Below are 72,089 nucleotides of genomic sequence, written 5' to 3'. Positions count from 1 at the left end.
CTAGTTACTTGTGCTGAAGCGAAATCATCTAAGCTTTAAAACTTTAAAGCACTACGGAAAGAGTGAAAAATTGGGTCTTCCCACCATGCTTAAACTGCACCCAATGATGGTGAAACAGAACATTGGACATAGTTGCAATATTCAAAATCTGTCAATCTAGAAAAGAGCACATGCTATAAATAAGACACAGAATCAATCCATTTGACCTTGGAAAATTAAGCAAAATAACTAATGGTGATAGAATCTCCTTGTACCCCAATCAATATGTTGGATGGATGGATATAAAGAATAAAATGGGAATAAAGGGCAGGCGATTTTTGCTAACTCTAGTTCAATAATGCCCACCTACACCTACTTTGAAACCAGACACCTTCCCCCGAATTGAGCTACTAACATTAGGGGCCTTAACCTCTTAGTTTACATGTCATGGTGCTAGGGATTTGATACTATATCACCCTTCCATTCCGGTTCAGCTGTTGTTTTTGAAACAAAGCTTGAAATTCAAAAATACTACATCATTCCTACATATTTCTACAACATCCAAGTTCAAACACAGTTTTAACCAGCCAAAATGTTTTAACCAAAAGAGAGTAGCCATGTGCACAGCCTAAACCTTGTGTGATACTTAATTTCACACCAGCTGGTTTAACACACAAATTATACAATAGCTACACAGAACACATTATTTTCATTTTCTTGATAGAACACATTATTTTCATTTTCTTGATAATGTATAACCAGAAATAAACCCCAAATGAATAGAATATGTTATGATATTACTATTCCAAATTTTAAGTACGTTGTAAGAAGCCCCTTATTTTTATCTCCTGGAGAGAATCTTGCCTCATCCAATTTTCTCTGCAATGCAAACAAAGCACAGTTCATGTGTCTATCCCTATTATTTAGTGGAACTTGCAAGTACAGATAAAAAAATTTAAGTATCTAGTATCAAATAAGAGATGATGTGCTGATTTAGATTCAGAAAGTAACATAGCGGACTATTCTTCACAAGTTCGAAATCTAAAGTTCTCAGATCAAAGCATTCAAAGATAGGTTTGATGAGATAAAATTTGTGTTGTTGTGCAGGCATGACAAGAAAGGCATCAAAATTCAAAGTTAACAAACTTACACCAACATTGACCATGTTTCCTAAATATTTGCAGCAAAACTTCCAAATTTACAACTCCAGATCAGTAACAACCAAAACACAAAGTTAACAAACTTACGCCAAAATTGACCATGTTTCCTAAATATTTGCAGCAAAACTTCCAAATTTACAACTCCAGATCAGTAACAGCCAAAACAGTTCCTGACTGGGGGTGGATCCCAAACAATATATAATAGTGTGTTTCATGATCTTGCAATGTAGTGCTATGCATAATCAAACACTATATACAAAGAATCTCCACTCTGTGGGAACTTTAAGTTACCCTTGTGAAAATTTCCAATAGAAACGAAACATGAAAATGAGACTTGCAGTCTCTAGAAAGAGAAAATAAGTTGTGCCACTCTTCGAAATGAAGAGTGAAAACTCTGATCAGTTGGGCCATTTAAGGCTTGCAAATCGTTGGGTGCTTCACACCTAATGCCTTAAGCCTGAGTCAATCGCCTTAATAGAAGACTATCTTAGTCCAAGCATGAAGCTGCATGGACTGCCCTATGGATTGTAGTTCTGTTCAAGCCCTAGAGTCTAAGCTTTAGTTTCTTGAAAGACTTGCTTGTCTGTTTCCGTAATAGTCAGCCCGAGATGCATGCAGAAAACGTTCAGGCAAAATCTGATTATAGTTAGTCCCAAATGCACATTAAGGCAGAGTCTGATTCTTGGATGCAGATATCAAAATCTGATTCCTAGATGCAGATGCCAGTTACCATGAGAATACCAAAATTTGATTGCTAGATGCAGATACTACTTACCCTGAGAATACCAGTTACTTATCCGTCCAAATGCCTTAATCCTAGGGGTAACTATTGATAGAGCATTTTTGCCAAAGAAAATGACAAGAACAACTATGAGGTTGCATGCAGCCCATGTGTTAATATTAGAAAATCTGTATATTGATAAAAACAACACAACAAACTTGGGGGTCCACGTCGTGCTTGCATGCAACCCACATTGCCACTTGGCAGTAGAGTATGAAATTGAAACATGTACATGTTAATGTCTTAGTAAAAATATATCACACTGTATTTCAAAAGCGAAAGGTTCAGATTGATCAGTTCTATATGCATTACAAGGGCTCACCAGTTGTATATCATGAAATACATGATATTACTATGGTTTTCCATGGTTTGCTCCGGCGGCTTGCTCACTGGCATGGTTTGCTCCGGCGACTGGCGACTTGCTTTGCTCCGACGGCTTGCTCCCTGGCAGAGCATGGTGGTAGACAAAAAAATTCCTCCCAACCATTATAGCGAGGTCATCTTCCCCAATAAGTACAGGACCTGGTATTACTTGCTTGGGTAGAGTGTTTATTCCCCTCAAATCGCCCTCTGAACGACCAACGGAGGCATTCATGTGTGGAAAGCATGGATATTTTACATGTGGAGGCTGCCTTTGGATTTCTTGGTAGGGCACTGAACAGGCTTAAGGGGTCTTAAATCTTGAGCTTGGAGGTCAGTTCTTTACCCCCCGAATGGCATATTGGAGGTCAGTTCTTTTTCCCCAAATGGCATTAGCATATTGTGATGCAGGTGTGTTCACCGAGCGAACACACCAGTCACCGAGTAACAAGAAATAGTTATGAACTGGAGATTTCTTGCAGTTGTGGAGTCAACTGGACTTTAGAGCTAACGTGTATAAATATGATGGTAAGGAGTAAGCATTTAACCACTTCAATTATCATTTCAGTGTAGTCTCTTCTCTTCTGTTCGTCACAGTATTACAGTATTGTATTGTGCTTCTCTTCTACTCATCATAGTGTTGTATTGTGTTTTTTTTAACATTGTGATAATCGCATTGGGTCAAAATAGAAAAGTTGCCTTAAATTACTAGAACGATGAAGAACTCTACTATGATTATTTTAATGTTGCTTGCAGCACCGTCAGTTGAGACTGCTCGGATTTTCGGCCTCAAGCCATTCTCTTTCAATAGCAATTCTCAAGCCATTTTCTTTCCATAGCAATTTTCAGGTTAAAGCTACTCTTGCAATTAGTTATCCAAAAAGATTCTTGAGATGGCAGTCCTGGAGCTAAACGAGGTAATTGTTATCCAAAAAGACTCCTGAGATGAGAGTCCTGGAGCGTGTTGAAGTCATAATTCCAACTGCGCAGCCGTACATCCCCAAAACCACCGCAGCAAAACCACAAACCCGGTTGATGCATATCGGACCGCTTTTGCGTAAAAGTGGTTTCCGTATTTTTGACTCCGATAAAATTTGGTGCAGACGCGTGGCTCTCCCCATACGTCATCATCTCTGACATATCGGGACGTAATGTTCAGTTAAGTAATGCCTCCCGATATTCTCCTCCACCGTCCGATTTACTTCATCAACCTCCACCGTCGATTGTCCGAAGATGCATACGAGCCAGCATTTAATATTTACGTGGATTTGAAGATTGGTTGACCGCGGTAAAATAATTAATGAATTAAATGTGCCCGTAGAAGTATTGGTAGATGATTTAAATTTTAATGTTTTTATATGTATCGGAGGTATGGTGCATTTAAAGAAAGGCATGGTCTGGTCAGTGTGTTAAAAATATTTACGGCACGTAAAATGTAATTGTGTTTTTTTTATTTTGTTTTCAAAAAAATGAAAAGGGGTCGTGTGTTGTAATATGTTTTTCATGTGATGTGTTGACAAAATGTAATATGTGAGAGCTCGGGGGCAGCGAAAGAGAACAGAGAGAATTTGCACAGCAGTGCATGAAGAAAAGAACAGAGAGGAGCGCATTTGTTTTGTAAGCCTGTGTAAATTTTGTTTTTACAGCAGTATGTAAAAGAAGGTTTTACACCAGTAAGTAATATGTTTTCACAGCAGTGAATGTAAATGAGAGTTTTACCCAGCAGAGTAAATTCTCATGTGGAGACAGAGTAAATTTTTTTGTTAAACATATTTTTGGTGAATCCCTCTCAGTAAAAGAGGATGAATATGTATCAGTGATTTTGTTTTAATCAATAGAAATTTTTTTATGGTGGTGAAATACTCTGTTCCTCAATAAAAAAAAAAATTTCTTCCCTGTGCAAAGAGATCCTGTGGAGGTGAAACAGAGCATTGCCTCTGTGTGAGTTTTATTTCTTTGTTTTTGGGATTTTATCAGAAAAATCCCCAGCAGTGGTATCAGAGCAGGTTTAGGATCTTTGAAAGTGTTCAAGAAGCTGAAGGGAGGAGTTTGTTGCAGCAGTAAAACTTCTCAAGCAGAGTGAAGGCTCAGTCAAGAAAATACTCAGGTATTTCACAAAGTTTTTTTTTGTGTTGCTGAAGAAGCAGTCAGTTGTTTTAAAATATACAGTCAAGAAATTGAAGCATAGTTGAGGCTGCAAGAATGGCTGGCACAAGCACCAGTAATAGCATGGTTATACAGCTCCCATTATTTGATGGTAAAAACTATGACTATTGGGCAATAACAATGAAAGCCTTGTTTTCTTCCCAAGACTTATGGGAAATAGTTGAGGAATGTTTTGAACAACCAGTAGATGAAAATGAGTTTAATGCATTAACTCAAGGAGAGAAGGATCTGCTGAAGAGCTGCAAGAAGAAGGATTCAAAAGCCCTTTTCTTCTTGTATCAAGCAGTGCATGGAAGCGTGTTTCCAAGGTTAGCAGCAGCTAAGACATCCAATGAAGCATGGCAAACCCTCAAGACAGCCTATCAAGGCATGGAGAAAGTGAAGACAGCAAAACTACAATTGCTGAGGAAGGATTTTGAGAATCTGTGCATGAAGGAGTCAGACAACATTGACTCATTATTCACACATGTAATTGGTTTGGTCACACAGATAAGGACTCATGGAGAAACCCTTGAAGATAGGAGGATTGTGGAGAAAATATTGAGGGTCTTACCCTCAAAGTTTGATGCAATTGTCACCACCATTGAAGAGACAAAGGATCTCTCAAAATTTTCAGTTGATGAGCTTCATGCATCACTGATAACACATGAGCAGAGGTTGAGTAGGAATGAAAACTCATCTCTAGAGCAAGCCTTCAAGACCCAGATGTCCTTTGGAAGAGGAAGAGGTCAAGGCAGAGGAAACAAGAGAGGAAGAGGCAGAAGCCAGAACAGAGGTGGAAGGAACAGTCCAGCAAATGCTCAAGGAAGAGGCAGCAATCCAAATCAGAACCAAAGCCAAGGCAGCAGCCAACAAAGAGGACAACATCATGCTCAAGGACAAAGGTATGAAAAATCCAATGTCCAATGCTATTATTGTAAAAAGTATGGGCACTATGCCAGTGAATGTAGGAAGAAGGAGCATGATATAAATAATAGACCAAATGCAAATGTTACTAGAGAAAACAACAGCCAAAATAATGTGTTGTTAGCTTGTAACATGGCTGAAACAAACAGTGAAGACATATGGTTTTTAGACTCAGGTTGCAGCAACCATATGACAGGAAACATAGCCTTCTTTTCTGCTCTAGATCAGAATGTGAAATCAGAAGTCACACTAGGAACTGATAACAAAATCTCTGTTATGGGAAAAGGGGAGGTAAAAATATTTACAAAGCAAGGAGAAAGGAAAACCATAGTAGATGTCTACTATGTCCCCGGAATGAGATGTAACCTCTTGAGTATTGGACAGCTTGTCCATAAGGGGTACAATGTTTTCTTTAAAAATGATGTATGTACCATCATGGATATGGCACCCAACAAAAGATGCATTGTTGAAGTGAAGATGACAAGGAACAGGATGTTCCCTCTCCGAATAAGGGCAGATTTGAAAAACAAAGGACAAATTGCAGCAGTTACCCAAGAGGCTTTCCAAAGTGTGCCAAAGGATGAAAATTGGTTGTGGCACTTGAGATTTGGACATCTCAATTTTGGAGGTCTAAATTTGTTGAGTAGGAAAGGAATGGTAAGAGGACTACCATTGATAGAGAAACCGGACAACCTATGTGAAGGTTGCATTTTGGGGAAACAACATAGAGAAAGTTTTCCATCAGGTAAGAGCATAAGGGCAAAGGCACCCTTAGAGATTGTCCACTCAGATTTATGTGGACCAATGCAAGCTCCATCATTAGCAGGCAGCCAATATTTCCTAACATTCATTGATGACTTTACAAGAAAAACTTGGGTATATTTCCTTAAAAACAAAAGTGAAGTGTTTGAGAAATTCCGAAATTTCAAAGCACTTGTGGAGAACCAAAGCGGGTTGCATATAAAAGTTTTGAGAATTGATAGAGGAGGTGAGTATATCTCCAAGGAATTCCTAAGATTTTGTAGAGAAAATGGTATACATAAACAGTTTACAGCAAGGTACACCCCACAGCAAAATGGAGTTGCTGAAAGGAAGAACAGGACCATCATGGATATGGCGAGGAGCATGTTGAAGGCAAAGCATTTGCCAAATGATTATTGGGCTGAAGCTGTAAATTGTGCAGTGTATATTTTGAACAGGTGTCCTACAAAAGCAGTGTTGAACAAAGTGCCGGAAGAGGCATGGAGTGGGAGAAAGCAAGGAGTCACCCACATGAGAGTTTTTGGATGTGTGGCTTATGCACACATACCAGATCAACTAAGGAGGAAGTTGGATAGCAAAGGGGAGAAATGTCTTTTCATTGGATACAGCGAGGAATCCAAAGCCTACAGGTTGTATATCCCATCCACCAAGAAGTTTTTTGTCAACAGAGATGTTCAATTCATTGAAGAGGAAGCTTGGGATGGAAGCATAGAGAAAACAATGAATGTTAAAAACTGTTTGTCTCATGATGAAGATGATGAGGAGGTGGCTGAAATTCATCCCCAAAGAGCAGCGCCAACACAAGGACAACAAGGGACACCATTGAGGATAAATGAGAGTGCTTCTCCAAGCACACCACAAGGAGGAAATTCAAGTGCATCTTCAAGCACTTGCACACCAAATGAAAGAGGTAAGAAGTTTAGAAATCTAAGTGACATTTATGATGGAGGAATGAATTCTTTATTTGCCTTGTATTGTCATGTTGATGATCCTATTCATTTCGAAGATGCAATTAAAGATAGGAAATGGATAGAAGCTATGGATGAGGAGATGAATGCCATAGAGTGAAACAAAACATGGGATTTGGTTGAGCTACCAAAAGGCAAAGAAGTCATTGGAGTGAAATGGGTCTATAAGACTAAGAGTAATGCTGAAGGCAAGATAGAAAGGCACAAGGCAAGGCTGGTTGTCAAAGGGTACAAACAGCAGTATGGGAGAGATTATGAGGAGAATTTTGCACCGGTTGCAAGAATGGAAACCGTGAGAGCAGTGTTATCCATAGCAGCTCAAAATAAATGGAAAGTCTACCAAATGGATGTGAAGTCAACATTCCTAAATGGAGTGTTAAAGGAAGAGGTTTATGTTGAACAGCCTCTCGGCTATGAGAAGAAAGGTGAAGAGCACAAAGTGTGCAAATTGAAGAAGGCTCTTTATGGGCTGAAGCAAGCGCCAAGAGCATGGTACAGCAGGATAGATTCTTATCTATTGGATAATGAATTTGACAAATGTGAAGGAGAACCCACAGTCTACATCAAAGAAAAAGATGGTAAAATTTTGATTGTTGTCTTATATGTTGATGATGTTATTTTCACAGGTAATGATAATCAGCTCATTGAGAATTTTAAATCAGTCATGAAAGAGGAATTTGAAATGACTGACATGGGTTTCTTGAGATACTTCTTAGGCATAGAAGTAGATCAAAATGAAAAAGGAATTTTTATCTCACAAGCTAGATATGTAAATCAAGTATTGAGTAGATTTAAAATGCAAGAATGCAAAGTAGCGATCACTCCCACAGTAATGGGATTAAAACTCAGCAGAGAGGATAGCAGCAAGGATTTTGATCCTAGTTTGTACAAGAGTATTGTTGGCAACCTTATGTATTTAACAGCTACTAGGTCTGACATTATGTATGTTGTTAGTTTAATTTCCAGATTTATGGAGAGGCCAAAGGAGGCACATTGGCAGGCAGCAAAAAGAATTTTAAGGTATGTCAAAGGTACCAAAATGTTTGGAATTTTATATAATGTCTCAGAACATTCAGATTTAATTGGATACACTGACAGTGATTGGGCTGGAAGTGTAGATGATCGGAAAAGCACTTCCGGTTATGTTTTTCATATGGGTTCAGGAGCCATTTCATGGGCTTCTGAGAAGCATTCCATTGTAGCATTGTCTACAGCAGAGGCTGAATATGTTGCAGAAACAGCAGCAGCATGTCAAGCAGTTTGGATGAGAAGAATGTTGAGAAGCTTAGGCCAAGAGCAGGCAAAAGTGACAGTGATTTTTTGTGACAATAGCTCAGCTATTGCATTGTCAAAGAATTCAGTGTTTCATAAGAGAACGAAACACATTGATACAAGGTTTCACTACATCAGAGAATTGGTGAACAATGGAGAAATTGTCCTAGAACATTGCAGGACTCAAGAACAGGTTGCAGACATTTTGACAAAGCCTTTAGATCAGAAAAGCTTTGAATTTTTGAGGAAGTGTGTGGGTATGAACGAATGCCCAGCATTTGAAATTAAAGGGGAGTGTTGAAGTCATAATTCCAACTGCACAGTCGTACATCCCCAAAACCATCGCAGCAAAACCACAAACCTAGTTGATGCATATCGGACCACTTTTGCGTAAAAGTGGTTTCCGTATTTTTGACTCCGATAAAATTTGGTGCAGACGCGTGGCTCTCCCCATACGTCATCATCTCTGACATATCGGGACGTAATATTCAGTTAAGTAATGCCTCCCGATATTCTCCTCCACCGTCCAATTTACTTCATCAACCTCCACCGTCGATTGTCCGAAGATGCATACAAGCCAACATTCAATATTTACGTGGATTTGAAGATTGGTTGACCGCGGTAAAATAATTAATGAATTAAATGTGCCCGTAGAAGTATTGGTAGATGATTTAAATTTTAATGTTTTTATATGTATCGGAGGTATGGTGCATTTAAAGAAAGGCATGGTCTGGTCAATGTGTTAAAAATATTTACGGCACGTAAAATGTAATTGTGTTTTTTTTATTTTGTTTTCGAAAAAATGAAAAGGGGTCGTGTGTTGTAATATGTTTTTCATGTGATGTGTTGACAAAATGTAATATGTGAGAGCTTGGGGGCAGCCAAAGAGAACAGAGAGAATTTGCACAATAGTGCATGAAGAAAAGAACAGAGAGGAGCGCATTTGTTTTGTAAGCCTGTGTAAATTTTGTTTTTACAGCAATATGTAAAAGAAGGTTTTACACCAGTAAGTAATATGTTTTCACAGCAGTGAATGTAAATGAGAGTTTTACCCAGCAGAGTAAATTCTCATGTGGAGACAGAGTAAATGTTTTTGTTGAACATATTTTTGGTGAATCCCTCTCAGTAAAAGGGGATGAATATGTATCAGTGATTTTGTTTTAATCAATAGAAATGTTTTTATGGTGGTGAAATACTATGTTCCTCAGTAAAAAAAAAAATTTGCTTCCCTGTGCAAAGAGATCCTGTGGAGGTGAAACAGAGCGTTGCCTCTGTGTGAATTTTATTTCTTTATTTTTGGGATTTTATCAGAAAAATCCCCAACAGAGCGAACGAATCTTTTAGCGGAAGAGCCTCTCCAAAAGAATCTTATCTTTTAGCGGAAAAGCCTCTCCGAATGAATATTTTAGTGCAAGAACCTCTCTCTTGAGAAGCATCTTGGATGACATGCTAACTTCATGCCCAATGTATCTTCTGAGCGGAGCCGAACCGAGCCAAGGAGAAATCTGTTCCGCTTCAGAGCCGAGCCGAGCCGAGGAGAAATATGTTCCCCACTTTGAAAATGTGGTTAACATGCACTGCCATGTGGTCTGGGGGTGTCTGGCGACGTGTTGTGGCTTTCCTATATCAACTGACAAATGTGCGGTGTGGTCTGGTGGAGTGCACTGAAAATCAATGCGTCCATGTGATAGGTTGAATAACCACACTTTATAAAATAATAAGTTTAGACTTTAGCTTAGACCTGCACAGAGTAATGCTGGGACAAAAAACGATTACTATAGTCTCGTGCCGCAGGGACTAATAATAATATTGATAAAGTAACCCCGACCAAACGTAAATCAACTAGACCAAACATAAACGCTACAAGTGCACAGAGAAGATGAAGCAATCATCCCCAAAGCCTAAAATTGATCTCAGGTATGTATCTCGATCTTCAATTCCTCGACCGCTGTATTATTTGATAAGCTCGATAGCGTCATTTTTGTCTCGAGTTTTAAGATCTATTTTATAATATGTTTTATGATCATAATCTGGAGATATTGAGAAAAAAATGGTTTAACCTCTGCAATCCAAATATTCTGAAAACCACTTGTTCATTTTGCTACTGATAGCATAACTTTTCTTTTAAAAATGTGATGTTATTATTTATTTTAAATTATTATATTTCTTTAAAATATATACATTTAATACCTAAACTTAATTTATATATAAATAATAAAGCTAGCAAGCCAATTCAGTCTAATGACGGATTGTAAATATGAGAGAACTCAATTACACAACATCAACCTGCCCGCATATTTTGACTTGTTGGTTTGTCACTAGTTTATTCTTAACGAGATGGACTAAGTTGTGAGCTTTAGTATATGAATTTAGGGAAAATAAACATCACCCCATGATTTGGCTTCTAGTTTGGTCACTCTTTCAATAAAATTAAAATTATTTTCTTTCAGAGTAGCGTTTCGGTTGTATTCATTCCCGTGTTTTAGATATCTGATTGAAGTGGTATGATATTATCAAGTTTTCATTATAAAAGTGAAAAAAAGTGCATGTTAAAAGATTGTAAAATATTGTAAATTACAAAAAAAACAATAGTAAAATTTATTTAAAAAATAATAGTAAATTTACTGGTATATGGTGATGCAAATAGGCTGAGGAGGAGATTTCAAAAATGTATTAAAGAAATAATAGTAAATTTACCGGTATATGGTGATGCAAATAGGCTGAGGAGGATATTTCAAAAATGTATTAAAGAAATAATAGTAAATTTACCTGTATATGGTGATGCAAACAGGCTGAGGAGGAGATTTCAGACAGAGTTAAGGAGGATGCATCCCAAATCTGAACATCTCGACGATGCACACCAAATCTGAACATCTCATTCCATTGCTCACCATTTTGGAACGATCACAAAGAATGTTCCTTCAACCAACCAAACCAAGAACGCTAACGCTAACCACCATTCACCAAGAAGGTTCGTTCGACCAAACAAACCAAGAACACTAATGCTAAATAGGAAGCGAAGGTTTTATGAGCTCACTCCAATTCTAGAGTAAGCCCTTCCGGTGTGAGCCCTTTTGATGTGGAAGACTAACTTTCAAACCACAACGCTAATGCCGACACATTGAGCCATGCAATTATCCAGATTGACACATATGCCAGAGATGTGTCAATTATATGGCATAACATGTGTCTAATTGTTAACAAAAATATACTTTCGCATTCAAAGAAGATATGCCATAAGTTTTCTTAACACTAAATGGAAAATCAATGCTAAGGCAAAGATAGCATTACTTCATGCACGTGTCAAGTTGTTTTAATTACTTGTACTTCTCCCAACATTTTCCTAACTTTTGAGTCTGTATGCCTCGGTTTGAGGCCAAATAAGAAGAAGATTTCATTGATTGGTTAAAATCATAAGAGACTTCAGGAACATTTAATTAAAATAAAAAATATTGTATTGGTTGATGTGTCATTTCAAAAAACTTTACTTTAAATTAAAAATATATTTATTGATTATCGTGTCAAAGTAATGCTATGGACTAAAATTGGTTACTATAGTCCCTGCCAGCCTTTTGTCGGCTTAGATGCGTGTAGGCGGTTGCATTTGGATCCGAGTACAAAATTATTTTTGGCACGAGGTTTCTGCTCTTAATGCTTAAGATGGGTAGGCTCTCTCATGGAAGATTGGTTGCAAGGAGAGGATTTCCTGACACACAGGTAGAGCTCAGTCATGAACAAATGATTCTTGAGTTTATTGGGCAGGTTAAGGAATGTGCCCTGTCGTACACCTATCTTGCCATGACTATTGCTCACATTGGTTATTTCACTCAATGGCTCCGTCCTCTCACGTCCTTGCCCTATTATATATGCATGGGTAAGCTCTCAGGGTGGCAACATTTTTATGTTGTAGTTTCTATTGGCCAAGCATCTCAATCGTCAAGTTGTGCTTGGATGAGAAGGGCGGTCTCTTTTGGTCTTGAGGGAGGTTTGTTTTCTTGTCACTCTCCTTCAATTTCTTATGTTTGGTGATTGATTAATCTATCAATGGTCAGGTTCTTGCTTGGTAGTTCAGTGAATTACTGTAAGGGTCAATGTTCTTTGTGTTCTTTTTACATAACTCAGGGTCCGATCCTTCTTTCAAATTGGTGGTTGTGTTTCCCAGTGCGACACCTCAAATATTTGATTCTGTCGGAATTTCTTTCAGTTGCCCAATGCTGGTTTACAAAGTTTGGTACCCTGGTACCTTCTCCATTTGGTTTTGATAATTGCTACTACTTGGTTAGAAATACAATTGGCCTAACATTTCTTCCCTTTCTCACTCTCTGTCCACTCAAAGTTCGAGGTTTCGGGGAGTTAAGGTTGTCTTTCGTTTTCAATATTTGTGCCTTCCTAATCTACCTTCTTCGTCCACACAATTTTCTCTTGCTTTCTTCTATATTGGTTGTTGTTTTCCTGGCGCAAAGGTCCTACCCACCTTTGAAACTGTGTATCCCCGTCCCTCTACTTTTGAGTGTTGTCTTTTTCCTCCACGTCCAAAGTTCATATGCAACCATGCCCCCTCGACAGAGACTACCTAGTTGTCATGTTGGTGCACCGAGTTCATCTCCTTCACATCGACGATGTTTGTTTGGATGGGAGTCCATGACCAACCACTTTGACTCAGCTCCTCTTGAAGTGAGGAAGGAAATTCTTCACCTAGAGGCAAAGGAGTTTGGGGATCACATATACTTTTCTGATTCTGAGATTGGAGGCAATAGCCTCATGTGGGTTCCTGATCCAAGAAAATTCCACAAGCAAAGGATTCACTTCCTCCATTCTATCTCTTTGCACTGTCAATTGGAAACACTATTAAGTATGGTCATTCATGATAAGAAAGTCAACAATTACAAGCTATTTATAGGCCAGGAGGAGATCACAAGAATTATATGGGACATTCGCTACAATTTGGATGACATCGTGACCAGGCTCGCTAGGGTGGAGTGGTTTGTTGTATCTGACTAAAACATTGAATCAAATGAGTAGGAAGAGGTTAACACATTCATTAATACTCCTGTTGGGATCTCTCCTCAAGAAAACTCCTCTCCCCTCTCTCTCGTCATCATGTCGGACTAACAATCCATGTAGTATACCTGGGGGAGATATTATGGGGTACATAGGGAGGTACCCAAGGGAATAATGTAATGATGTGATGGGCATAACTTGGTCAATATAACTCATAATCCTTAGTATAAACAAGAAAATATGAAGCAAAAGAATCAATGCATTAGTAGTCTGATTCTGGTTTTCTCATCTTTGGTGCTGGATCGACAGAAGCAACTACTTCATTGATTGAACCAACTAGATCTATAGGGGAACTGGATCACGATGATGATCATCATAACGAGCAAGGTTAGAAGCTAGGTGCTTATCAGTTGAGAGTGCTTACCTTCGGTTCAGAGAAAAAAAGAGCGAGGTCCTAGCGAGGGAAGAGCGAAGCCCTAGCCAGTTAAGTGCGAAGCCCTATCTAGCCTGCGATTCCCACAGCTTCCGCTATGTGCGAACTCCATCAAAGTTTGTCAATCTTGAAACCCTTAATGATAGGGTTGGCCCTGGCGATCGCTTCATGACCAGCGGTGTTTCTTGGCATATCCGCCTTCTTATGGTGGCTTGGGAGATCAGAATCCAGCCAGGAGAGAGTCATCAAGGTATAGGAAGAATCCCGCCTTATTTTGGTTGCTTGGGAGATCGAGCTCCAGCCAGGAGGGAGTCATCAAGGTGGAAAAGAGTTTTGAAAACTTGAGAAATAGTCTGGGTCATTATTTGGATGAGGATTTCTCCTTTAAAGAGACCAAAGAGACTAAAGACATGACTGTAACAAGGGTCCTTGTTAGTCCGGAACTTTGAGAGAAGTTGCATGAGACCATGAATATTTGAAAAGGGACGGTCATATTACAGGTGTTAGATTATGAAGGGATTTTGCTTAGGTGCAAAAGATGCCAAAAGTATGGTCATCTGGTAAACAATTGTAGTCTTCAATTCAAAAACCCTTTATTTTTGTGGAAGCCTTCAAGAATCAAAAGACTGTAGAAGGGGCACAGGCAATTGATGCAAATATGCAAAAGGAGTTTTGGACAGGGGTAGAGAATCCAGTGCAGTTCGCGGTCGCTAAGTCGAGTACCATGGTGACCTCTGCGAAGGATCTTTTGGTGGATGTCTCTACAGGACCTAATCATATGGCATTGATTATCTAGACTAGCAAGGGCACTTCAATACATGGTTACACTATTTCCCTTCCCCCTGTTATTTTACTCGTAATCCCAGAAGCACCTTTTCCTATGGATATGGAACTAGGGGAAAGGACTGGATATTCAACTGGAACGACGACAACAGACAGGTCCAAGCTGGAAGAATAAAACAAACTGATACAGGTTGGGACTGGGCAGGCAACACTCCATAAACAAAGGTGGTTGATAAGATCCTAAGTTCAGTAGGTTATATGGCTTAGCGAGTAGGGAAAATTCATTAAAGCTAAGGCAGTAAGTTACTGAAGCCTCCCCTCAGCTTATAAATTAGCAAGCTTAGTATTCCAATTTTTATATTAATGCTAAATTGAACCCATCCTATATGTCCTAAATATATCCCCAACATCTGTTAGGCCATCGCCTAAGCTGATTTGATGGGGGTTGTTATCACCCAAGAAAAAATTTTAAATTTTTCACATCAATTCGATTGTTTGTCAAAGGGTTGGTGTCAATTTTGGGTCTAGTCTTTTCTTTGGTCTCACATCTCACATGGATATCATATGTCCAAACTCGTTTCAAAGCTGAAATTGTCTAGGTGATTTCGTAGCGCCTGTAATCATTTTAAAGTGGTTTCGCAGCACGTAAATCCTTTTTATCAGTTTCGCAGCGCAACATGTTTTAAGTGATTTCGTAGCGCATAATTCATATTTTGTACTCGCTGCGCTACGAAATTGGGGATTTGTCCTAATCCATAGCCAATCTTACACAGCTGTCATATCCATCAAAATCCATTATCAGTGATCAGCTTATACCCTTTGCCTGTCAATTCGACCGCTTATCCTTATCATTAGGTCATTAGGTGTCATCGTAAGCTCAGATTGCAAGTTTCAAAAGAAGATATATTTCGCCATCTGGTTTTTCAACATGGGCAAAAAGCTTCAAATTTTCACAACCCTCAGCTCCAGAGATTGCACAGCCTGTGGATGGTAAGAAATCTCCATTTGGTCGCTTAGCCAGTGGATTAGGTATACGATCATCTTCTAAGATTCCAGTTGTTGACGATCCTACGGAAGATTCAACACAAGTTGCAGTCACGCAGGAAGGTGCACTTGGGACCATCACAAAGGGATTCTTGGACACGTCAAAAAATGCAATGAGGGCTGTTCAAATCAAAGCTCGGCACATTGTGTCACAGAACAAAAGGAGATATCAGGAAGGTGGTTTTGATTTGGATATGACATATATTACCGAAAACATAATTGCTATGGGTTTTCCTGCTGGCGACATCAGTTCTGGTATTTCTGGATATGTGGAGGGGTTTTATCGGAATCATATGGAAGATATGGAGTCCGTGTGCTGTGGATCAGGTTATTACCAAGTTCGAGGTTTATCATTCCTCAAAGCTCTTCTTTGGAGATTCGGTGTCCTCTGCGAGTTACGCTTTCCTGCATTCATTGGCTGTACATAATTGCAAGTATATTGTTCTGCAAACACACCAGAAGCCCTCACGCAATTCCTTGGAAAGGAATCATGGTATTTGCTTTGCCAGGAGAAAGGGGTCTTACAGAGTTAAGCAGTGACTTCAAAGTTCACTTTCATGATCGTCATGGTGATTTTTACTGTTGGTTAAACACAACAATGATGGAGAACAGTAGCTTACCTACATGCTCTTTTGTATATACTCTCGTAAATATGGGTAAAGAAAGGGCAAATGTGAGCTTACTTTTTACATGGGCGAACACGATTGGTGGAACATCACATTTTTCTGGAGGCCATGTCAACAAGCCTTTCATGAGCGATGATGGAGTGCGTGGCATGCTTCTACATCACAAGACCGCAGAAGGTTATCCACCAGTTACTTTTGCAATTGCCTCTCGCCAAACTGACAATGTAGATGTGACTGTTTTACCTTGCTTTGGACTGTCAAACAGAAGTTATACATCTGCTAAGGATATGTGGGTCACTATGAGAGAGCAAGGGCATTTTGATGAAGAAAATTGGAATGAGGATTGCAGTATTGCTTCCCTACCTGGAGAAGGAGTCTGTGCTGTAGTCTCATCCCCTGCAGTAGTGGAGTCTCATGGAACGTGCTCAGTAGTTTTCGCTTTAGCGTGGGCCTCTCCTAAAGTGAAAATTGTGAAAGGAAGTACTTATTTCAGGAGGTATACAAAATTCTATGGTACCTCTGTGGATGCAGCTACAAATTTGGTACATGATGCTCTGATGGACTATCAGAGGTGGGAGACAGAAATTGAGAATTGGCAACGTCCTATCCTAACAATGAAAGGCTTCCTGAATGGTACAGGTTTACATTGTTCAATGAACTGTACTACCTGGTTGCAGGAGGAACAATTTGGACAGATGGTGGACTCCCAGTTGAAGAAGACAAAGACAAGATGTCATGTTCTCAGAAAAGGTCTAGGAAAAAGGAAAATAAAGCAGAAGTGAGAGTAACAGTTTCAGTGGAAAATGATCAGACTAATCATGTTGCAGAAGTTCAGAGGTTGAATGGTTACAATGGTGCTGCTGATACAGATTTTAATGCTGTACAAGATCAGAATTTTGAAAATTGTAGACAAAGAACAAAAATGAACTCTAGGTCCTCCAATGACTATGACTATGCTTTACTAGCTGATGAAGAAAATGTTGGTCGCTTTCTGTATTTGGAAGGTGTGAAGTATATGATGTGGTGTACATATGATGTACATTTCTATGCATCTTTTGCACTACTTGATCTCTTTCCAAAGATTGAACTTAATATACAACGTGAGTTTGCAAAAGCTGTATTAATTGAAGATAAGAAAAAAGTTAAATTTCTAGCTGAAGGTAATTGGGGAATTAGAAAGGTACGAGGTGCTGTACCTCACGACCTAGGATTGCATGATCCCTGGCTTGAAATAAATGCATACAATATTCATGATACAAGTCAGTGGAAGGATCTGAACTCAAAGTTTGTACTTCAGATTTATAGGGATCTGGTTGCAACTGATGGATATGACTACAATGGAGGAAGCAATGTTCTGAAGGTTCTGGGATACTTTAGTATTATTGGTCTACTTCGTGTACATTGCCTTCTTGGGGATTATTACAGTGGACTCAAGTGCTTGGCACCTATAGATGTTAACCAGACAGGTGTCTACAATTCAGTGATTGGAAGCCGTATCACAACTATTTATTATTATGGATTTGCCAACCTTGTGTTGAGAAGGTATGTTGAGGCAATACGGGCCTTCAATCAAGTTCTGTTGTATATAATAAAGACCAAACAGTTCCATCAAAAGTCTCCACAGTTTGACCAAATTCTGAAGAAAAATGAACAGATGTATGCTCTATTGGCTATATGCCTCTCTATCTGTCCACAAATGAGGCTTGTTGAGAAAAATGTGAACAATCAGCTGAAAGAGAAGTATGGAGAGAAGATGGCAAGAATGCAGAGAAGTGATGAGGCTGTGTATGACGAATTTTTTTTCATATGCCTGTCCTAAATTTATTACTCCTTCAGTACCAAACTATGATGAAGCTCTTGTAAATTATAACCAGGATGCATATAGGCATCAGTTGAAGCTATTCTTATCAGAAGTTATGACATACAAGCATAAGACTCATGCAATTGATCATGATGGAGGAATTATATCAAATGCAGATGTTGACTTTTATATTGATGAGGATATCGTTCATATTGTTGAATCAAAGTCTTCAAAGCTATACGCTGATAACTTTATGCATCACATTATCAAGTGTGAAGAGATTATTAGTGATTTGGACAGAGTAAGCTTGAATAAGATGGTTGTTGTTTTTGCATTATGGAAATGCCAGCTGTAATGAGGTCAAACATCCAAATTTTGTAATTAGAGAAGAGCAGTCTTAAGCCATGAACAGTGGCGATCATTTAGCTATGAAAGGAAGACTGTGCTTTTGAAATTACACAGCAGTTTCGTAGCGCGCTACGAAACTGCTGTAGCTGCATGTTACAATTCAGTTGATCAATTATGGTCAACAAAGCGGCAAATCTTTTGAAAGGTTTTTGTCATCACACAGGTACATGAAGCGGTGGACAGCACATCAAGGACGTGGCAGTCTGATCTATTTTGGGTAATTAAAGGATAAAGGCATGCTTCTTTGGATTCGAATATTTTGAGGCAAACCAAGGACCGACAAACAGAGGCGGTTTCCTATATTTCAGGGTATTGGAAAGGATGTGTCATTAAAGATCAAACATGGAGCGTTGAACATCCATTACAGCCAAATCGAAAGAGGACCAGGTGTCAAAGAACAAGGAGAGGCCATTATGCATGGAACATGAAGTTAGAGTCATAGTTAATTTAGAACTCTTTAAAAACTCCAGTCAGCACTTTAGTTGTATTTATTAGTTAGTTCAATAGCTGATAGGTGTCAGTAGAGATAAGTATCGACTCCCCTCATGCTGGAGGAGGAGGCTCGAATTAGCTAGAATAAGGATTTTATATATAGCTGAAACAACAATGTACAAAGGGTTGGAAATTTGAAAAAAACAAACCTTTGTTTTGGCTTATGTAAAGACAGATTTCAGTAATATAATTGGGGCTTCTTTACTTCTCAGGATTCATGAGGGATTTCTATGTTCAGAATGTATGATTTTATCTTTTCCTTTATGTCTTTTTACAGTTGCATAGGTGCACAATCACTCAGAATTCACTGATTGTGCTCTGACTTCCTGTGTGCACTTATGAGCTGTGGTTCCATATGTGTGTTGTGTTCTGAACATCTAAATGCTAAGTGCCCTGACTTCTATGTAATGGCAGTATCATTATTTACTGAGTGGTTGTTGACTCCATAGGCCCAACGGAAACTTGTTTAATGTTTTTCCAGCATTCATATTTGTCACTTTTATTTCACAAGAGTTAGCCATCTTATTCTTAATTAAAATCAATAACCCTTTGAGAGAGCCCTCTCAGGCTAAGGAGGCTAAGCCTTAGTCAAAAGATTGGTTTGAAACAGTTACTTGAAGTCTTCCTGGTCTGCAGCCTTCCAGGGCTTGATTTTGAGATAACAGGGGTTAAGGTAATTCAGGCCATATCATCAACATATATTGGGCCATCACCTAAGTTGATTTGATGGGGGTTAAGGTAATTCAGGCCATATCCTCAACATCTGTTGGGCCATCACCTAAGCTGATTTGATGGGGGTTAAGGTAATTAAGGCCATTTGTACATGTATTGTGTACACATTTCATTCCAGATCACATTATGCATGCAGCGTCCGCTACGTGTAAGTTACTTTTGTTGTCATATAATAAGGTTATAAATGATTTCGTGGTTACTTTGCATCGGCTTTTTATTTCGCTTCGGGTCCACTACACTGGTTTATTTCAGGTACTGTTTATGTTTTCGATCTGCTACATTGTTACGTCGACTGCATTGTATCTATACATGGGGCACGAATCTCATTTGATTTATTAATGTATACCCTGTATGGTTACACATCATATCTATGTGATGTGTGCTATTTGCAGCTAATGTGTAGGTTTTAGGTCTGATTGATGGTATTAGTGTTTGAGAATATTGTTTAACAATATTCTATCTTTTGATAAGTATGATATATGGGAAGACTGTAATTTGTGAACACCTTTTTCATGACCCATAGATTATTTGTAGTCTAACAAATGGGCACTCTTCATTGTAATCGGGGATGGCATAGTGAATGGCAGTTTCATTTGGTTTATAGCATAGGTTGGCCTGTAGTATCCTATATTTGCATAAAATACAGAGTAATGATCTGTTCTCTAGTAAATCGAATGATGTGATTGATTGCATCCTACTCATGGTGTGATTTATAATATATATGTTCAATATGTGGCCTTATAACTTTATAAATGACACAGTTTTATTAGCAAGTTAACAAATTTAACGTGTTACCTTTATCTTTTATTTCACCTTGATTGACTGACAAATACACAATAGGAGTTAATTCACATAGTAGTATTTTTAACAATGAATCCATGTTTCATCTTATTAAACAAGCTACACAATTGCAATTTTATATTTTATTTATTAGATTGGTTTTCATAGTGCTATATAAAGTTGGTGGTTTTAAGTCTTTCTAATGCATTGATTCTCCTGCTTCATATTTCTTTGGATTTGTAGGAGTTATCACTGAAGGATTCTATAAATCATTAAAATCTTTCATGCTTGTAAGAACACATTGCCCTCGAGTGTGAAAGATGGAATCCCTTAAGGGAAGGGGTCTGCGACACGAGCCCAGTGATCCCTATAGATTAGGGGTTTTTAACAAAACATTAGGGTATAGAGCTTTTCATGGAAGAAGCCTATGTGCAAGTGATTCCTTAGATGTGGTTGATGATAAACATTCATTGAGAGAGATGTGCCTTGTAACAGGTCCTGCAATACGTATTCATTTGATTGATACATTTTTAGAGTGTCCCTTTGAATCATATTATTGTTGAGTAAAAGACTTAGATTTACTAAAGGAAAGACGTAGAAGTAACCTGTAAGAACTTGATTGGCCTTGCAGGAGCTAGTCTTATAATGTTGTTGCTGAGAGAATAAACCCATAATACCAAATAGAATCCATATGACAATAGTTTAGTATAGAATATCACGAGTTAACCTTCCTCTATGCAATACTTGGGTAAAAATTAAATTATGCTTCAGCATTGTACTTTCATAGGTTTGATGATCTCTGCATTTGTCCTTCATGTTCCAGAAAGTTTGGCTGATTTAATGAAGCAACTTTTTATTACAGTCCGAAGAATCTCTTATTATAACTTCATCCAATTTGTCATCATCATATGCATGTTTTCAGATTCGCGTTTTCTCCATGCAATAAAACCACGGTCACTTTCGGTCCATATTGAATGTAAAATGACTCTTCTTACTGAGAAAAACCCATATCTTTAATTGTGACCTATCTCCAATTTGTTGCATGTGTGACCTGCTCAATGGAAAATGGGTATTCGCAATTAGTTTGAGATTCTATTATTTGTCTTGGGTGCAGTTCAGTCTGTATATATCTGTGTTTTGGTCTTTCGTTTTAATACACTCTGTAACAGAAAATAGGTGTGTCAGTTACTTGTCTTTGATATATTTGATCAAACTCTGAATAATAGTAATTATAAGAGTGTTATAGATGGGTTTAAGGCTGAAGTGTAATACTCTATGGCCAAGGGATTGACAAAGTGAGTCTTTGGAGACCTTACTCAGCGAAGTGGTGAAATGTTGATTGAAATCCTTCACCTTTTCCCTCTTCTCCATCTTGATCAGGTTAATTTGCTTGAGAAGAGCAAAAGATGATCTCCCTTCATCAATTTTTCTAAGAAAAGCCCTCTCAAAGGCATCCCAACCAGCTATTGAAGCAGAAAGTAGATTATAGTACCATGTGGGTGTTTTTTTCTCAAAGGTATAAGGAAACCGCTTGTAGACCACATCCTCATGTTGTACATTCATCAGACATAAAGATAGGTAGAAATTCTTTATGTGGTCATCTGTTACACTAAAAAATGTCACCTTGACTACTTACAGTTAGTATGGCTCAAATCAACAGTCATGCTACCCTCTTGGGCAAGTCTCATGCCTCTGTTATCCATCTCAAACTCAAAGAAGAGAGAAAGTCTTGTAAAAACTATGTTTATCTCTGGGGTCGCAGGTTCTCTCTAGCCTTACCTGCGGGGACGCTGACCATGTTCACAAAATCTGCGTCCATGGACGCTCTGTATGTTAAGGGACAGGTGCGTCCCTCTGTAAAAGGCAAAATGCGCGAGTTTTATCTTGAAAAAGTTACTTGTGGTTACTTCTAGAACATTCTAGAGGTCGGTTTGATGAAATGGATGCGCCTCTAGTTGGTTCATGTATCTCTATTAAGGGGGAACTTATCCCATCAATAAGGGAGCTATCCCACCCAAAGACGGGGATGATCCCATTGATAGTGGACCTGAATAACCTCTTTACAGCACTATAAAAAGAGACATTGAGCCAGAGGGAGAGGAGGTTGGAGCTATACATTTTCTTTGGGTAAATGCTGCAGGATTTAGGTCTTCCATTAGAGCCTTTGTGAGGAGAGATTGTCTTCACTTGATTCTACTTGGGAGAGGGTGAGCTTTGTCAAAGTAGAGGAAAACCCTTGATGGACCCTGGGAGGAACTTGCACAACACCAAGGCCAGGTTGTAAGAGTTTCTTTGTTTCGTTATTAATACAAACTGGTTTATTTTTCTCAATAGCTTGTGTTAATGAGTTATTTCATGTGTTCCTTGGTCTGCGTGTTGAATATATGTTTTATTATATGAAATACAAGTGCTTGGTAATTGTTTGATTGTTTGTGGTTGCAGGAATTGACTTGAAGGAGGAGCTCATCTGGATCGTCAAGAACGGACTTCAACAACAGCGTTTTGGAATAAGGTAAGCCTAAACACTTGTAGTTTTCATGTTGTAAAAGGTGTATTTAGAGAAAGATCACTCCATTTTGTCTTGTTTGTCATTAGAATGTCTTAGACTTCTAGGAAGGTCAGTCGTGTCTGCACCCTTGACAGATTCCGTGTGACAAATTGGCGACTCCACTGGGGAATCCATTAATGTGAAAGTCTTTTCCTTTGTGTGAACTTTGCTCTGAGAAAATCATTTTTATTTTCTGGTTTTTGACTGTGAGAATTAGTATTTGGGTGGCTTAGCTTTAGATTTAGTTAGATTTGGTTTTTCTTAACTTTTCCAGAAGGACGCACCCTCTGAGTACTGCACAGTGCGTCTTTGGACGCGCTGTTGCCGTTTGCACAGAGCGGGCCCGCGCCTGTTCTAACGGGTTTCCTGCGTCTTCCTGTAAAAATTTAGGAAAACTCCATTTTTGCTTTAATTGCTTTTAGATTTTGTTTTCGCTTAGTGTTTTCTGCCCAGATCCTTTAGTACCCTGTCAAAAATTTTCACCTGAACTTGTTTCATTAGCATTCCTGCTTTTAGCTTTCATCAATTGGGTGTTTTGAGTCTCTTTTTTGAGAAATTCTTAATTTGATTTCCTTTGGTCATTACTTGGAGGTTTCTCTCAGTCTTTTCACAATTTTGCATCTTTTTGCTTTTGTTTTTGCAAAAAAATTTCCCCCTCATTCGCCGGGGGGGGGCTAAATTGTGTATGAGTGTTAATCGCCTTTGAGTGTTTTTATGTTTTGATCTTTGGAACTCTCACCCAATTTTCTCAATTTGCACTTGATTGGTTCTTAGATCACATTAGAATCGTCTTGTGTTTGAGAATTCTTTTGCATAGATCACATTTGCACAATTAGAATTCTCATTTTCAGAATATTATTGAAAAATGTGCATAGATTACATTTGCATACTTTTCGAGTGAATTGTGCTTAGATTACAATTGCATAGTTTACATTCTGAAAAATTTATTGTAGATTTAGATCAGCTTTCTTTGATTTGAATTTACACAAAAAATAAAAATAAAAAAAAATGGTTTGGAATTGATTTGCATTAGTTTTTCTTGATAAAATTAGTGCATCAATTTTTTGCATTGTCGGAAGTGAATGGAAACTCTCTCCTTACTTTAGTTAGGATTCATCGAATTGAAAAGATTACATTATCATATTCGATTGCATTCAGTTGAGTCGGGTCATAACACCATTGGTTTCATCTCCATTTACCCATTTGAGTAATAACAGCCTTAATAACACAGCGCTTAATTAAAATTCATCTAGTAATTTTTACATTTCTAGGGCTCTGAAACACCAACATAGCTTAGGCTAGGGTCTTGGAGTAGGTGAGTACTTAACTCTCCAAGACTACAAAACCAAACAGATAGTTTATCTTGAGTAGAATAAATCCAATTGTTTCAATTGCACTCTGGGAAAGCTCCTCTTAAAGGAGAAGCACGAGCTCGTGTCCGAACCAGTGAGGGGATCATTCCCCCCTCGTTGGGAACGACGCCAGACAGTACGTATTACAAACGGTAAACCTCGGATTAACCATTGTCGAGGAGCCAGGGGTCACTTATCGGTAAACCTTGGATTGTTGTCAAGGAGCCGGTAAGGGGATTGAGCTTGCTACTCTGCCCTTGCGTGCTGTCGGAGTTTAGACTGTTCCCCCAGGTGTATTTGTTACTGTTGGTGACCTTAGTGACCATAATATTTAGGGTTCTACCGAGGTGACGGTGGAGGGAAGGTCCCACTGTACCTGGAGCAGACGTCGGTTATACTCACTTGGATTTTCCGGGGGGTTCACTTCACTTCGAGACGGTTAAAGTGGAGGAACTTGTGCCGGTCTATTCATTAAGCAGGTTGCCGGGGTAACTGTTCCACCCGCCATTTCTGTACTGAATTCTGCGAGGTTGGGCTTCATCACCAACTAGTGTTTTTGGTCCGGAGAGCTTACTGTTTGTGTGTGGTTTGACTCCTAGATTTGATAGCGCGTGTTAATTTGTTTGTTTTTACTTTTAGAGACCATAGGTGTGAATTGTGAATTTTAGTTGTTAAGTGTGAATTGTGAATTGTTAATTTTAGTTTTAAATTGTTAATAAAATTCACTGAAGTTGAATATAATGGCAAATGTTCCGGAATTTATCAACCTAGGAACCCCTCCTAATGAGAATCCTAGTACTTTTCCTTACTTTGGAAATGTTGGTCCTCCTTATATGGCTACTTTGTCATTACCTGGATTTACAATAGGTTTACCGATATGGTTATTTTCAACTTCGTTGGCCCAAAATACTCCAATTGTTCCACCTCAACCGAATGCTTCACCTTCACAGAGTTCACCATCTCAACATCACCAACCTTCTGTTGACCCTTTAACTTCTTCGCCTAATTTTTCTTCCTCCATTTCTTCCTCTTCGCCTGGTAAAAGCCTTGATGCTAGTAACCAGGAGGCTAAGAAGAAGAAGAAAGGGAAGAAGAAGAAGAAGAAGAAGAAGCAAGATAAGAAAGAAGTCAACCAACCAACCGTGGCTGTAAATGTTAGTGGTGTTGAGGAAAACTCCAACATGCAACGTAAACCAAAATACCCTTGCAGGCTTTGTAAGGGTGACCACTTCCTTGTCAATTGTCCTGGTATTCCAAAGGTCTTGGAAGTATGGTCAGAAAAATCTCATCAACTTTTCGTTGATCCATCAACCAGTGATAGTCAGGTTCCTGGGAAAAAGGGTAAAGTTAGGTTTCCTTGTAAGTTATGCAAAGGGAGTCATCAAACTCACATTTGCCCTCACATGGATGAAGCCTCAACATTGTTGGAAAAGCTTACTGTTCCACAGCAAGAATTTCCAACTGGTTACCGTAAACTTTCTCCCAACCTACCGTCAACTGACGGAGTGATTGATCAAAATTCAAGTACGGTCGATCACACTCTTCCATTGGAGAGTGAAACTCATGTCACTCATGTTGATGATCAATTAGTTGATCAAGTGGTCGATTCAATTTCACATTCGGTCGATCCCACTTTCCATCTAGAGAGTGAACTTCATACCGCTCAGGTTCTTCTTGTTACATCAGATTCTTCTATGCTGGGGGGCATTTCACCTATTTCTACAGAACCCCCTCCAAGTACTGAGGTCTTTTCCTTTGATTGGAATAGACTGACAGAACCTCGTCTTCCTTCCTCCATCCCTTTCCAAATCATTGTCAAGGCTGGTGGTAGGGACATACATCGTACTCAGGTAGATGAAGGTGCTTCTGTCAGTATTTTATCCTCAGCTGTTTGGAAAGCTTTGGGTTCCCCTCAGCTTGCGACTATTACGCAGAATCTGAAAGCTTTTAACAGAACAATTAGTGAACCTTTAGGGATCCTTCCTAAGTTTTCTATTACCTTGGAAGGTAAAACTGTTTGTGTTGATCTTATGGTAGTTCGAGGTCCCTTGGATTTCAATTTACTCCTTGGGCGAGACTATGTTTATGCAATGAAAGCTGTCGTATCGACACTCTTTCGCGTGATGTCTTTCCCTCACAATGGCAGTATTGTGACTGTAGACCAGCTTTCGTTCCCTAGTCTTGTTTCAACTACCAATAATATGACACCCCTAAATGTTCCTGATTCTAAAGTGGTATCTACCCTGCCACGGGTTAATTATGTGGCAACCGGTCCCATGATTTCAGTTACCGATGTAAGTGAGCCTCTCACTGTTTGCTCATCTTCCTTCGATTTAGATCCGGTAATTGACATGGAAAACTCTATGGGATTACTTGAACACGATGTTCTTATCCCTTTTGAGTCCCTTGACATGTGTTCCTTCCCAAGAAGTATTCTTCCTTCGGATGAAGACCTCTTGGAAGCCATGATCAAGGTGTGTCCATTGACATGTCTTTCCTCCAGTTGGAAGCCATGATCAATGTTACGAGGATAGTTTTTTCCTGTATCAACCTCGTTAAAAAATGAAATAGGCTAGCATGAGGATAGTTCTTTTACTGAGTCAACCTCATTAAAAAATGAATCAGGTAGATTTTAGGTTATGTAGGTAGACTGTAGAAAGTAGGATTATGAGGACAGTTTACTGATTCAACCTCGTTAAAAAATGAATCAGGTATGAGGACAGTTCCTGTTACTGAGTCAACCTCGTTAAAAAATGAATCAGGTATGAGGATAGTTCTTTTCTTGTGTCAACCTCCTTAAAAATGAAACAACTCCCTTTTCAAGTTAAATATTGAAAGTAAACCTTCATTTCATCCAGCCGGTTGAATGCAATGAAGCTTGGGGGGCATGTACCTCATTTCGCATCATTATGCTGGGGGCATGCGAAATTTTTGAGCATAGTTCCTTGTCTTGTGTCCAGCTCGTTAAAAAATGAAACAAGGGTAGGTTAAGTAGGTAGATTGTAGAGAGTAGTCATGAGCATAGTTCTTTGTCTTGTGTCAAGCTCATTAAAAAATGAAACAAGGATTTTAGAGCGTAGTTCCTTGTCTTGTGTCAAGCTCATTAAAAAATGAATCAAGGTTTTTAGAGCACAGTTCCTTGTCTTGTGTCAAGCTCGTTAAAAAATGAATCAAGGTTTTTTAGAGTATAGTTTTTTTTGTTAGGTAGATTGTAGAAAGTAAGTGTGTTTGAGGATAGTTCCTGTTACCGAGTCAACCTCGTTAAAAAATGAATCAGGTTTGAGGATAGTTCCTGTTACTGAATCAACCTCATTAAAAAATGAATCAGGTATGAGGATAGTTCTTTTCTTGTGTCAACCTCCTTAAAAATGAAACAACTCCCTTTTCAAGTTAAATATTGAAAGTAAACCTTCATTTCATCCAGCTGGTTGAATGCAATGAAGCCTGGGGGGCATGTACCTCATTTTGCATCATTAAACTGGGGGCATGCGAAATTTTTGAGCATAGTTCCTTGTCTTGTGTCAAGCTCGTTAAAAAATGAATCAAGGTTTTTAGAGTAAAGTTTTTGTTAGGTAGATTGTAGAGAGTAGTTATGAGCATAGTTCCTTGTCTTGTGTCAAGCTCACTAAAAAATGAAACAACTCCCACAATTCTTTCCAAGATCTTGAAAGTAAAGCTTCATTCCATCCACCTCATTGACTGCAATGAAGCTTGGGGGGGCATGTACCTCGTTTTGCGTCATTATGCTCGGGGCATGTGGACTTGTAACAAGCATAGTTTTTCGTTTCAAGCTTGCGTAAACATGAAACCGAATCCGAGCATAGTTCTTTTCCTGTGTCAAGCTCGTTAAAAAATGAAACAAATCCTCCTCTACTTGAGTCGAGAGATTGACTAGATCTTATAGATGTTAGGTTGTACGTTTAGGTTAGTTATTTCAGTTTTTGCATAATTTTCTTACAGTTTTAGGTCGAGTCTTTCAAATGATCTCGTTCTTGAACCTTCATTTCATCCACCTTAGTTGAATGAAATGAAGCTGGAGGGGCATGCGCTCTAGCAATTATGCTTAGGGGGCATCAAGCACAGTTTTCTCTCTGTTTCAAGCTTGTGAAAAAATGAAACTACTTTGAAGCATAGTTTTTATCTGTTTCAAGCTTTTGTAAAAATGAAACCTATCTCGAGTCAATTTCAGTTATTTTCAAGACTCGTTAAACTCATGAAAATCTCGAGATTATTTTGCTATCTTCCATTCTCGTAAAACAAATGAAAATGCCGAGTTCTTTCCGTCTTTTCCTGCTCGTAAATTAAATTGAAAGTCGGCCATATGAGTACATTTTTATCATTTTTTCGAACTCGTTAAAACTTACAAAAAAGTGAAAACCATGAGTACATTTTTATCCCTTTTTCGAACTCGTTAAAACTTACGAAAAAGTGAAACCTCAGAGTCATCTTTTAAGCCCTTTTCTGACTCCTAAAATATGAAAAGATTACCGAGCGTTTATTTTACACTCGTTAAAACGGAATTAAAAGACGGTCCCCTTATAGCTCTTTTCTGACCGTAAAATCAGGAAAAGATTGCCGGGTTTTTGTCGTTTCAAACTCGATAAGGAAATAAAACGACGTGTCCTTGATCACTTTTTACTTTTCAGGTCAACGACACTATTATGAAAGTACTCCTTGGTCGCAAGATCAAGCGGTTCCCCCAAGTATTATTTTATACTTTTTCGGGCTTGAGGGACACAAATGTACGAAAAAGTTCAACGTGGAGTCTCCTTTTGTTTTTTCAGACTCTCTAAAAATGAAAAACGCCGAGTTTCTCCTATACTGGGCTCGTTAAACTTTTACAGTAAAGGACCTGTTCAATTACAAACAGGAACGAACCACTCCTTCCTAGGGTTCGAATTTAAGCTAGGTTGGACTTGTCCAAAGGATGAGCTTATAATCAAGCATATGTTATCCTCCTCAAGCTTGTTAAAAATAAAGAGGTACTTGCCAGAAATGGTGGGGGAAAAGAGAGAAGAATGAACCTGTTTGTTACCTTTTATCTCAAAAGAAACTTTATTACCACTCTTGAACACGACACTTTTTCATTCACCTGGGTTGGGAAATCTTTTACTTCACAGTTGATCAAACCACTTTGAAAGTCTTTAACCGGGTTCCGGGGATTAACTTTGACTTATTTGTCACCAAGCCATCTGTCATGTCGTTATGTGTTCAAGAGGTCTGCAAGCAAAACTTTCATCTGCAAAATACTTGTCATCCATTTTACCATCCCTGAGTCAGTCCTTACAGCAACATTTCTTCAACTTGAACAATGATTTCGTGTTGCAGGCTTGCCTGCAACGAGTCGCTTTCTATCGACATCGACACATTATCTAGAAAGATGACTTAGGAATCGACAGTACCTTGAAGTCTGCATGCATCAATGGCAGGTTTCTCGCCTTTGACGACAGTTTACATCATTGACTTTCGATCAAAGGATTCCGTGAAGTGTTCGACATCAAAACATCTATTCACATTTCACGGGTTGTGCTTGGTACTTTGAGAACCATTGACATTACTGGTGGTCTCTCTCACGCTTGTTAACAGTTCACATCATCGACTGGTAATCAAGTGGTTTCTAACATGTTCGACATCAAATCATTTAATCACATGGTTAGAATCATACCAATTCGGGAAGTAGAAGTGAAGACCCTGGATCTAGTTTCTACCATCCAGGCTACGAGGAGTTTTGTATTCATTGTCTATGTAGACTAATCATAAACAGATGGCTGCGTCCATACTGTGTGTACAAAAGTCTATAAAAATGATGTACTGCAAGATCATTCCTGTATCAGAATAGTTAGTCCATTAGTTAAAGTTTTGAATCTGAGTATGGGAATGCCTACCTCAGTGATGATATAATCTTATACATGTATTTTGTGTTGAAAATTGCAGGTTCCAACCAGGCCATCCACAAGACAATCCTTGAAATGATAAAGCGCTTCACCCTTCCTAGAATTACAAAACCCTACTCTATTCCAGGCTTCGCACTTTAGGGGGCAATCTGTTACACTAAAAAATGTCACCTTGACTACTTACAGTTAGTATGGCTCAAATCAACAGTCATGCTACCCTATTGGGCAAGTCTCATGCCTCTGTTATCCATCTCAAACTCAAAGAAGAGAGAAAGTCTTGTAAAAACTATGTTTATCTCTGGGGTCGCAGGTTCTCTCTAGCCTTACCTGCGAGGACGCTGACCATGTTCACAAAATCTGCGTCCATGGACGCTCTGTATGTTAAGGGACAGGTGCGTCCCTCTGTAAAAGGCAAAATGCGCGAGTTTTATCTTGAAAAAGTTACTTGTGGTTACTTCTAGAACATTCTAGAGGTCGGTTTGATGAAATGGATGCGCCTCCAGTTGGTTCATGTATCTCTATTAAGGGGGAACTTATCCCATCAATAAGGGAGCTATCCCACCCAAAGAGGGGGATGATCCCATTGATAGTGGACCTGAATAACCTCTTTACAGCACTATAAAAAGAGACATTGAGCCAGAGGGAGAGGAGGTTGGAGCTATACATTTTCTTTGGGTAAATGCTGCAGGATTTAGGTCTTCCATTAGAGCCTTTGTGAGGAGAGATTGTCTTCACTTGATTCTACTTGGGAGAGGGTGAGCTTTGTCAAAGTAGAGGAAAACCCTTGATGGACCCTGGGAGGAACTTGCACAACACCAAGGCCAGGTTGTAAGAGTTTCTTTGTTTCGTTATTAATACAAACTGGTTTATTTTTCTCAATAGCTTGTGTTAATGAGTTATTTCATGTGTTCCTTGGTCTGCATGTTGAATATATGTTTTATTATATGAAATACAAGTGCTTGGTAATTGTTTGATTGTTTGTGGTTGCAGGAATTGACTTGAAGGAGGAGCTCATCCGGATCGTCAAGAACGGACTTCAACAACAGCGTTTTGGAATAAGGTAAGCCTAAACACTTGTAGTTTTCATGTTGTAAAAGGTGTATTTAGAGAAAGATCACTCCATTTTGTCTTGTTTGTCATTAGAATGTCTTAGACTTCTAGGAAGGTCAGTCGTGTCCGCACCCTTGACAGATTCCGTGTGACATCATCATGAGTGACAAAGTTTTTAGGATCATAGTTTGCCAAGAATCTCTTCGGTCATCTAGAGATCATGCAGGTTGCCTGCAAGAGTGAGGACTCCTTTAGGTTGGTCTGTAGTATCCTATATTTGCATAAAATACAGAGAAATGATATGTTCTCCAGTAAATCGAATGGCGTGATTGATTGCATCCTACTCGGTCATCTAGAGACATCATGCAGGTTGCCTGCAAGAGTGAGGACTCCTTGAGATTGTCCATTGAGGAATCCAAGGGCTCCTATGTCGGTTAAGGGCACATAGAATGTCATTAGATAGAATCTTTGGTGAACTGTACTGTATTTGGATTGTAGTTAAACGGAGTATCTCACTGAGAAAAAATTGGTTGAATTTAACTAATTGTACTTACAGTTCACTACACTCTGTTTTGTTAGAGTTAACTCATTGGAAAAAGTGGGTTGCTACTTCACAATCTATCCCTCCCTTTTATAATACAGATTTAATCAATTATATATGTAGATTCATTTTTATTTTCATTTTCATGTTTTGGTTTGAAATGACCAAGTTGTATTCTACAGTCTAGTCTAGAAATCATCCCTCCCTTTATATATCATTTTAACAATATAAATTCTTACACATTTCCAATCAGCCCAGAGTTGGCTGATAAGATCCTAGGTTCAGTAGGTTATATGGCTTAGCGAGAAGTGAAAATTCATTAAAGCTAAGGCAGTAAGTTACTGAAGCCTTCCCTCAGCTTATAAATTAGCAAGCTTAGTATTCTAATTTTTATATTAATGCTAAATCAAACCCCTCCTATATGTCATAAAGTTATCCCCAACATCTGTTGGGTCATCACCTAAGCTGATTTGATAGGGGTTAAGGTAATTCACGCCATATCCTCAACATCTGTTGGGCCATCACCTAAGCTGACTTGATGGGGGTTAAGGTAATTCAGGCCATATCCTCAACATCTGTTGGGCCATCACCTAAGCTGATTTGATGGGGGTTAAGGTAATTCAGGCCATTTGTACGTGTATTGTGTACACATTTCATTCCAGCTCATATTATGCATGCAGTGTCCACTACGTGTTAGTTACTTTTGTTGTTATATAATAAGGTTATAAATGATTTCGTGGTTACTTTGCGTCGGCTTCTTATTTCGCTTCGAGTCCACTACACTGGTTTATTTCAGGTACTGTTTATGTTTTCGCTCTGCTACATTTTTACGTCGACTGCATTATATCTATATATGGGGCACAAATCTCATTTGATTTATTAACATATACCCTATATGGTTACACATCATATCTATGTGATGTGTGCTATTTGCAGCTAATGTGTAGGTTCTAGGTCTGATTGATGGTATTAGTGTTTGAGAATATTGTTTAACAATATTCTATCTTTTGATAAGTATGATATATGGGAAGACTGTAATTTGTGAACACCTTTTTCATGACCCATAGATTATTTATAGTCTAACAAATGGGCGTTCTTCATTGTAATCGGGTATGGCATACTGAATGGTAGTTTCATTTGGTTTATAGCATAGGTTGGTCTGTAGTATCCTATATTTGTATCTATATATGGGGCACAAATCTCATTTGATTTATTAACGTATACCCTATATGGTTACACATCATATCTATGTGATGTGTGCTATTTGCAGCTAATGTGTAGGTTCTAGGTCTGATTGATGGTATTAGTGTTTGAGAATATTGTTTAACAATATTCTATCTTTTGATAAGTATGATATATGGGAAGACTGTAATTTGTGAACACCTTTTTCATGACCCATAGATTATTTGTAGTCTAACAAATGGGAGTTCTTCATTGTAATCGGGTATGGCATAGTGAATGGCTGTTTCATTTGGTTTATAACATAGGTTGGCCTGTAGTATCCTATATTTGCATAAAATACAGAGTAATGATCTGTTCTCCAGTAAATCGAATGACGTGATTGATTGCATCCTACTCATGGTGTGATTTATAATATATATGTTTAATACGTGGCCTTATAACTTTATAAAATGACATAGTTTCTTTAACAAGTTAACAAATTTAACGTGTTACCTTTATCTTTTATTTCACCTTGATTGACTGACAAATACACAATAGGAGTTAATTCACATAGTAGTATTTTTAACAATGAATCCATGTTTCATCTTATTAAACAAGCTACACAATTGCACTTTAATATTTTATTTATTAGATTGGTTTTCGTGGCGCTATATAAAGTTGGTGGTTTTAAGTCTTCCTAATGCATTGATTCTTTTGCTTCATATTTCTTTGGATTTGTAGGAGTTATCACTGAAGGATTCTGTAAATAATTAAAATCTTTCATGCTTGTAAGAACACATTGCCCTTGAGTGTGAAAGATGGAGTCCCTTAAGGGAAGGGCTCTACGACATGACCCCAGTGATCCCTATAGATTAGGGGTTTTTAACAAAACATTAGGGTATAGAGATTTTCATGGAAGAAGCCTATGTGCAAGTGATTCCTTAGATGTGGTTGATGATAAACATTCACTGAGAGAGATGTGCCTTGTAACAGGTCCTGCAATACGTATTCATTTGATTGATACATTTTTAGAGTGTCCCTTTGAATCATATTATTGTTGAGTACAAGACTTAGATTTACTAAAGGAATGACCTAGAAGTAACCTGTAAGAGCTTGATTGGCCTTGTAGGAGATAGTCTTATAGTGTTTTTGCTGAGAGAATAAACCCATAATACCAAATAGAATCCATATGACAATAGTTTAGTATAGAATATCACCAGTTACCCTTCCTCTATGCAATACTTGCGTAAAAATTAAATTATGCTTCAGCATTGTCCTTTCGTAGGTTTGATGATCTCTGCATTTGTCCTTCATGTTCCAGAAAGTTTGGCTGCTTTAATGAAGCAACTTTATGTTATGGTCCGAAGAATCTCTTATTATAACTTCATCCAATTTTTCATCATCATATGCATGTTTTCAGATTCGTGTTTTCTGCATGCAATAAAACCACGGTCACTTTTGGTCCATATTGAATGTAAAATGAATTTTCTTACTAAGAAAAATCCATATCTTCAATTCTGACCTATCTCTAATTTGTTTCATGTGTGGCCTGCTCAATGGAAAATGGGTATTCGCAATTAGTTTGAGATTCTATTATTTGTCTTGGGTGCAGTTCAGTCTATATATATCTGTGTTTTCGTTTTTCGTTTTAATACACTCTGTAACAGAAAATAGGTGTGTCAGTTACTTGTCTTTGATATATTTTATCAAACTCTGAATAATAGTAATTATAAGAGTGTTATACATGGGTTTAAGGCTGAAGTGTAATACTCTATGGCCAAGGGATTGACAAAGTGAGTCTTTGGAGATCTTACTCAGCGAAGTGGTGAAATGTTGATTGAAATCCTTCACCTTTTCCTTCTTCTCCATCTTGATCAGGTTAAGTTACTGGAGAAGAGCAAAAGATGATTTCCCTTCATCAAATTTTCTAAGAAAAGCCCTCTCAAAGGCATCCCAACCCGCTATTGAAGCAGCAAGTAGATTATAGTACCATGTGGGTGATTTTTTCTCAAAGGTATAAGGAAACAGCTTGCAGACCACATCCTCATGTTGTACATTCATCAGACATAAAGATATGTAGAGATTCTTTATGTAGTCATCATGAGTGACAAATTTTTTAGGATCATAGTTTGCAAAGAATCTCTTCAGTCATCTAGAGATCATGCAGGTTGCCTGCAAGAGTGAGGACTCCTTTAGGTTGGTCTGTAGTATCCTATATTTGCATAAAATATAGAGTAATGATCTGTTCTCTAGTAAATCGAATGACGTGATTGATTGCATCCTACTCGGTCATCTAGAGACATCATGCAGGTTGCCTGCAAGAGTGAGGACTCCTTGAGATTGTCAATTGAGGAATCCAAGGGCTCCTATGTCGGTTAAGGGCTCATAGAATGTCATTAGAAAGAATCTTTGGTGAACTGTATTGTATTGGGATTGTAGTTAAACAGAGTATCTCACTGAGACAAAACTGGTTGAATTTAACTAATTGTACTTATAGCTCACTACACTATGTTTTGTTATAGTTAACTCATTGGAAAAAGCGGGTTGCTAATTCACAATTTATCCCTCCCTTTTATAATACAGATTTAATCAATTATATATGTAGATTCATTTTTATTTTCATTTTCATGTTTTGGTTTATTACACAAGTTTTATCTCATTGAAAAGACCCAGTTGTATTCTACAGTCTAGTCCAGAAATCATCCCTCCCTTTATATATCATTTTAACAATACAGATTCTTACACATTTCCAATCAGCCCAGAGTCCATTCTTCTTTTATCATACATATCTAATGCATATCGTTTCACAACACATGGAATCTTTTCCTTCTCCATTTCCATTTCAGTTGAAGCCTCACAATGACTTTATTTTAATGGTTATGTAATAGATTTGGGTTTAATAAAATAGATTTGGGTTTAATTAGATTTATTGTAATCCATTATATATATCACTTCACAACAGATGGATTCTTTCTCATTTCCATTTCACTTGAAGTCTCACAATGTCTTTATTTTTATGGTTATGTAATATCACATTTTCTTTTTATGATTATGTAATAGATTTGATCTCATTTCCATTTCACTTGAAGTCTCACAATGTCTTTATTTTTATGGTTATGTAATATCACATTGTCTTTTTATGGTTATGTAATAGATTTGACATGTAATAGATTTGGATTTAGTTAGATTTATTTTAAAGAATTAAAATCCTTAATTTTATGGTTATGTAATAGGGACTACAGGGGTACTTTTGAAATTATCCATGGTCTGGTGCATTCCTTTCATTAGTTTGATTATGCAATAATGGGCATTTGGATTGCAGAAGCTAGCAAGTATTTGATTTCTTGATTCCACTTATTACTTTGAAGCTGTCTTCAACTGGTCATTGGATTGATATAGATTGATCAATGGATTTACAATGGCTGATCTTAATGTATAATAGGTTCTTTTTTATCTTGGAAGTCATATTTTGAACTTCGGTATCAAAACTGTGCATTGGATGCTACCTGACATAAGCAGTCTGCGCAGCTTAGTAGACATTTGCAGTGCCAAAGGTACACACAATCACTTCGTGTTTATATTCATTTTCATTGTTCAACTTGCTATTATGATTCTGTGACTTGTAATTGCATTGCATCAGTAAACATAATATTGCATCGAACACTTAGTCGTCATCATGTCACCTATGTCTGAGAAACACAAGTTGCAATTAGTATTGCAAAAGCATCACTTATTTCATGTGGACAATTTCTCATATCTAATTGGAGACTGTTTATTCGATAGTTTAGAACTTTTCACACATGAGTAGAGCTAAGGAAGGGAACAATAGAATATTTTAGAGACTGTCTCGAAAAACAAGATAGTGAGGCAATTTTGTCTTATGAACATGAACTGCATGAAGCCTCACTTAAAGAAATACAAAACATTAGCAACCGTGAAATCTATTTAGGCAAAATGGCTAGATCTGCCTCAAACAATATACCCCTAGCATCTAGAGGTCTACGGGGAGATATTTTCTGCATCCATTGGCTCTCAAACTGGCTGAAAATTCCAATCAGGGTTTGGTCCAAAACAAAGATGAGAGTGTATTTGCACTTCAATTCAATTCTTACAACAAATACTCGTGACATATTGTTCCATGATGAGGATCCTCTGAATGGTCACCTCGAGCCTTTGGTTCATAGGGAGCCTACAATTGGTTGTACCTTCTAACAACAAACCGATACCTCAAAGAACAATACTGAACCGCAACCTGAGACAAAATGTCAATCTATTGAAGCTAAATTAAAACCATCTTGTCACTTAAACAAGCACAAGAGAAGTGTATATTTGCATGTGCTTAAGGATATTGCTCTGAAAAATTTGAAAAGGCAAAACATAGGCATTCAATATAACAAAAGTACAATGGAACAACAAGTAGTTCTATCTGAGAAACACAAGTTGCAATTAGTATTGCAAAAGCATCACTTATTTCGTGTGGACAATTTCTCATATCTAATTGGAGAATGTTTATTCGATAGTTTAGAACTTTTTCTAGATTTCCGATACACATCAGTAGAGCTAAGGAAGGGAATAATAGAATATTTTAGAGACTGTCTCGAAAAACAAGATAGTGAGGCCATTTTTCTTATGAACATGAACTGCATGAAGCCTCACTTAAAGAAATGCATAACATTAGCAACCGTGAAATCTATTTAGACAAAATGGCTAGATCTGCCTCAAACAATATACCCCTAGCATCTAGAGGTCTACGGGGAGATATTTTCTGCATCCATTGGCTCTCAAACTGGATGAAAATTCCAATTAGGGTTTGGTCCAAAACAAAGATGAGAGTGTATTTGCACTTCAATTCAAGTCTTACAACAAATACTCGTGACATATTGTTCCATGACGAGGATCCTCTGAATGGGCACTTCGAGCCTTTGGTTCATAGGCAGCCTACAATTGGTTGTACCTTCCAACAACAAACCGATACCTCAAAGAACAATACTGAACCGCAACCTGAGACAAAATGTCAATTTATTGAAGCTAAATTAAAACCATCTTGTCACTTAAACAAGCACAAGAGAAGTGTTTCTTTGCATGTTCTTAAGGACATTGCTCAGAAAAATTTGAAAAGGAAAAACATAGGCATTCAATATAACAAAAGTACAATGGAACAACAAGTAGTTCTAGACAACACAGAAGATGTTTGTGACACACCGCACACAGAAGATGTTAGTGACACACTGAGATTTCGATTACTTAGAAGCTTGAAAAAACATATTAGAAGCAACGCACAAACATAAATTATAACTTCTTGTCCATTAGACAAACAGTCAGAAAGTCTATCTTTGTGTTTTCTTAAAGGCATTATTCGGAAAAAATTGAAAACATAGAAGATAAGACTTGCATTCAATTCAACAACATTGAAACAAGAAATAGTCATAGAAAACGTGGACTACAATCCATTTGCAACAAGATCAAAGGATCTATCAAAACAATCAAAGAAATCAGGAAAATCGGAGACACTGAGATTTCGATCACTTAGAAACATGAAAAACCATATTAGAAACAACGCACAAACAGAAATTGTAATTCCTTGTCCATTAGGCAAAGAGGAAAAAAGTTTATCTTTGTGTTCGCTTAAAGGCATTATCCGGACAAAATCGAAACGCGGAAAATAAGACTTGCATTCAACACAATAACAATGAAACAAGAAATAGTCATAGAAAACGTGGACTACAATCCTTTTGCAACAACATCAAAGGATCTTTCAGCACAATCAAAGAAAGCAGGAAAATCAGGCCTATCGATTCAATCAAGATCAATGAACAAATTAACAGAATTACCAGAGTTTGATCAAATATATCAAAGAAAAGTAATTGACACACCTATTTTCAATTGTTCATCATGTGAAACAACGTTTTTAAAAAGAGACATCTTCTTTGTGAAACAAGAAAGTCAAGCAAAACAAAATAACATTAGGAAACTATCAACTAGTTTCGAGAATGTTAAATCTCGTGTTGAAAATTGCTACATTTGTAAGCACTGCAAAAAAGCAATTGAACATGAAACAATTGCTAAATATGAAGTTCTTGGACAGATAAGAAGAAACAATGGAACTAGAACACTCACAGAACTCACTGAACTAGAAGAAAGACTAGTTGCATTAAGATTGCCCTTCTTGCAAATAAAAGAAATGGGCCATCGACATAAGAAGTCGCAACTAGGCTTAACTGGAGGAGTCATCAATGTCCCCACTAACATTTCCATAATTCAATCTGCATTGCCTCGAACTATAAAAGACACTGACACAGTTTCCGTTGTTCTCAAAAAGAGTTTAAGATTCAAAAGTGCTTATGCATTTGGTCGAGTTCGAGTTCAAAAAGTGATGAAAGCATTAAAACAATTATGCAAAAGGATGCTTTACAAGCTCGAGAATGCTACCATAAATGACAATTAGAAAGAGGCATTCCTACAAAACCAAGAGGCATATCAAAGTTCAACTGATGCTGAAGATAGCGAACACGATAACCAAGACAACGATGAACCAACGACAAAAACATTGGTCCATGGATTCATTGATGCACACATTGTCCATGACCTTGTAAATAAACAAATTAACATTGCACCTGCTGCCGGATACATGCCATTAGGAATCTTCAAAGATAAGTACTCAGAAGAAATGAGTTTCCCATCGCTTTTCTATGGCAACAAATGCCCAGCTGACATCTCCAAAAACTTTACATATCAAAATATTTGCCACTGGGAGGTGCTGCATAAAAACCACGATTTTGCTTATCATACTACAAACCTGTTCTATAAAGAAATTCACATTATCATAAATCAGGTGTTGAATACAATGTGGATTAGAATTAGAAAAGGGCAGTTGAAAGGTAGAAAACTAGTTGCAAAAGACGTTAAGTCAAAACCAAACCTAGATCGTATTTTAAATTCTGACATTGGGTACATGGACCTAAAAACAATTTGTACCTCACCTGACTACCACCAGCGAATATGGAACAAACTCTATGCAATGATACGACAACTAGGGCCGCCCACTTTCTTTGTTTCCTTTAGCAGTGCGGAGCATCTTTGGGATCCTTTAATGCATGCATTGAGAGACATAAAAAAAACACTAGAAGACCAAATACAGGTGAACTTGATGAAAATGAACCTAGCTTATTAATAAGAAACGACCCTATTACTTGTGTACGTTACTATAGATCTAGGAGGGATGCATTACATCAATTGATATCTCATGATCACAAGTATTATGGAGAGCTCACTGACCACTTCTATGTAATTGAATTCCAAAACCGGGGCAGTCAACACGAACATGGCTTACTTTGGATAAAATCTGCACCAATCTACGGTCAAAATACAAATATTGAAGTCGAACAATTCATTGACAATTACTTGTCAACTAATTCACTCTTACTTGCAAGTGAACATAGAGTTCTACAACACCATTGTCACACAAAAAGTTGTAGGAAGTGTGCAAATTCTAATTGCAGATTTAATTTCCCAATACCATCGATGAAAGTAACAAAAATACTTGAGCCTCTTGAATTCGATAGTGATAAAACAAAAGCACATGCAAAGCTAATCTTCGAAACAATAAAAAGCACAAGATAGAGTGAAAATGATACATTTGATAGCTTTTTAGCCAACCTTGGACTAGTACACAATGAATACATACATGCTATCCAGTGTACACTAAATAGAACAACACTCTTACTGCAAAGGAAACTAGTTGACACCTGGACAAACAACTTCGCAAAACATATTCCAGGAATTTGGATTGCAAACACTGATTCCCAATTTGTACTTGACTCATATGCAGCTGCAATGTATTGCAGTTCCTATATGACAAAAGAAGATAAAACACTCACAAGAACATTTAAAAACATACACGGCAATCATGTGAAAACAAAATTTGATATCCTAAATACCATTAGTTCTTTAGGGAAAGCTTTGGTCAACTTGCAACAAATGTCTACACAACAAGCAGTGCATATTGTGTTATCACCCCCACTAAACTCTAGTTCACGGAAGTGTCTATTTATTAACACATCTCCTGTCGATGATCGTGCATTTTTTCTTAAAAGACAAAAAGACCTGCAAAAGGAAGCAGATGCTTCAGAAGACATAATGTGCCCATCAATTATTGACTACTATGCTCTCCGACCTATCGCTATTGAACATGTATGCTTAGCAGAATTTGCATCTAGTTATACAAAGAAAGGACAAGAACGCAGAAAATCAAGTAGACCATATGTCATTTGATCTGTTAGATATAACAAATACAAGGACATTGAAAATCACTCTACAGAGCAATTAATGTTATACTATCCCTATCGAGGAAGTGAAACTGCAATTAAGCGACATCACACAAGTTGGCAAGCTGCATATCTTGCGGTCGAAGAAATAGTCAAGCAAAATGAACAAAAGTTCAAATTTGCTACAACAACTACATGGGGTGACATAGATGACGCAATGCACACAGTAGAAACAGAAACTGAAGAAATATTTGACATAGATAGTTTGAAATCAAATGAAACAGAAACTATAACATTTAACAAATCGATAGATGACAAATATGAAAACTATGACTTCAAAAATGACTTGGAACATCTGCAAGATATCAAGAAGTTTGCTCTACCATCTACAAGGCCATATGAAATCGTCAAACAACCACATATACTTGAAGACGTAGAGTACTATGAATTAATGCGACAATTAAACATAGAACAAGCAAGCATAGTTACTGATGTTATAACAAGGAAATTGTACAGACCAGATGAGTTGATCTACCTGTTATTAACAGGAGTTGCAGGAACAGGCAAGACACACACAGCCAAGGCAATCTTCCAATGCTTAGTATGCATACACAATGTGGCATTGCCTTATAACCCGTCAAAACTAATAGGAATAATCGTTGCATACACGGGCAAAGCTGCCTTTAATGCTGGTGGTGTGACATTGCATTCTGCATTCTATTTTCCCTTTAACAAAGCAGATTGCCCCTCACTAAACAATGATAAATTGGACACATTATCAAAGCATTTCCAACAATTGTGTGTACTCCTCATAGATGAGGCATCGCTCGTTGGTGCAACAACACTATATCAAATTGATAAGCGCCTGCGACAAATCTTACACACACCAACTTCATACTTTGGTAATGTTGACACGATATTCTCCGGCGATATTTACCAAGAAAACCCAGTCAGAGACTCTCTGATCTTTGAAAACCCAAAAATCAACAAAAACACAATTCCATACGACTTTTGGCCAGAGAAAATAAAATGTTATCAACTGCACACAGCCATGCGCCAAAAAGACCCATTGTTCGTTGATGTACTAAATAGGATGAGATTAAACATGCAAACAGATGAAGATATTGCTTATGTAAACAATAACTGCTATAGGATCCCACCTTCAAGCCCAGTTTTCCCATACATTTTCTATCGCAACAAAGATGTCCATATTCACAATGCGAAAATGCTTTCCCTAACAAAGGGGGAAAAAAATGCTCATTGCAATTGACAACTACGAGCTTCTTGGGTCGAGTTATTTTGATTTTGATAAAGCAATCTCATTGCCATCAACAATTACAGTTAAACAGAACATGTTAGTTGAACTACATGCAGGAAATTTCAATACAAACGATGGATTGGTTAATGGTGCTGAAGGGATTTTCAAATCCTATTCATCTAATAACAACAGGCCTGACATTGTCTGGATAGAATTTTCAGACCCAGAAATTGGGAAACAACAAAGAAGAAAATTCAAACAACTATACGACATAAATATATTGCCAAATTGGACACCAATCTTTCGAATTGCAAAATCACTAGCAATGTCTTGTAACAAATTACAAATTACAATTCGAAAACAATTTCCAATCCAATTAGCCTGTGCACGAACAATACACCGAACACAAGGGCTGACATTGGATCAGCTTGCATTTGACCCAACTGGTGTCACAAAACATGGTCTAGTCTACACTGCATTATCACGTGTTAGAACTATTGACTCACTATACTTGATTAACAAATTGACACAACAAAACTTCCATGTCAAAAACAAAATAATCAATGAGATGACACGACTAGAAACAATTGGTGCATGGAAACTAGAATTCGCAAAGAAGAAATCTGTTAACAATGATGTTTTATCGATTGCAAGCCTAAACACATGTAGTCTACGTGCACATCTTAGTGACGTGATTCATCACAATGACTTAATGGACAATATGATTCTCTGTTTAAGTATGGGGGATTTACGCAGTGCATTATATTAGATATCATTTTTGGGATTCAACTGCGTTAAGTAAGTCATTCAAAGTATGACCATTTCCATGAGAGGTAGTCGTAAAGTGACTAATATCTCATGATTTTTGAATAGTTCACTTAGCACTCATTGCATCGGGTGATGCTCACAGGGGTGAAGAAGTGGGATTGAAACTAGTGAAATGTGGAGAACGAATCACATAGCATCAATCATCACTTCCGGGGCTTGCACCCGGTAACCAGGACTTCCCAGGAGGTCACCCATCCCAGAACTCCTCTGGCTCAAGCGCGCTTAACTGTGGAGTTTTTCCCCACAATCAAGCCCCCTTAGCTTGCTACCCCATTTGCAAAACCTTAGCAAGTATTGTGCCTCATGAACCATTCAGGTAGAGATCCCTTGACTCTTTTTGAATTTAAGTATGGGGGATTTACGCAGTGCATTATATTAGATATCATTTTTGGGATTCAACTGCGTTAAGTAAGTCATTCAAAGTATGACCATTTCCATGAGAGGTAGTCGTAAAGTGACTAATATCTCATGATTTTTGAATAGTTCACTTAGCACTCATTGCATCGGGTGATGCTCACAGGGGTGAAGAAGTGGGATTGAAACTAGTGAAATGTGGAGAACGAATCACATAGCATCAATCATCACTTCCGGGGCTTGCACAATTCTCTGTTTTCAAGAAACTCATTTGTACACTCCACCAATAGTCAAAGAATTCTTATCATTCAATTTTGCCACTGCACATTCTACACATGGAATTCTTACTTGCATAAACAAAAAAATACCTATTAGAGCAACAAAGACATTTTTCAAAAACAAAACAGAGCTTAACCTAATTGACATGTACTTTCAATGACCAATTTGTTTAATGAACATTTATGTAGCACCATTTGAACAAGTATCCACGATAATGCAAATAATTAAGGAAGCAAAATCGCAAACTACATATACTTATTGTGTTTTTTTAGTTGTTGGTGATTTCAACATTGACATACAACAAGAAACAGCTCGTAGCAAACTCTTTGTACAATTTATGGAAATAGAAAACTTACATGAAATAACAAGCAAATTATCTCCGCACCGAAAAACAGTAATAGACCATATCTGGACAACTTTGCCTATGAAACAGTGTGAAATAAATGTAACATGGGCTTATTGGTCTTATCACAACATATTCTATGCGCTACTACAACTCTAATGACCCTTAGTAAAAACTAATTTTAGCGTGTAGAAAAATCAAAGTAGCATTGATACACAAGTTTCTCTACAATTTGCTAAACTTCATATTCAAACAAACTTCATATTCAAACAAATGTTGTGTTATGCAAGCAATATCAATCTCCAATGGCCATACTAAAAGTCTATTTCTTGTAGCTTCCTTGCAACACTCTGCGCGAACTCATCTAGGTATGTAACGACACATAGAATAACGTTATGCACAGATTTATTATTACATGGAACACATTTTGCTTGTAGACCTAATAACTTGTACTCGTGTTGTACAGATAACTAATATGAAAAGACAACATAAATAAGTAACTCCTCCAGAGGCTTTCTCTCTCTCAGAGACTTGCAATGTCTCAGAGACTGGTAAACAGATAACTAATATGAAAAGACAACACGAAGAAGTAACTGCTCCAGAGGCATGCTGTCTCTCAGAGACTTGCAACGTCTCAAAAATTGCTAAAAAGTAACTAAATAACCTTCAAATATTTTATTACAAGTTTTGTAGTACAAACATAATGTTAATTCAGATTCTTTAATATTGTTCTACAGGCAGAAACAGGAAAGTAAATCTGAAATAGGAGCTAAGCATCAACTATGCACACCGATCACAATACAGGAGTTGAAAGGCCTGAAAATGGGAACAATCTTTCACGGTCAGATTCTTGTGATATACAAAACACTGGTTGACCAAGTCCACGGAATTCAATTGTTACGTGCTGACCTAGTGGATAGCAAAGGGAATATGACAATCACACTGAATGTACCACATAACCTGATTGCTGCTATTGAAGCCAAACTTGTAGTCGGCCAGGCAATTTGTATCATAGATTTCAAGGTCTCTCCCAAAACAGTTTATGACCATGGAGACTGTCCGTGCGTACTTTTTCTACATGAGAAGAGAATCCTGGAAACAATCCCACCCATCTGTATGCAATACAGATTTGTACTGACGACGAATATTAACCAGCTCACCAGCACGACAACTGCATTAGCAACCGGCACAATAGCCGATCTTGTAATAGCTGCGAAAGAAATAACCAGTCAATATGTGCTAACTATCAAGGACGACCCATCTCAAAAAGGAAAATCTACGTTATATACAAATTCAATCATCTATTCTTTTTAACATTTAAATCATCTAAACTTTTTAACGTTCACTTAAAAGCAATTGCATTTAACACTAGTACATTTTGCAACGCAGGTTCATCTTTTTAGTACATTTCAAGCAATTTTCAAATCCATACAACAACAAATTTCGAAACAAGAAGCCATAATGATGCTGTTTCGAAATCTTGTCCGAGGCAAATAACATGGATCATTACGCACTTGCAGATCCACCTTCATTACAACCATCACTTCGAACACAGTACTTGCAGACCTTAGTAAACTACCTGCATCAACAACAAAGGTTCTTTTGTAGTGCACAAAATATATATTATAAATCTTTATTTGTTGTTCTCCTAAATTATGCTCGTTCATTTAACATCCTCTTAGCATTTTTATTACAATATCTAACGCTAGACCTGTACTGAAACATGGACCAGGTTAAAGGAATGTTGACGATAGCAAACATACATGCAGAACCTTTTGTTACAATCTGCAACAATTTCTCTCTGCCCGCCGATACATTTGCAACAGTTTTCATGGATCAACTTAATTGTTCCACGTGCAGAAAGTTAACCACATATTGACGCAGTTTACAATTGAATTGCATTATCCAAACAGAGGCAAATGTTCAGTACAAGTGCATTCTAAAAGACAGTTTGCTGCTCGAACTTTGTCCATCCTTAACAAGACTGACATATGAAAAATATCTAGAAGACATCGCTGATGTTACATACAGTTTACGAGATTTCCATGTACGTAGCAGCTTTCTGTTGGATAGTTCGGATGTCATTGTCCATACAGATTGACATATTTTATCCTCTGTAGGATTTGACTTTTTCAGTTTTCATGGTGTATTTCTCTCGAATCAGAAGCACACGCTAGGAGTGCCTCATCTCCTAGATGGCTTCATAGACATAGTTGATGTATATAGTGACTATAATCACTTTTAGATGCACATTTAAGGGTTACAACTAATGTTATTGTTCTTGTAATAATTAGGCTCTCTTGGAAAGATGTTTTACTCGCAGCAACTTTGTTTGCACTATCAAAAGACAAAGGAGGTGAATGGTAGCAATCCCTTTATTGTTGCATTGTTGAGATATCATGTTGTGAGGGTCATGGTAAAGTACCCTTGTTACACTTGCATGTGTTCGTTTTGATTCCTGTGTCTGAAACCATAAGGGATATGTAAACAAACCATTTGCTTGAATGAATTAGTAGTTAATTAATTGATTCGACAAAAAAGTTGGAGAAGCAAGAGGATATGAACCAATGGCCTGTTTCATAGCTTAGATAGCCACATTACCTTTTCGAAAGTGTTTTAATGCAACATCAAAGCTCTCTTACATCTGAAAAACACTTATATCTTGTCTGTGTTACTGGTAGCCTGGTTCTATGAATCCAAGGTAATGAAGCTAACTAAGCTTAACCTATGTAATCAGCTAAGCTTATGTACTTTATATCTATACCTATTACAGTAAGTGTGTTTAGTCATTTACATCTGTTTATGGCCACGTGTTCATACTTGTCCATATTATGGAATTCTCTTAGAGCTAACTAAGCTTAACCTATGTAATCCGCTAAGCTTATGTACTTTATATCTATACCTATTACAGTAAGTGTGTTTAGTCATTTACACCTGTTTATGGCCACGTGTTCATACCTGTACATATTATGGAATTCTCTATAGCTAAGATCTGAGCAATATAAGTAATTAGGTTTGAATACTGCTCTTTATTCATCATAGTACTGAGCAATATAAGTAATTAGGCTTGAATACTGCTCTTTATTCATCATAGTACTTAATGGGTGGGCATGATTTCCTTCAACTCAACCAATGTGCAAGTCATAAAGAGTGCGTTTGAATGCTACTTGTGTGCCTCTCATGCACTTTACTTTCCATCAATTACCAACTCACTGTCTTCTGTAGGGTTCCGGTCCAACTATTGTTGTGAGTATTATAGCTTTTCCACCAAAGAAGAAAGTCTATCATTCCTATAAAGTTCAACCGTCCATCTCACTGAAAGTGGTCCAATTTTAATTAGAACTTGTATTCTAGACACTAATAATTTAGTTCGGACTTCTTTCCTTTATCTTTTTATTTCTGCTAATTTTGAAATATTGGTTTTAGTTGATTTTTTGGTGTGAAAATTGGAATTTGCCAGGGCTTATTATCAATTATATTTTGTTTCTTTTCTAACCTTTCCACTTTGTGTCAGCAATTAAACAAGAAAATCATGAGTCGACATTGCGTTTAGGCTTATGTTTCTGAATTTTCTTACGCATGTTGCATGATAGAGAGGTCAACTGCTGGAACTTGTTTTTGCATTATTATATGTTGTGTATAATAAGTTCTTTAAGCGACTGCTGCTTGTATTCTCAGGATATCAAGTATTTCCTTCAACTCAACCAATGTGCAAGTCATAAAGACTGCCTTTGAATGCTACTTGTGTCCCTGTCATGCACACAACTTTCCATCAATTACCAACTCACTGTCTTCTGTAGGGTTCCGGCCCAACCATTGCTGTGAGTCTTATAGCTTTTTGGAAAAAGAAGAAAGTCTGCCATTCCTATAAAGTTTAACCCTCCATCTCACTGAAACTGATCCAATTTGAATTAGAACTTGTATTCTAGACAGTAATAATTTTGTTCAACCTTCTTTCCTTCATGTTTTCACTCCTGCTAATTTTGAAATATTGGTTTTAGTTTATTTTTTGGTGTCAAAATTGAAATTAGCCAAGCTACTACACTATATGCAGGTACAAAGCCCATTAGTGTAGCTGCATCAAGCTAAGAATCAACAGGATAACCTGTTGGTAATTGGGAGTGAAACACCCTACAACTTCTGTTTGAATATCTACAAATGTAATTGATATTTGTCTAATGTCTCACAGAAGCGATCGATCCATAATGACTTCTACCATCTTCTGGCTGATTGTTGTTCTTCCACTTTGTGGGTATCTTGTGGCAGATTGTTGTTGTTGCACTTTTTGGGTAAGTAGGGAGTGAAGCCCTCTACAACTGCTGTTTGAATTTCTACAAATGTAATTCATATTTTTCTAATGTCTCACAGAAAAAAAACGACCAGTAATGACTTCTACCATCTTCTGCTAGATTGTTGTTCTTGAACTTTGTGCGTATCTTCTGCTATATTGTTGTTTTTGCACTTTGTGGGTAAGTGGGGATTGAAGCCCTCTACAACTGTTCTTTGAATTTCTGCAATGTAATTCATGTTTTTCTAATGTCTCGTAGAAACGAAATGAACAACCGTAATGACTTCTACCATCTTCTGGAAGGTTGTTGTTCCTGCACTTTGTGGGTATCTTATGCCAGATTGTTGTTCTTGCACTTTGTTGGTAAGTGGGGAGTGAAGGCCTCTACAACTGCTGTTTAAATTTTTGCAAAATGTAATACATGTGTTTCTAATGTCTCACAATGTCTCACAGAAACAAACAACTCGTAATAACTTCTACATTTCGTGGCAGATTGTTGTTCTTGCACTTCGTGGGTATCTTCTGGCAAATTTTTGTACTTGCAGAAAACTTTCCACTTTGTGTCAGCAATTAAACAAGAAAATCATGACTCGACATTGCATTTAGGCTTATGTTTCTGAATTTTCTTACGCATGTTGCATGATATAGAGGTCAACTCCTGGAACTTGTTTTTGCATTATTATATGTTGTGTATAATAAGTTCTATAAGCGACTGTTGCTTGTATTTTCAGGATATCAAGTATTGTTCTCTTGGTTGCCATTTGATTTTCAGGATATCAAGTATTGTTCTCTTGGATCAAGCTAAGAATCAACAGGATAACCTGCTGGTAATTGGGAGTGAAACACTGTACAACTGTTGTTTGAATATCTGCAAATGTAATTGATATTTGTCTATTGTCTCACAGAAGCGATCGATCCGTAATGACTTCTACCATCTTCTGGTTGATTGTTGTTCTTCCACTTTGTGGGTATCTTGTGGCAGATTCTTGTTGTTGCACTTTTTGGGTAAGTAGGGAGTGAAGCCCTCTACAACTGCTGTTTGAATTTCTGCAAATGTAATTCATATTTTCCTAATGTCTCACAGAAAAAAATGACCAGTAATGACTTCTACCATCTTTTGCCAGATTGTTGTTCTTGAACTTTGTGGGTATCTTCTGCTATATTGTTGTTTTTGCACTTTGTGGGTAAGTGAGCATTGAAGCCCTCTACAACTACTGTTTGAATTTATGCAATGTAATTAATATTTTTCTAATGTCTCACAGAAACGAAATGAACGACCGTAATGAATTTTACCATCTTTTGGCAAGTTGTTGTTCTTGCACTTTGTGGGTATCTTATGCCAGATTGTTGTTCTTGCACTTTGTGGGTAAGTCGGGAGTGAAGGCCTCTACAACTGTTGTTTAAATTTTTGCACACGGTTCTCAATTTGTAATGGCCACAACACTCAGGTACTCATGCCTTTATATATAGATATAAATCAATTTTTATATTGTTAAAAGAGTTAGTCACAATAAATATAAATCAATTTTTATATTGCTAAAATAATTACTCACACTAGTTGTACCATCTTCTGGCAGATTTTTTGCTTGCACTTCGTTCTCTAACCTTTCCACTTTGTGTCAGAAATTAAACTAGAAAATCATGACCCAACATTGCGTTTAGGCTTATGTTTCTGAGTCTAAAAGATTCCCGTGAGCAGCCCATAGCTTCTTCGGTAAAAGCAGGTTGTTATGGGAACAGGTTTAATATCTACCCGTGGGCAGTAGGTAAAATAGTAGATGGTGAAATTTTGGTAAGTCGTGAATAGGTTTATTCGATAACTGAGTCCATTTGGGAAGTAAATAGGCTTGAGGGGTGCACTGACTATTGCTCACCCTCATGCAGCTTGAAGATGGGGACATCATTTGTTTTCAGAGATTTCTAGCTACATCAAGGTCTGCAAATTTCAAATTTCAAGCTTGAAATCACTGAATCCAGTGACTAATTTAGCCCCAGCCTTTCTGTAGTGTTCACCCTCAGGTAGATATGCTATCTTCAACAAATTTGGCTGGTTAAAATGCTCTTGTTGTGGGCACAAGGGCCAAAATTAGATTGTGAAGCACAAGCTAATGTGATAGCACATGTTAGTGCTCTTACTGACGCTTATGTGAACCAAATATCAATCTGTCTCTTAGCTTGCCACTTATATTGCTAAGAGAGTTAGTCAAAATAGATATAAATCGATTTTTATATTGCTAAAATAATTACTCACACTAGTTGTACCATCTTCTGGCAGATTTTTTTCTTGCACTTCGTTCTCTAACCTTTCCACTTTGTGTCAGCAATTAAACAAGAAAATCATGACCCAACATTGCGTTTAGGCTTATGTTTCTGAGTCTAAAAGATTCCCGTGAGCAGCCCATGGCTTCTTCGGTAAAATCAGGTCATTATGGGAACAGGTTTAATATCTACCCGTGGGCAGTAGGTAAAATAGTAGATGGTGAAACTTTGGTAAGTCGTGAACAGGTTTATTCGATAACTGAGTCCATTTGGGAAGTAAATAGGCTTGAGCGGTGCACTGACTGCTGCTCACCCTCATGCAGCTTGAAGATGGGGACATCATTTGTTTTCAGAGATTTCTAGCTACATCAAGGTCTGCAATTTCAAATTTCAAGCTTGAAATCACTGAATCCAGTGACTAATTTAGCCCCAGCCTTTCTGTAGTGTTCACCCTCAGCTAGATATGCTATCTTCAACAAATTTGGCTGGTTAAAATGCTATTCTTGTGGGCACAATGGCCAAAATTAGATTGTGAAGCACAAGCCAATATCATAGCTAATGTTAGTGCTCTTACTGACGCTTATGTGAACCACATATCAATATGTCTCTTAGCTTGCCACTGCTCAAAGAGCAGTTGCAAAAATACATGGGACAGCTATGATTGTAGCTGCAAAGGTGACCTTCTATATACAAGCCAATGTTATAGCACATGTTAGTGCTCTTACTGACGCTTATGTGAAGCACATATCAATCTGTCTCTCAGCTTGCCACTGCTCAGAGAGCAGTTGCAAAAATACATGGGGCAGCTATGATTATAGCTGCAAAGGTGACCTTCTGTATATTAGAAACCATGCTACCTGCATAAGTAAGTAGTTCAGTCATCTGCATTAGAGTCTTATACATGGAGTCACAATAAAATAGAATATATCTAGTATTACGTAGTGTGATTTATAAGAAAGGGATTTAGTTACACCTGTTGGCTTAACATGTCTTTCATACACTCATTACTTGTCTTGTCTAGCCAATTGTTTATTAGAATAGCTTGGACCCAATCTACCACCAAGATTTCATTTGAGATCTGCCCCTGGTGTTAGATACATCACCTAATTTCGCATTTACTTCTGTCATCACATACATCATTCCATATGCCATTTGCCCCCCATGTCAGATAGATCACTTAATTGCACCGATTTCTCACTTAATGTAAGCTTTTCGTTTTATGCCGATCATTAAATACTGGCCTGCTCCAATAAATGCTCCTCATATTGGATTATATCCCCTCCAATCTGATCTTCAAGTATTTCAACTCCATTCCAAATCAATCCGTATATGTACTTACTTCTGCACGTGTCAGGAATCTACCCCGCATTCAACTCTCGCGATCTAGCACGACTTTCCTTATTTGGTTGTACAGTAAAATATTATCAAAAACCCAGTTCCATTCACACTTAAAACCAGCTTGCAAACACATTGAACTCTTTTATAAATCGGCAAAAGCAATGCCTAATTTCTTGCTTACAAAACAAAACCACCTTCTACACCTAGATATTGACATACATCTCCCCGCTTCACATAACATGGAATCCATTAGCATAAGCCAACTTACTCAACTCGTGGCATTGTTTCTCTTAGCACTTGTTCTCATGGCTCTTCTGATTATTGACATCGTAAAAGTCGAAACAAAAAGAAAAAGAAACCAAGAAAACAATAACATCTCGAACGAAGAGCATATGAATCTACAACAAGTACTTGGCATGATTATGGAGTATATTTGAGTTATAGCTCACATATTTGTGGAGAGATAGTCAAAATTCTGAATCTCAAGCCTATTTTTGCATTATTTTACGCATTGTCTTAATTCCCCGCTTCCTTCTCTATTACAGGTCTACGATGGATGCTTCAAATATGCATTTGTATCTGCCATGGTGGTGCAACTCTCATTTTTTATGCTTCTATCGTCTCTGCTGGGATGCCGGTCTAATGTCCTAATTGTTAGCATTCGTGGTTGTCTTGTATTCTTCACATGTTACAGTCTGTCATAAGAAATGCTTATTTTCAAGGTCAAATGTAAGCTTCAAGGTAGTTTTTATGTTACTGGTGTCTTGAATTGATGATATGCTAGCATTAAGCATCGATTACACTTTATGTAAACACAAATTCTTTGCCCCAATATAGTCATTATTTGTGTGGTGTACCATTTATGCCTACCTACCTGAAGCATGGACTACAGGGGTACTTCTTAAATTTTCCATGGTCTTGTGCATTCCTTTCATTAGTTTGATCATGCAATAATGGGCATTTTACTCCATTTTGGCTTTCATGCAATATTAAACAAATGTCAGAAATGAGGTTTTCAAATGTCATTAACTACCAGGCATCAGACTCTTATGGTGTTAAGATTAGACTAAATTTGCTTCAAGCTCGACAGCTGGCTGGCTTCCATTCTTCTATTCTTGCTTAAGTGTGCATTGACTGTGGATTTCAAATTCATTCTTGTGCAGTCTGTTGTCTTTTGCTTCAGTCAGTTTATCCTTTTATTCTACGGTTTATACTTTACTGTATATATGTATGGCAACCAAGAAACAGAATGGGACTGAACTCTAAGAATGAGAGGCAACACAAACATTTCATCATGCATCCGAGAATCTGAACAGAGTACATTGTTCAGTCTGCCCATCAAACAAACAAACTCACAAAGAGCTTGAGCTTGAGGAGAGAGAAGCCTTGGAAGTATGCCAACACACCTTGGCTTAGTTAGTCTCTTCAAATCATCAAACCATAGAACCATCTTAGGATTAGTCCCTGCTTACCAGACTTCATGAGAACCTGAACCATGAGCTTGAAGATTACATTAGCTTTGGAAGTATGCCCACACATTCTGACATACTTAGTCTGGTTAGGATTCAGACCATTATTTCTAGTTGAGCCATCTAGTTTAGACATATTATCTCGAAGAAATGCAACCTCATCTAAAGAAGCCATAGCTCCCACCCACCCTCATCAGACATAGTCACAGCGCCAACAGCACCAACTCCATCAGACGTATGTCCATCACCAGTGGACACACATAAAAAGCATCAATGGGAAATCAAGCATGAATTGAAAGGCCGTCACGTTAGACAGGGATGAAGGATTCAAATAAATAAGGCCTTTTTATACTACATAATCATAAGAATAATCAACAGAATCCACTTATGCGTCATCAACAACTTAATCTATTATTGCTTGTTTGCAGTTCTGGAATCTGAACAGAGTACATTTCAACAGAATCCACTTATGCGTCATCAACAACTTAATCTATTGTTGCTTGTTAAGGCATGTGATGCAACTTCTATTGGCTGTGGTGCATTTGGAAAAGACCTAAAGTTCAACTTGATGCAGGGACTTGCTGTCTAATTACCAACTTAACTATTTGCAGTTTTGTCAGTTCATTACCTTTTACAATATGTCAATTTGATGCTACTGGCTTCGGTGCCTTCTGCATCGTCAAAATACTTTCTGACCCCATAGGAAGTTCTACATCGTTTGTGATGTTAGAAAGATACATATGCCAATGTACTAAACCTAAGACATTACCAAGAAAATAAAATCTTTATTGCTAGCCCTAAATACTTGACTTTCGATTCAAAATTAGCAGCAGGTGAAAATGAGTTTTCCAGGTACTATAAATCTACAATTCACGTTATGGAAAACTCTATTAAAAAAAATAGTGCCAAAACATAAATATATTCACCTCCCTAACTCACACTGCCAATCCATGAACTTCTCGCTTTCCATCAGTAATCGATGGTTTGGCTGAGAAAAGTGGCCAGACAAAGGAATTAAGAATATTTTTGGCAAAAAGATTTATTTGCAGCTTGCCACCTGTGATAAAAATAAAGTCAGATCAGCAAACAGAATAAACCCAGTCCAAATTTTTCAAGAAGAGTTTTGAGAGGTAAAACAAATGGCAAGGCTAACATCATAACAAGTCCCTGCATCAATCATGGACTATAGTAATCGAAAACTATTCGTTTAGCGTTAGTTGCGCTGTTTTTAGCAGTGGCTAATTTGTTATAAACAAAGTTTTATAAATATATTGATTTATCATGTTAATTATAAACAAAGTTTTATAAATATATTGATTTATCATGTTATTTTGCCTCTTCCCGAGGACCAAACCTAAATATATTGATTTATCATGTTATTTTGCCTCTTCCCGAGGACCAAACCTAATCCAAAGCTAAAAGATAGGTTATAATTGTTTTGTTTGTTTCATATTTTTAAACTTATAAATGCTATCTAAACTAATGTTGGCATTAGTCGAGGGCATGAGGAACATGTTGTATATAGAAGAGCAACGGGACATAGAAGATGAGGAGCAGGACATAGTAGATGAGGACATAGCAAATCAGGCTGCTGGCTACATCAAGCTAGCATTAAATGTTTGGGATAATACTTCTGTTAATGTTTGCGTCCTGGGTCATGACCAAGCTACTACCGTGGGATATTGTGGCATGAGCATGCTAGTACCTCAGCCATGTACCCAAATCTGCATCTAATCTGACACAACTAATGCAACCACCGCAGCCACCTACCCAATACCCTATATCTGCATGTAATGTGACACTACCACCTTCGTCAACCCCTCATCAACAAGCACACAACGGCCTCCTTCAACCCCTCATCGGCAAGCATTTCATAGCTTCACCGGCATGAAAATTTAAAATTTCCCTACATAAAAATTTTCCAGAATTTGTGAGAACTAGTATTGCAGCAAAATTTGCTGCATGAAAATTTACCACACTGGATTTACAGAGGCAACATATTATCAATTCTTTTTCTGCATGAAAATTTACCACATTGGATTTACAGAGGTAGGTAGTGTATTATCAATTCTATTATTATAGAGGTAGCAAACCAAGCAAGTAAACAACCAAGTAAATAAATTTACCACATTGGATTTATAGAGTTAGGTAGTGTATTATCAATTCTATTATTATAGAGGTAGCATACCAAGCAAGTAAACAACCAAGTAAATAAATAATTTTTTCTATTTCAGCAACTCTTATGCATCTATGCATCTATTTTAGTTTTTCTATTTCAGCAAGTTTTCCTATTTCGGCAACTCTTATTCATCTATTTTAGTTTTTCTATTTCAGCAAGTTTTTCTATTTCGACAACTCTTATTCGTCTATTTGAGTTGAACTTACGCATCTATAATAACTAGCAAGCAAATAACTAGAGTTTTCTATTTCAAGTAAATAGTAAATACGTTGAACACTTATGCATCTATTTCACATGAATAATAGTAAATACGCTGAACACTTATGCATCTATTTCACATGAATACCAATGAGATAAGTGACAAGTAGATAACCAAACTATTTCAGGTATTTTAATAAGCAATTTTTTCTATTTCAAGTATTTTAATAACCAGTATTTTCTATTTCAAGTAGATATAACACTTATGCATGTGCATCTATTTCAGCTAAATACCGACCGAAATAACTAGCAAGTAAATAATGAACAATTTTTTCTATTTCAAGTATTTCAAGTAGATAATCAACGTTTTTAATTTTCTATTTGAAGTATTTATTTTTTATTTCAATTATTTCAAATAGATAACCAACGCTTTTTATTTCAAGTCAATAACTAGGCAAGAAAATAGCAACAAGGCATGTGAAATTTACCTAGAAGCCATATTTCCAGTGACTGCTAAAGGGGAGGCATGCATCAAAGAAAAGCACACATGTGTAGTTTACTGAGAAGCCATATTTTATTTCAATTCAATAACTAGGCAAGAAAATAGCAACAAGGCATGTGAAATTTACCTAGAAGCTTACCTAGAAGCCATATTTCTAGTGACTGCTAAAGGGGAGGCATGCATCAAAGAAAAGCACGCAGGTGTAGTTTACTGAGAAGCCATATTTCCAAGGGCTTCTAAAGCACAGGCATCAAAGCACAAAGAAAAGCAAGAGAATATGCTCAGAACTTGTATATTTAATCATTTATCCGTACATAAACCAAATATTTCCTGCAAGAATACCAAGAAATTTTTGAAAATCCTCCTTCAACTCCTCCTGCAACAATACGAAAATTATTTTGAATATTGATAGCTGGTATGACTACTATTGTAATATGATATAGAGATTATAGAAACCATTGCACACCGTGTTGTTCATGCCGAAGGGCTTTTGACCATTTCAGCAAACCTGCACATGGTTTGAAGCCATTAAGTAGAGGCAATATCAGTGATAAAAACCATAGGGAAACATGCATTATATGCTTACCATCTCTGATGGGTATTGCTACACTCTATTCCAAAACCCATAACAGAGCTAAAATATGGAAAATACAGCTCCAAAAAGGGGCAAATAGCAACTTTTTAGACATTTTTCACCAAATCTCAGCCGAAATCGTCGAACTTTCAAAACTAATCAAAAGGGAAAATCCCGTTTTCAACCAAAATCCCAGCCAAGGTCATTAAAATTTCAGAACCACTCAAAAGGGAAAAGTATCTGTAATGGATATAAGAGCAGTGTGTTCCAGAACTTTTCCTCTATTCCTGGTAAGACCTTATATGATAACCGCTGCTTCGCATTGAATCTCCACTCACACCATAGCCATCATGTTCTCGCCTTCCAGCGATGTCCTTGTGCATATTCAAAGTTGTTCCAGCCTCATAACTAGAGGACCCTATTCTCTTCAATGTTTCAGACCTGCCCCAAATTTTGTCTCGACACTCCATGTCCATTTTGAATGGAGAGTCCCATTCGCTGCATCTTGAGTGCTCTCGTGCTAAAACACCTTTTCCTGTAAAAGCTATTATGAGATGACTGTGCCAAAGGAGAGATCCTCGATTGTGTAAACAATGGAAAACTAGGTTTAGAAAATGGATATCCATTGTGCCCTCGGTCTGCATATTCCATGAAATTCTAAGGAGCTGATGGGTGATCGAAAGGGCTTTCAGGTATTTGTTACAGCGTAGGCATAATGGCAATGACACAAACAATGTGTTGGTTGTGGTCTTGCTGAAGGCGATATCTAGACATAGCAAGCGAATTTGACATGTTACACCATCCGTGCATGCAGCGAATGATTTATGTGCACAGGTGTTATGCTCTAGAAAAACATGCAGCCAATAAATTATGTGCATAGGGGTTATGCTCTGGAATTTTGAATCTATTTCAGGTAAATCGAAAAATGATTTAATATTTCTAATTTTATAAAATTTAATTTTCCATGCCTCTTTAGTATTTTCTTAACATTTAAGATAGTATAATTTTTTAAGGAATCTAGCCCCGTAAGTGCATATTTCTCAATAAAGTGGAGTTCAATCATTCTCTAACTATGATTTGTCCAGCGGTTCTATTCTTCTCATTCCCATAAAGTCCAAAAATATATGTTTATACAATATCAGTTACCTCACATCATTAAAAAAAACTAGTATTGTTATGCAAATCCATTCGCATTGCATTGTGCATGTATTCACGCCAAATTTTGTAACATGTATACAGAAATTATAGTCTATGAAAAAAATTGCCCTTTTTAATGTCTTAAAATTCGATACATTCCAACTGCTGCCAAATGTGAAGCTTGTTTTCCATATATAAATTCTGAGAAGCTCATGACACCACCCTTACAAAGTAGATCTGGTGAGTCACCTATACCAGGGGATATGCATATCATCTCAGTGGAAACACCACTTGTACCATTTCATGATCAGATGGAAGGCATCAGTTCTGAGAACTTCATGTCAGAACTTGAATCGGGCATCAATTATGAGAACATCAGATCAAAATTTCTGTCTAATGTTGTCTGATGAAAATCATATTGAATTTTGGAATTTGAATTCAGGTTATAATTGTGAGAACTTCATGTCAGAATTTGAATCGGGCATCAATTATGAGAACATCAGATCAAATTTTTTGTCTAATGTTTTCTAATGAAAATCATATTGAATTTCAGAATTTGAATTCAGTTTATAATTGTAGTTATTTTGATGACTGGTGTTATAATTGGTATTTCTGAGCATCAACACTACTATTGTGCGAAATGTGGCATGCAATTTTCTCTTTCATCATATTACCATTACATTCAACCTTACTCCTTGTTAAGTTATACCACTTACTAAGACGTGTGTCTAAATCTGGCAACCCTGCAGTCCTCAACTAGCAGGTCGCTGCACTCAATGCAGAGCCTATCTGTCGTGCAGCCCGTCTTGTTGATAATGAATCTGTGTACTTAAAGGTTATTAAATGCTTTATTGTAACAAGGTTTATTGGTTAATCAAGTAATTAATGACCATTGGTGTTTCTTCATACCTTGTAAGGATTCCAGCAACACAAATCTTATTGTTATTCTTGCTCATATTATATCTTTTAATTTTCCCGCCATAAATATTACTGTCTTGTCTTTTATCTCTTGTTTTGGTTATAGTGATGGTACATGCTCATAAAATATTAGGTAATTATTATTCTCCTCTCTTTATTTTTTAATTGAAATGTACGTATTAAAGCATAGATTTCTCACCTAATATAAAACTATTGATTAGTGTTTCTGGCTTAATATTCTGATAATCCATAATGTTCATGGGGAATATTTTTTTGTCTTTCAAGATTTGAAGGCATACCTGACAGGTTTTCTTTAAAAGAAAAATCACAATGGTGATGTGGAATTTTTTTGTCTTTCAAGATTTGAAGGCATTCCTAAGAGGATTTTTTAAAAGAAAATTCATTTCATAAAGATTTAATAAAGTTTCAAAGGTTTTTTATTCCCTTTTGTTCCATCAACTCTTCATTGTGAGTGCTGATTTTTTTATTTTGGTTAGAAGTTGCATGCAACCCATTTTAAAATAGGTGTTTAAACTTACATAGAATTTGGATTACAATTGATACTCAAATGGCCTCTTCAAGTCAAACTTATAAAACCCATTTTCTAGACAAATTATAAGTCATCTTAAACTCAAACTTATAAAATCCATTATCTAGACAAAGGCCACGATTCGAATTAATGCGGAAAACTGTGGAGCATTCTTGTATACACATGGCAGAACCAATCCCCTTCCTGGAACCAATCCTGGTAGTTTAGTTCCAATCCATTCAACTCTATTATTCGGTGATTAGACCAAAGTTTCCAACTGCATGTGTTTGCTATTGCCAGGATAAACCAAAGTCTTCGAATTGAATCTCGTTTGCCATCTTATTTGGCCTCTTCCTGAGGCGGAAGAGGCTAGATCATAGCCTATTTTGCTTTCGCCTATTTATTATCACTGACCGTCAACAGTTTCCATATTAATGTTGACATTAGTTTAGAAGTATGAAATGCTAGCAGAATTACAGAGTTTGGAAGTGTCAAACTGAACTAGAACTAATTTATAAGTGGTTGAAGTTGCCACTTGTTGCCATCAGCTTACTGCATGTTGCATGCTTCGGTGTCTGCATATTGATTCAGTGTCTGCATGTTCATAATTGTGTTACAGCTCTTATACTATCTCTATCATAGCGGAAAGAAGAAAGAGCGTGTACGGTTAGTCTTATCTGATACGGTCCGGTGAGCTGAGGAGTCAGGACGAGAGCGGCGAGTCAGTACTCAATACTGCGTGGAAGAGGATCATACAGTGCGCAAGATACAAACAACTATTATGTCTATCATGTATTAGCACCGGAGAAGCAAAGAAGAGTGAAGGCAAAGTGCACCTGATCCTGCCAGCTCCAACACAGCATGTCTATCATGTATTAGCACCGGAGAAGCAAAGAAGAGTGAAGGCAAAGTGCACCTGATCCTGCCAGCTCCAACACAGCAGGTCCAAGCAATAGGCCGAAGCCCTCTCGTTCGGACCCTCTGCAGATTCCCTCCCAGTTAGCCCAGCAACAGCAGCCGCAACAACAATTGGAAGAGAAAAAGAGAAGAGTATTCACTCCGCTGCCCTACCGGCTTAGCTTCTTGGCATGGTGAGCTTTAAATCAATTCTTGCAAAATTCAATGCGCTATAAAAGCCAGTCAGTTGAATATCTTACAATAAAATACCTACAAAACAATTATCTTTGGACCACCTACCAACACTGGCTTCACCGCTGCATTTAGAAATTCTTCCACTGCAGCTTCCAAACTTTTGGGATTGCTTAACCTGCAATTGATTACAAAGGAAGCCATGTCAAAAAAAATTGGGATTAGCTTAAGATTAATGCTTAATACTAGAAATTCATTATTTCAAATCTAAAGCCATAATTAGTTTTGGAAATTAATACTAGAAATTCATTATTTCAAATCTAAAGCCATAATTAGTTTTGGAAATTAACAAAATATAATTAGCTTCAAACTTGCTTGTACATAGAATGACCCAGTTCAAGTACTGGCTAGAGCAATAGAACACCACTGCAAACAGAAAATGCAAAATATCCACAATATCGTGTAGCAAGATCTGGACTAACCCAGATTGAAGCACATGAAAACAAATTAAGAAAATCTCAAGATCAATATAATATATCCCATGCAAATACTTGTGGCCACGACATTTAAATTTTGCAAGAAACAATTGGGCAGATACGGTGAATGTGAATGCAGACAGACATCTTGACAACCAACACTGGCTTCACCGCTGCATTTAGAAATTCTGCTGTTACTTCCACCGCAGCTTCCAAACTTTTTGGATTGCTTAGCCTGCAATTGATTACAAAGGAAGCCATGTCAAAAAAAATTGGGATTAGCTTAAGATTAATGCTTAATACTAGAAATCCATTATTTCAAATCTAAAGCCATAATTAGTTTTGGAAATTAACAAAATATAATTAGCTTCAAACTTGCTTGTACATAGAATGACCCAGTTCAAGTACTGGCTAGAGCAATAGAACACCACTGCAAACAGAAAATGCAAAATATCCACAGTATCATGTAGCAAGATCTGGACTAACCCCAGATTGAAGCACATGAAAACAAATTAAGAAAATCTCAAGATCAATATAATATATCCCATGCAAATACTTGTGGCCATGACATTTAAATTTTGCAAGAAACAATTGGGCAGATACGGTGAATGTGAATGCAGACAGACATCTTGACAATTAACCGAAAACGGAGGCATAGATCCTTTAGAAGGGCGGGACCAGATATCTTCAGGAATACCATATCTGATGAGTTCTTCATTTTAGAACTTATCAATGAGCATTACCTGTACTTGCATTACCTGAGCTTTACCTGATCTTTGCTCCATGGCACTGAAAGTTCTTCAGCTGAGACCTGCGAGAAACCTGAACGCAGAGTTGTGGCCCTCAGCCTCCATATTCCATGATAATGACGTTGATTGAACTCTCTAACTGTATTTTTTTTTTTTCATCACGAATTTATTGCAGCGAATATCAACTAATCTGCAAAAATAGGGTTGCATCTCCACAAACAAAGGAGCACCAGAATAAGCTTTGCTCTCGCTCTCCTTAGAGCATAAGCAGAAAAGGAGCACCAGAATAAGCTTTGCTCTCGCTCTCCTTAGAGCATAAGCAGATTGGGTTGTTTACAGTGAAGGCGATAATGGCAATGCTTACAGATTGGGTTGCTTATAGCGAAGGCCATAATGACAATGGTTACAGCGAAGGCGATAATGGCAATGCCATAGACAACTCGTTAGTCTTGCTGAAGCCGATACCTGGGCATAGCGATGACGGAGTTAAAGCGAATTTGACATGTTACATTAACCATGCATGCAGCCAATGATTTATGTGCACGGTGTTATGCTCTGGAAAAACATGCGGCCAATGAATTATGTGCACAGGTGTTATGCTTTGGAAGAACATGATAATTTGAGGTCGAGCTTCTTGCGAATCTTTGTGCTAGTATGTTGTAATTATTCTAAGATCTCACATTGAATGTCGGCTATCTTTTTTCTTTGACCTTCAAATCGATGAAAAGACTTATTTATGATTTCTTTGTGTAATTTAAATATACATGTACAACAATGAGTCCTATTTGATTTTATGCTTAATGAAGTTTGACGTTGGGTTTTAAGCCAAGTCTCAATCACTAAATAGAGATTATTCCCAAATATTTCTTTTCCGCTCAAGTTTACATGAAAAAAAGCAGCAGCTTTAATTTTTAAAAAGAGAAAAGCAGGTTCAACGAAGCCTTCTTGTGCGTCGCAATTATACAAACATATATATATATATATATATATATATATATATATATATATATATATCTATATATATATATATATATATATATATATATATATATATATATATATATATATAGATATATATATATATATATAGATATATATATATATATATATATATATATATATGCAAAAATTGTAGTTTTTACTTCATTCATTATTTGATTTTATGCTAAATGAAGTTTGAAGCTGGGGTTGGACTTTCTGATTCAATGATCTACCGCACATTCAATTTGTTAATGGACGCATGAATAGTAGCATCCCGTGAGATTCCCATGGTGTATTGACTTTCCCATGGTATATTAAACTAACAATCGACTGTGTCTGTCTACACATGGCCACGATGATGTAATTGTATCTACTGATAAAGCAGCGGACCAAAATCTTGTAGTTATTGATGAGGAAACCTATACCTAACTCACGGCAGTGCAGGACTATCTTGACAAACGGAAAAACCCACGTGAGATATATGATCTGTTTGACTTCTTACGGTTGTTTGCAATGTCAAGATGTCAAGGTGTCGGCTCGCTTATCTTGCTCAGCTGAAGGTTACATATGTGGAGGTGTTGGAGTTGTATCATGAACAAATATCTTACCTCTTTAGACTTGGTTGGAATAATTTATGTTCACAGTATTTTACGTCTGCAATGAAAGGCAGGCCCGTCATACCCTTATTTGACCATCTTTATTACCGAGCACTCTTTTAGGACTTTAAAGCGTAATTACGTATATAAAGCCCGTCATACCCTTATTTGACCATCTTTATTACCGAGCACTCTTTTAGGACTTTAAAGCGTAATTACGTATATAAATAATGACCAACTAGTAACTAGTTTTAACTTGATGCAGGGACAAATGTCACAGGATGGACAGATGGACTGTGGAGATTTTCATACACTTCTTGGATATCATGGGTCATGATCTACTAATGTTGACGAAAGAAGCTAGGAATGGTCACAAGATTTTGGATTCCTTAAACTCAACCTTTATTTCTCTTATCCCTTAAAAACTTCTAATGCCTCCACATTCATGGATTTTTAGCCTGTTTATCTGTGAAACATCACATATAAGATGATATGTAAAATTATTGCTTCTTGTATTAAGGATAAAATCTCCCACTATATCTCTTATGAATAGTTTTGCTTCCTAAAGAATAGGTAGATTCAGGACGCCATGGCCATAGCATAGGAGAGTATTCATTCCATCCAGGCTCATAGGCAAGAGGCACTAATATTAAAGTTGGATTTACACAAAGCTTATGATTGTGTTGATTGGACATATCTCAAAATGATTCTACATAAGATTGGCCTCTTGGTGGAGAATGTGGAATAGATTATGGCATGTGTGACATTGGTTAATTGCGTTGTGTTGATCAATGGTGTGCCTTCTCCTTTTTTCAAATCTTCTTGAGGGTTGTGACAAGGATGCTCCCTATCCCCTCTTCTATTCCTTCTGAAAATTAATGGCTTGAGTAGGCAGATTTCAAAGGCCAGACAGAGGGGTATATTTCTGGTATAATGGTCACAAGGAAGACCTATGTCTCCCATCTCATATTCGTGAATGATGTTATTATTTTTGGTTGGGTCTCTTCGTCCCAATAGGCACCCCTACTTATGATCATTAATAATTTTGGGGATACTTCAGGGTTGTACATGAATAAGAAGAATTATATGCTCATCCATGCCTTGGAGAACCATTCGCATATAATCTGAGATTGTATCCTCCTTTTTTGAAGATGTCTCTAACCTAGGTGGTGGCTTCAAACATCTCAATTTTAATTTGAAACCAAACCGATACAAAATATTGCACTGGTAGTTACTTGTAAAGAAGTATGAGGATGGACTCATGTCATAGGCTCACAAATGGTTAATGATTGGTGGAAGGTTGACTCTGGCACAACCAGTTTTATAGACCATATTTATATATTAGATGCACTTATACCTACTTCCAAAGCATGTCATAAAATATTCAACTCCATTATCTCACATTTCATTTGGTCTAGTGCTCGCAAACATGATAAAATCCATATGGTACGATTGGAGGTACTCTCTCAAGGGAAAGATGAGGTAGGTTGGGAGTTAAAATATATGGAGAGATTTGGATGGTCATTGAATATAAAGAGTTTTTGGAGAGCCGTATTTGGGTCTGATTTAGGGTAGAAGATCATCTCAGAAAAATATTTAAAGGAGAAAACACCACATTCTTGAAGCAAAAATGGTGTTGGATCCACGAAAAAGTGTTCATACATTTGGAATGGCTTCATGAAACTTAAACATTGGCTCCTTGGTAATACACAATGGGATATTGGTTCGGGTACAGATGTGGAAATAGGTATGGACCCAATACTTAGTTTTCAGGGTAATCACATATTACCCACGGAGATCATCCAACACTTACTTGAATTGGGGATCATTCGTATATACCAGTTGTGGCATTAAGATGATCCTATCGGTATATATCCAAATTGGATTAGATCCAATGCACTGGAATTGGTGGGATCTTTGGCAGAGACATGGGATGTATTAATAGATAACCTTTATGGTGTAGGCATCATTTTCAGGGAAGGAGTCGACTGTGTCATATGGAATGGCAAGACCACACTGGATAATATATTTGTTGAAGAGATTTATTGTCATATTATTCTGACACAACAATTGCCCCCCGGTGTCTAGATAGTATTGGAAAATATGGAATTGGCATATGCCACTAAAATTGAAATGTTTTGGATGGCTTGTGGGACTCAACAAGATTCTCACTTGGGAGAACATGGGCAAAAGGGGCTTCGAGGGGCCCGACAGATGCCATGTATGGGGGGTACAGAGAATTATATCCATTTTTTCCTACAATTCCCATTTTCTGTTGCCATTTGGATTGGATTGATGCAGAGATTGAACATTGACGCTAGCTAGATATATTCTATAACTAATGAGTGCATTATGGACTGATATAATAAATACAAGGTTGACAAGGCACTCCTTTTTTTATTTTTTTGGGGTATTTGGAAATGCAAGCATGCTCTTATATTTGATAATATCCCCTTCTATATTGAGAGGACTTGCAACAAAATATGTTCTTACTTCAAGGAATATAAACCTAAGGCTAGAATGGGGATTAACAAAGTTTTTCAGCCAATTGACTACTGGAGGAAATACCGAGTTGGATTTTGGATGGGGCTACACAAAATATGGTATGTGGATGTGGTGCATATATCACTCTGGCTCTAGGACATTATTGTCTTTTCAGCTGGAATAGTGGTATGCTCTATGGGGTCTTCTATATTATGCACACAGGTTAGCTCTCGAGTCTATGTGTGTCTTTGAGGACTCTAAAGTCTCAATTGACTGGCTAAATCACAAGTTCAGGTTTGATCATCCACTTCTATCCAACTAGTTGCGTTTGCATCGAGACTTTCATCAAGCTTTTCAATGAGCTCCCCTTTGCCCATATCGGTTGGGAGCAGAACTCTACAAAGGATGCACAATCTAAAATGGGCTTATCTTCCACATGGGTGAGATAAACTACAAGGTTTCCTTTGCAATGGAAAAATTTTTGTTACATGAACTACCTTTCGGCTATGGTGCGCTCGGATATATTGTTTTGGCAACAAGGTATATTTTGTTACAGTTTATGCATAGGCCTTATACAGGTTCGACAGACTTGGTATTTGTTTCATATTTTTTTGAGGCATGGTAATGTTGTTTAAAGCATAATGCACAAGAGTTTTATATAGATGCTATAGAAATTGGTATAGGGTATTGGATTGATCTGATTTATCTGTTGGAGGCTTCAGACAATGAGCTCGGAATTCCCATGAGCCCCGTTCTGGACTTGAAGGATGAAGTCTGCCAATCCCCCAACGAAACATCCGAGTGTTTGTTCAACAACCCAGATCTTGAATCCTTTGGTGAAAATTGGTACTTTGAGGACAGTTGCAGAGGTCGAAGGATTTTCATGTACGAATTGCCCGAGAAATTCAACACAGATGTCTTCAAACTGTGCGAGTTTGGGCTTGCAAAATCGCTCAACATATGTCTGAGATCCTCAGAAAACGTAGCTGAGATCTGGAGTGCCTGCCCGACTACACTGATGTCCCGGAGTGGAAACGCTTCCAGGTTGAAGAAATGGATCAGTTTCATTATCCTCTGCTGTTAGATAAAACCCTAACAACAGTAGAATAAGAGTATGTTCCTAGCAAGGAGGTCGTAAATGAAGTCATCAGAAGGCTGGAGGATGAAATTGGCGTTACTTCTTATCCGTCCTCAAACCTTGGGGATGATTCAACAGCCTACGACAAGTCTAGAGGCCATGAAGGCCGAGAAACCCTAGCTTCAGACTCGGGGATTGATCTGATTTATCTGCTGGAGGCTTCAGACGATGAGCTCGGAATTCCCCTGAGCCCCATTCTGGTCTTGAAGGATTCTACGCCTGGATATGCTGTAAGTGATGGTGGTGAATCTGGAGTCGTACAAAGGGAAGTAGTGGGCTATGGGACCAGGGAAACCAGATCTGTTACTTGAACAAGGCATCAGCTTAGCTCGCATCAACAGATAGTCGGGCCTGTCTTTATGGTGGTTATAGCACGGCCACAGCTGCATAGCTACAGCCCCTGCATGCATAACACCTGCCTGCAAATACGCCTGTCTGCAAATACGCAACACCTGCCTACAAATACGCCTGCCTAAAAATACACTCGAATCAAAATTGTAAAGACTCAATTAAAATTCCAAACAGTCCAAACTAATGCTAAGAAAGGCTAACATTAATACCCGAATTCCTCTGACGGTCAGCAATAATATACACGCCTATTTCCCTTAGCCTAAGCTCTGGCCTCTCCTGCCTCGGGAAGAGGCCAAATAAGATGGCAGTCCAAAGAAGCTTGGTCATCCTGGCGGGGAGGGCACACAACATTCTAAAACCTTGATCTAAACCTTGATATAACCAACGCATTCGGTGAAACAATACTCTGAATTAATGCTAACTCAAACAAAACTGATTCCTATAGTCCCTGCATCAAGTTAAAACTAGTTACATATGGGCTATATTCACTCACTAATATGATATGAACAAGAGAGTAGAGTCCATTAAGAGCAAGTACTGATTGATTCTGGACAGGTTAAAACTAGTTACATATGGGCTATATTCACTCACTAGTATCGCCCTATTAATACAATATGAACAAGAGAGTAGAGTCCATTAAGAGCAAGTACTGATTGATTCCGGACAGTCGTAGTTACTAGTATGATGCAAATACTTGATTACAGAGATATTGTAATTATAACAAAGCTAAGCTTTTTCATATATGAGGTAAGTGATAGTGATAAGTAAAGCCTTGTATTAATACGTACCACGTGTATGATTACAGTCATTGTTAGCTAATACTAAGTAGATCAGTAATAGTTATGCTAGTGAATCCAAGTCATTATGTTGATTACTCTAATTTGTCAATAAGCTCTATACAACCCTATATAACAAGGAGTAACCATTGCACATAAGCTTCTTCTAATACGATCATTGTACTTGCTGAGCTTGATACAATAAGTCAACCCATTAAAGCTTTGAACATAACTAAATTCACTCACTAGTATCGCCCTATTAATAAGATATGAACAAGAGAGTAGAGTCCATTAAGAGCAAGTATTGATTGATTCTGGATAGTCGGAGTTACTAGTATGATGCAGATACTTGATTACAGAGATATTGTAATGATAACAAAGCTAAGCTTTTTCATATATGAGGTAAGTGATAGTGATAAGTAAAGCCTTGTATTAATACGTACCACATGTATGATTACAGTCATTGTTAGCTAATACTAAGTAGATCAATAATAGTTATGCTAGTGAGACATTTCATGCAATTGAGAGCCTTTAGATGAAAGGGATGGAAGGTGAACAATTTCCCTAGTTGTACCCTCATTTGGAATGTCTCCAAATGCAGTTGGAGAAATTAAATCATCCATAGAAGACTGTAGCAGCATACTTGGAGAAGTTGATAAACCTAAGCTAGCTATATCTGGTTTGTTTGAAAACTTCACCAAATAATTATTTGCAGTATCATCATTTACCAATAAAGATGTTGATTCAAAAACGGGAGCATCAGAAGTTTCACCCTTCGTAGTAAACTCAGGAACCAAATTAGCTGAACTCTGAATGTGTAATGATTCCGAAGGAGGACATGATCCAGAAAATGCCTGCGTTGACATCGAAGTGCTGCTTTCCTACTGCAATGGAGACAATCGAGGACATGATCCAGAAAATGCCTACGTTGACGTCGAAGTGCTGCTTTCCTGCTGCAATGGAGACCATGGTACATTGATTTCCCCTGCGTGATGAATAATCACAGTTTCTGGAAGTAGGGATCGTGTTTCCTCAACTTCTGTCTGTGCAGATTCAATCATGGGATGTTTATGTATCAGATTATCGATTTGTGAAATTTGGGATTCTGCAAAGTCATCCTTCACATGGGGTGACATAGTAGCCTGTAGATTTTCCTGAGAAATTAAGGTATTTTCACACGTGCAATAGTCTACCTATCAAGAATATAAAATATTGCATTGATACACCCAAAAAGAAATAATAAGGAAGAGTCCCCAACCTACTAGACCTACTATGATAAGAAATATCTATAATAAATAGTCATAGATAAAGTATAGCCATAATAGTTTTAGTGCACGTGAGCTACAGCTACTACTCTAATACTACGCGCAATAGTCTACCTATCAAGAATATAGAATATTGCATTGATACGCCCAAAAGGAAATAAAAAGAAAGAGTCCCCAACCTACTAGACTTACTATGATAAGAAATATCTATAATAAATAGGCGTAGATAAAGTATAGCCATAACGAACACGAGCTATTTATTTAGTTTTGGTTACAGGGCATATGTCAAAATTGAGCATCTAGGTGCAACGAATGTTCTAACGTGGAGATTGCATGCGTTTCACGTGTCCTTGAGTTATCCATTAGTCACCACACCGTACCAACGTTACCTTTCCTTCAAGAACTTGGCCTTTCTTTCCTAGCGTGACGATGATTTCGGTTGTAGAATGGTCAAAGTCTTTGAATTCAAGCTCAAGCAATTCCAGGCCAGGCGAGGCTACGCACGAAACTCGCATCTGGTATACGATTTTGCATGATTCACTGAGGGAAAACGCCTATGGAGTAGTCAATTGATCTGTCTGGGGTACTAATTTTGTAGGATTTGCCTAGTCCTCCCTCTAGCCATTCCAGCATTCGGGTCGCACCCCACCCACTTAGTCTGAGCTGCAACCCAAATCATGAAAATTCAAGTCCGAGAGGATTAGCATAAGAGGGTTAGGTAGGACAAAGAGCTACTCAGATTGTTATTAGTTCTGCACAGAACCCAAGATAGAAACGAAGTACATAATCTAAACTTTTGATTTTATATTCAATAAACAACATTTTTCAACCACTAAAAAATTTCCAGCCGTTATTTCAACCACTAAAAATTTCGAGATCTTATTTGGCCTCATATCAAGGCGAGCTCTCAGAAAACTTAGGATAAAATCTGTCGATTGAATGCATTTACTTCATTCATATCACCTAAATAGAAAAGGGAAACTAATACCAGCATTAGTTAATAAACATTAAATGTTTGGTGCGTAAGTAATTGACAATGTATACTTTTCTAATATATCACACTACACTAAAACACATGGTAATATATCACACAACATGCAAGAAAATATATCACACGACACGTAAAAATATCACATGACACGCAAAAAGATGGCTACAGATGGCTGTGTGCATGTCCTCGTTGGCTACAGATGGTTTTGTGCATGTTTTCTTGTGTTGTCTACCGAACGGGACACCAACATAATCTTAACCTTTGTTAAAGATCTTAAATTCCAGTGGGCGCCAATCAACTTCTTGTCCAACTGTTAATGGAAACTACTCTTCATCTTCTTCATCTCATCTAGACCCCTGCCCTCTTAGCTTAAAATCCTGCCTCCGGAACAATGGGAGAATTGGTCCATATCCAAGCAGAAGCAGTAGGAAGCCTCTGTGCTAAAGTGGAATCATAGACCTCGGAGGTAGCATAAACATGGGAGGTACCCACACGTATTCTGGTGTCAAGGTTGACGAAGGCGCACGAGATGAACTCTGGTGTAAAGCTTGATGAAGGCGCACGAGATGAACTGAGCGGTAGATGTAAACGTTGATCGGTCCATCGTATCGAAGTGCAACTTAAAGTTGCAGTGTTTTCATGTTACTGTATCTTCAGACTTAGGTCAACGACAAAGGGGAAGGGGATTGTCGATGCCAACTGTGGATGGGTTGCCCATGGTTCATTGCATTGAAGGGGCTTGCTTGGTTTCAATCTCTCTCCTCTAATTATGTGAGAACTGCCCAGTAGGCCCATCGTCCCTTCCAGTTCCATAAATTGAGCCAGGTAAAGAGATCCGTAGCCCACAACATCCCTTTGAATGACATAGGTGAGGTCGTCGTGAAGATCCTGATAATTTCCACTGCAGGAACAACCATAACGAAGTAGTGGTTTCAGTTCTAGTTCTACCCATTGAATCACCACCAGCAAAAGCATAGAGAGCAGTGGTAAAGATGGCATGCCTTTGAGTTCCAATTCGATAGTAAGTATCCTTGCCAGATATAGATGATATATATACAGAGCGAGTAGAAAAATTTGTGACATCGAATATGTGCCTTTGATTGCTAAAACATTATCTGTTCCTATAAATTTTGTTTATTGATCTATAGCAAATCCAAATCTCTTATACCGAAATTTCTTTTTAATTTACTATATTTGGTTGAGAGTTCTAAGTTGCGCTCTGTTTGGCAGTAAATATAATTCCAAAAATGGTAACATTTTATTTTGTGGAACCAACAACATATACTCCATAATATTCATCAATAAATTTATAATCCGAAGGCAAAGAGATTCAATAAATTTATAATCCGAAGGAAAAGAGATTTCTTACTGCAATATTGTTGCTATACATGGGAAGCCCAAAACTCCACGAGCAACGCATGTAAGAAGTTCATTCATTTTTAATTGTCAAACATTACATAATTCAAATGGGTCATT

The 72,089-nt window shown here is 37.5% G+C and overlaps 1 pseudogene; it reads left to right on the top strand.

Annotated features, from left to right (window-relative positions):
- The first annotated feature begins 16,229 nt into the window (after positions 1–16,229).
- Positions 16,230–54,269, top strand: LOC149208666 (uncharacterized; annotated as a pseudogene).
- Positions 54,270–72,089: the final 17,820 nt, after the last annotated feature.

The sequence above is a fragment of the Pinus tabuliformis genome, chromosome 1_2 (genome assembly GCF_031772625.1).
Source record: "Pinus tabuliformis cultivar Carrire ecotype Pingquan chromosome 1_2, CPIR1, whole genome shotgun sequence".
Classification (NCBI taxonomy): domain Eukaryota; kingdom Viridiplantae; phylum Streptophyta; class Pinopsida; order Pinales; family Pinaceae; genus Pinus; species Pinus tabuliformis.
The sequence above is the reverse complement of the archived record's forward strand: the minus strand, read 5'-3'. Positions and strand labels throughout refer to the sequence as shown.